At 38.3% G+C, this 69,660-nt stretch overlaps 3 protein-coding genes across 6 annotated transcripts; 2 read left to right on the top strand and 1 right to left on the bottom strand.

The window, feature by feature from the left end:
• The first annotated feature begins 4,904 nt into the window (after positions 1-4,904).
• Positions 4,905-23,667, top strand: TWF1 (twinfilin actin binding protein 1). 3 transcript variants are annotated; one of them, XM_054514886.1, is made up of 9 exons: positions 4,905-4,960; positions 8,156-8,233; positions 10,804-10,982; positions 12,177-12,272; positions 13,454-13,562; positions 18,041-18,162; positions 18,361-18,511; positions 18,904-19,025; positions 20,536-23,667. In XM_054514886.1, the coding sequence occupies exons 1-9, from the start codon at positions 4,936-4,938 to the stop codon at positions 20,704-20,706; spliced, it is 1,053 nt and encodes a 350-aa protein (XP_054370861.1). In that variant the 5' UTR covers positions 4,905-4,935; the 3' UTR covers positions 20,707-23,667. The 3 variants fall into 3 exon arrangements, with proteins under 3 accessions (XP_054370861.1, XP_054370860.1, XP_054370862.1); XM_054514885.1 differs by lacking the exon at positions 4,905-4,960 and adding an exon at positions 5,389-5,431; XM_054514887.1 differs by lacking the exon at positions 4,905-4,960 and having other exon boundaries at positions 8,226-8,233; positions 10,809-10,982.
• Positions 23,668-24,765: 1,098 nt separating this feature from the next.
• IRAK4 (interleukin 1 receptor associated kinase 4) lies at positions 24,766-37,781 on the bottom strand. Of its 2 annotated transcripts, XM_036401022.2 has the most exons (12): positions 37,543-37,781; positions 37,098-37,267; positions 35,909-36,054; positions 35,391-35,588; positions 34,494-34,654; positions 33,757-33,821; positions 33,397-33,511; positions 31,248-31,357; positions 28,183-28,366; positions 27,323-27,385; positions 26,500-26,658; positions 24,766-26,392 (listed from the first exon to the last, which is right to left on the bottom strand). In XM_036401022.2, the coding sequence occupies exons 2-12, from the start codon at positions 37,256-37,258 to the stop codon at positions 26,360-26,362; spliced, it is 1,395 nt and encodes a 464-aa protein (XP_036256915.2). In that variant the 5' UTR covers positions 37,259-37,267; positions 37,543-37,781; the 3' UTR covers positions 24,766-26,359. The 2 variants fall into 2 exon arrangements, with proteins under 2 accessions (XP_036256915.2, XP_036256916.1); XM_036401023.1 differs by lacking the exons at positions 24,766-26,392; positions 37,543-37,781 and adding an exon at positions 37,382-37,480 and having other exon boundaries at positions 26,400-26,658.
• Positions 37,782-37,783: 2 nt separating this feature from the next.
• Positions 37,784-49,410, top strand: PUS7L (pseudouridine synthase 7 like). The gene is given in 9 exon segments (XM_036401021.2): positions 37,784-38,169; positions 38,172-38,804; positions 39,473-39,632; positions 40,875-41,070; positions 42,802-42,900; positions 44,387-44,468; positions 45,812-46,089; positions 47,734-47,787; positions 48,366-49,410. Coding segments are annotated over 9 exon segments (2,088 nt in total). The 5' UTR covers positions 37,784-37,907; the 3' UTR covers positions 48,690-49,410.
• The last annotated feature ends 20,250 nt before the right edge of the window (positions 49,411-69,660 follow it).

The following is a 69,660-nucleotide window of genomic DNA, read 5'->3' as shown; positions in this document are numbered from 1 at the left end:
TTGGGTTGTGGAGAAAACTTCTCCTTGCAGTTTTTCAATACTGAAAGGGTGTTTATAAGAAAGACGAGAACAGTCTTTTTAGGCCTGTAGTAAAAGGAAAAAGGATAATGGTTTTAAACTAAAAGAGAGTCGATTCAGACTAGATATAAGGGAGATATTTTCTGCAGTGAGGGTGGTAAAACACTGGAAAAGGTTATCCAGAGAGGCAGTAGAGGCCCCACTCCTGCTAACATTCAAGGTCAGTTTGGATGGTGCTCTGAGCAACCTGATAGAGTTGATGATGTCTCTGCTCATTGCAGGAGGTTGGACTAGATGGCCTTAAGGGTCCCTGCCAACCCAAAATATTCTATGATTCTATGATCTGTTACAGCATAGCCATACGATGTTACACACCATGGAGAAACAGGTAGGACTCTGGGAGCTCAGAAAGGCTAGGCAAAATGTCTAAGAAAAGATAAGATAAATGACCAAAACTTTGAAATATTGATACTCCTAGTCTACAAAGTAAAAACTCTCAGCAAGGCCCAGAGACTCTGCAAACGCTGATTAAGAAAGGAAGTGACTTGGGACTTTGTCTTCAGCATCAAGTGCAAACAATGCCTTGGCCAGAGCTGTGTTTGCTTCCTCTGGAATTAGTTTGTACTAACTGTACCTTGTCAAGAGAGGAGCTGCCATCCTTAAAGTAATGGAAAACAAGATAAACAACTGCACAAATCAGCACGGTGCTGATGTTTGAGCTGATACTATTTTATGATGACTCAATGCACTCATCTAAAGTAAATAATAAAAGAAAGTGGAAATGGGCATGAAAGGAATGTTGCCCAGCATGTCTCTTTTGAGTTCACTAGGAAAATTACTGGATCCATGCTGCACCATTTTATCATCCTAGATCATCTGCCACTAAAAGCATTTCACATACTTCCTACTAGTAGATCCTGTTTGTACCAAAGTCAGTGAGAGAATTCTTAATTATTTCTATAGGGTTATTATATCCTCCACATAATGTTAGGAAAAATAGAAGCATAATCTCTAATTTTTGTGATACGCATTTTCACCTAATCATTGTATATGCCTTGGAATTATTTTTTATATATTGTAATAACAGAACATTTGAGTGAGGAAATCTTTGAGAAAATTACTGCTTTCCAGAGTACTCAAAGCTACCTACCAGCTCATTAGATCATGAAAACTTCAAATACTGCTCTATGTTTAGACATGACTACTGGCCAGACAAGCCACCCCTGCAGGAGGTAATTAACAATCTTGGCAGATAAGATCTACTCTAAATCTAGGCTGTATTGTGTTTGGTGGCTCTCTGCCAGGACTCAGTAACTTTCTAAAAGGGGTCTTTCTCCAGTCACCATGTGCTGGGCTGTCAGTATGATCATCCAAATGGAACTGAAACAGTCCTAAGCATATTTTCTTTGTCTTGGAGAAAAAGCTAGCAAATCAAATGGAGTGGAAGGTAGAGCAGTCCTAAGTGACATGAAAACATACAAGGAGAGGCTGCTGTAAGACATACCCAGTCTCCTAAAAAATAAATGGATACTTGACATTTTTTTTTCTATCTTGAGTTACACAAATAAATGTTTTACAAGAATGCAAATAGTACCTCATGTTTGCCTTGGAGTTTTTTTCAAGTACATGATCTCCATTTTTAATATAAGTGTTATTTAAGCGAAGTTTCTATTTGGTGGCATGAAGACTGTTTTCACTCCAGTTGAATGAAAATAGTAATATGGCTTCAGTTACTGCTTTGTTATATCATCTTTGATCTTTATGATTTGGATAGGAGTTTAATGATTTAAAGCAGTTTAGTAAGAATCTGAAGGACACTAAAATTCAGAACTTTAGGAATCTTCATTAGATAGAAAATCCCTACTTGCTTGTGTTAGTTTCCATGCAACATCTCTTCTTGGGCATACATCAAACACTGTAATATAGGAAAATATATGTGATACTGAGATTTTAAAGAAAATATGTTTGACTTTCAGCTTGTCTTTTTGCCAAAAAGGTGCTGCAAAATGTCAATGTGTGCCAGTCTTGTTTCATATAAAACTGTTGTTAAGATCACATTCCTGCACTTCAGAGCCCTCAGATTGGTGAAAGCTGTAGTGGTATGACCTCAGACAGACAAATAAGACTATCTGAATATAGTGACAAATGTTATACCATTTTGGTATTTCCAGTCTAGGCATAAATTTTCACTGAAAAAACCAGTTCCACAGTCTTAACCACACATCCTTGTTACCACTTTGTGACAATAGTAGTGGTTCTGGGGACACGTGACTAACTGGAGCAAGGAACTGATTGGTGTTTTCAGGACATCTGTCTATCAATGAAAACTTCTTTTTCCCTCATACGTTTTCAGGCAACTCCATCTGTTACAAGCACTAATACCAAAACAGGGATAAGCCAAGAATTTAGAACCTGTGTCAAACTGGGGATCAAATAATTTAAAGTAATTGTGATAGAACCATACCTTTGGTTGCCACTTTGATTGGATCTCTAGTACTCTTTTCCTCTTGAAAAAGCTCTTCTCCAAGTGTTTCTTTCTTTTTTATATAATCCTGGTGCTCCTGGAGCCTTACAATAGAGGAACAAGAGCCAACTACTGAGTACCTGGTAGGTGCTACCTGTCTCTTATTTCCTGGTTTCACATGAACCCTTTTCTCTGTTTCTTTCAGCCTCCTTGCTAGAAGAAAGAAAAACTGCAGCCTCTCTGTTTGCCCAGCTGCTGTCAGTCCCAGCTCATTAGCTGGTGACTTCTCTCCACAGTGACTCTGTCTGTGCTGGACTAGCATTACACAGCACAGTTCACATAACAGTTACAGTGCTGTTTCACATTTCCCAAATAGGACACTAAATCCCACATGTTCTTTAAACTGGGGATCTGACAAAGCACAGGCACCCACATTTATCAACACAGCTGACTTCAGAAATTCCTGAGCTGCAGCATCCTGAAGGCTGGAAGGTGAACCAGGGAAGGATTACCATGTGCCACCTTACTCTTCAATTCTTGTCTGGTCCGTTGGGTTGGATATTTGATATGCCCTCTTACAGCACTTCTAGTGTTCTCTAGCTGAATAGCACCCCATAAAATCTGTATGGGGTGCTATTGTAAGTCCCAGGAACCTGAAGGAATCATCAGCATCAATGCCTACAGCATGCACATTTTGTCTGTGAAGTCTTAATCTAGACCACAGCACAGATTAAAAATGCCAACTACATGATGTTGGAACCCAGAGCACAGGGAATATTTCTCTGCCTGTCCTGAGAAGTCCTGACCCCCAGGGGAACACTGCTTTTAACCTTTGTCCATGGAGAAAGCTTCTAAGACTTTGGGATGAATTGGAATCTTCGAGTGTGTGAAATAGATAGTAGTATAGTTTATCACAGGGTGAAAAATTTAGAGTTTTGTACAGAGGTAGATAGGAGACAAGATGGAGGATTTTTGGCATTGTCTGATCTCCTTCTTGTTCTTCATCTGCTCCATCTTCTGCAGTGTTGGGAGCACAGGGAGATTGGTTAGAAAGAACCGTAATGCAGATATTGCATGGAGAGAAAAATTATTAGTTATTGGTAGAAAGGTAAAATAAAGTACGTTCTGAGAGTTAATTGGACAAAATAGCTGTAAAAGACCTTGAATCGGTGTGTCTTGTGACTTGGTGCCTTCTCTTTGTACGCTGAGTCTGAGATGCAGACAGCCTGCTGAACTTCTGATAAGAGAAAAATAAACAGCAACCTGAAGACAGAAAAAACAAGAGTCCTGTCCATCTCTCATTCCTGGCACAGAACTTTTTAGGGGTCTCCCCATCAGGGGGACCCACGAGGGAGATTTTAACAAAACGACAATGAAGTGATTTTCAAAGAAGCTATAGTTCCCATCTTTTTGTTGTTAAGAGGAGGATGCTTCTCAACCCATAGACAGATAAGCCTGAAAAGGAGCTAGCAAAGGCAAAGCGACCTTCAGAGCTTGCTTAAATTCATGGTGCAGGACTCTTCTTCACTGTAAACTTTGAAAGAAAAAGCTGAGGGGAACTGTATCAACACAGTTTGAAAAGGCATAAAGGCCATTTGGCCATGCATAGGGCCCTGAGAAGCAGATGCACCCTTCCTAAGCATGCCCTGCTGAAGCAGACAAGTGGCTCAACCACCAGGTCCGCCCTGAAAGAGAAGAAATCTTCATTGTTTCTGTTGATACAGTGCCACCACGTACCAAATACTGCAAAATTAACAAAGACTGCCTTGTCAAGGGCAAGGGCTTGAACGGAGTGAGCCCTGGCTGTGGGCTCTGTTCCCTGACTTGTGGGCTCTTTGTCAGGGACTGTTTAATCCAAAATTTACACTTACATGCATGCAGCCTGCTGTCACACCTGATGGGTCCTTCTGTGCTGCCCCAAGCGAGAGAGGGGCAGGTCTCCACCACGGGCTTCTACAGACTAACTAAATTCACCTCAGTTATTTTTCAGTACTTCGGTTAATGAGCAGCCCCGTGCCGCGGGGCACATGGCCCTTCCTGCCAGGCAGGACTGACGGCAGGCTTTGCGCCTGCGATGCCCGCGGCGGGTCGCGCTGCCGGCTCCGGGACAGCAGGTGAAGGGGGCGGCGGAAAACAGAGGAGAGGGAGAGCAAAGGGCACGGCAGGGAGAAAAGCTGCGCCCCGTCCCCGGTCTGAAGCGCCGAGAGGAGGCGCAGGGGGAGCGGGCGCAGGGGCAGGGCGTGCCGGGGCAGGGCGGTGCCCGGGCAGGAGCGGCCGCTGCCCTCAGCCCTCAGCCCCCGGCCCAGCTCGGCCCGGCCGGCGGGGCCCGGAAGGCGCCGCGCTCCCTCACGGCCGCTGAGTGGCGGCGGCGCGTCACGTGCGCGCGGCCGGGCCGGGCCGTGCCGGGCGGCGGGCGGGGAGGCGGCGGCGGCGGTGCCCGGGTGCGGTGCGACATGTCCCACCAGACCGGCATCCAAGGTACCCGCGGGGCTCCCCGCGCCTCCGCTCCGCGGTGCCCGTTGCTCCTCATGACAGCCGGCCCCGTCTCCGCCGTGGCCCTGCTAGCCGGGCGGGAAGCGGGCGGAGCGCCTTTCTCCGCGGGTCGGGGCGCGGCGCGGGGGCAGGCGGCCGCGGCGGGCGCTTAGCGGGCCGTTCCCGGCGGGATTTTTCCCACTGCTGCGCTCTTTGTTTGCTGCCGGAGGAGCCCGTTCTTTGCGCCGCGGGCTGGCGAGGGGGTGAGCGAGCGGGGGAACTGCTGCTGGTTTCGTCCCCGGCGGCCACGGCTCCTCGGGCTCGAACCCACAGCTCCGTTCCCAGTCAGGCGGAGCATGCAGGGTTTATCGGCCCGGCGAAGCGCGCCCGTCCGCCCCGGAGAGGCAGGGAACCCGCCCGAGGAAAATGTTCGCTGCAGAGCCCCATGAATGACAGGCACGGCCCGCCTGGGCTCAGGTAGTTCCCCCAGTGCAGGTTTCCCTGCGGCAGCGGAGTCAGCGTCCAGCCGCGGGCTGTCGCCTGCTCGGGGTCGCCGCACCGAGTTTGGGATGGGTTGGACAGCCCGGGATACGCCGGGGGCCGCTGCTGGTTCCCGTGGTGCGATAGCCCTGGGGAGGAGCAGGAGCCCTGGCGTACGAGAGTCCACTATAAAGCTCATCACTGGGGGCCACAAAGGGGGAAAGTATGTGGGAACCTTTTTTTTCCGTGTTTCCAGGCCTTGTACAGTGCGAGGAGCAATTAGAAGGAGACAGCGTATTGTTTCGCAGTATTAACGGGTTCCTCTGAATCACAGAATTGCTAAACAGGGATTATATAGCAGGATTATGGAGGGGTTGGGTTTTACTGTCTGGATTTCTGCAATCTGCGTGTTCGGTGACTAGCACCATGTACTTTGCCTGCTCTCCGGTATTTATTGTTGAAGGTGACTTTTGTCCCAGCCACGGCAGCCCTTAGCTGCTCTTCTATGCCCTTTTTTGTCCATTGGCTGCGTGTGGTTTGCACCCTTTTCCCTCTCTTCTTTTCCTTCCTTTGCATGCCAATCTTTGGTCTTTTTGCAGCTTCTTGTTTTAAGTTCTTCAGCCGTTCTCAGGCTAGAGGTGCACCTGGAATGATTTTTTTTTTCTTTTCCCAATCTGGGGAAACCTGTTAGTAAATCGTAATCCCTTGTTCTCCAGGCGATGCAGGCAGGGAGGAGCAGAATAATACTCTGTTGCTTACGGTAAGCAAAAGAGTGGCTAATCCTCTTCTGCAGCTCTGCTTCGTGTCTGAGAATCATTTGTCCTCTGAGGAAAGCTGTAGAGAGAGAGCTCGGCAGCTTTCCTTCGGGAACCTGCCTCAGCAGGCACTAATCAGGAGTCCTGTTTGCAGCAAAGCATCAGCCTCTGCCATTTGGAAGAGGAATAGCTCTACTTGTGCCATTGCTGGCTTTAGCTACAAACAGGCTACTGTCACTTTTAAACAATTACAAGATTTGGCAGCATGGGCTGCTTTTTTCTGGAAACAGAAATGAAGTCATGGGCACAGTGATATGTACCAGGCAGTTGCTAAAAGGACTGGACGTTTTAAACAAGCCAGTGCAGATAAATACTGTAGGAAGTTACAGAATGCAGTAACTGAAGGGAAATACAATTGAATGGGTTTACAGTCTTCTAAATAATTTTAATATAATGTTCCCTGCAAAATAGTTGTGAAATAAGCTGAGATTTTGATTCTGTGGCCCTCTGCTATGCAGAAAGTTTAAGAAGAAAATAATATCACTGTTGGGAATTTAACAACCTTCATGATGAGCAAAACCCATAGGTCACTTGATAGTGAGCTGTTTTCACAAGTGCCTCAAAATATTTTTTCAGGAAAATGTCACAGTTCTGGAATTGGTGTAGAGGCTGCTGTATTTTGTTCTTGTTTTCGTGTGCAATGTTGTAATGAGAAAATAAGGAACAAAAGGATAATAGACAAGAAGAGGACAAAGAATGTTTTGGGGGGCAACGAAAAGTCTAGGAAACGGCACAATGTTTGGTTGCTCAATGGAATGGTGAGGACTAGCAGAGATGACTAGAAAAGCTGGCAGGAAATTACTGTGGGGGTCTGCACTGGGGAAGATGACAGCTGGGATGAAACTGGGCTTGAACTGGAAACCCACTGCAGTTGTTTGTTTAACACGTCCTTTTAACATGCCATTTTGGACTCTCAGGATGGGGCTAGCACCACTTGGATGAACATAAATGTAAAATGTTTTGAGTATGGGCAGTAATGTTGCTGGATCCCATCTGTTCACTTGGCCTCAACCTGACTATAAATAATCCATTTATTTGTTTCCTGGTGTGATGTTTGTTTTGCTGGTGCTATGCTCTGTCCTATGGGATTACTTAAAGGACCAGCTTGCAATAAATGTTTTTCAGTAAATCCTTACAATTCTCTTTCTCTGGTATAATTAAACTGATTTGCAGTTGGATTATTTAGCAGGGCAGTTGAGATAAGAATGGTCTTCATGCGAGTCAAGAGCAGTTCTTCAGTGTGCTTATGGAATTGAGTCTGTCATGATGGTGGTATAGTGTCAATGTGATTTGCAAACATGTAAAAATATTTTAGTTACTTTGTAAATTCACTATAAAGCTATCATGCTACAGTAGGTTGGGGCTTGAACAATGTTGTCAACCATAGAAGGAGATAAGGCGGTATGAAACATGAGCAATGAGTGGCAGCTTTCACTGGTACTCTGCAGAGAGGTGCTCTCAGGAAAGACCATCACTTCAGCCAGACAAGCTCTAACATTTTCCTGGCAGGAGTATAGTTTCTGTCTGAAAGTTTGTGCTAAGCCTACAGACTTGGTGAAGCTGTTGTAATTTGAGATGCGTCATATTTTTATTGTGTTGCTGTGTTAGCTCTGAAACATGAGATTGATGATGTCACCTGTAGTTTTCACAATGTTGAAGATCATTTGGTATGCTAGAAAGCAGGGCTGTTTTGTAATTTTGCCTTTCATCTTTGTGTGGTATGCTGATGGTTGGAACAGTGTGCAGCCTAGCAGCAGCATCACTCCTGGGTTTGTTTTGCTGTCCAACTTTGCAGCAAAGGGCCAGTTGTACATTTTTTCCACTGTTGTTCTTACCCTCATGAATATTCTTTGTCCTAGGGAAGTGAAATGTGTTAATTTGATTACTTTTATTTTCTCTTTTTCAGCTAGTGGAAGTGTTAAAGACATCTTTGTTGGAGCCAGAAATGGACAATACAGGCTTTTAAAAATAGTCATTGACAATGGTTAGTCAAATTTTATTATTTTTTTCCTGGTTCTTTTAGCTATTTTCCTAGTTGTTTTAATGACTTACACGTACAGTTGTTTAAAAAGCAGAACTCTGCCAAACTTAATGTTACTAAGGTTTTTCATATACAGAAGGTAAAATTTAAATTTTCATGATCCTAAGCTTTTTTACTACAATGCTATTGTATTTTTGCATTTGAATTTTTCTCCCAAATGTAATTTTATATTTTACTGAGAACTGCTCTGTATTTTCTATAGATAGTATAAATAAGCTTATTCTTATCTCTTACTAAAGAAAGAGTAGAGGAAATTGAAATTTCCACACCTGTGTAGCATTTGGACACTGTTTACTTTCACTAGACAGAGAGCTATTCTTACATAACAACCAGTCACCTTAGATGTAGAACTGTAAATTTTATACTGATGTATCCTGGTTAAAAAGGCAGATAAAAGTGCTGCATGTAGAAAGTCCTGCCAAAGGAGATGTTTAAGTGGTAATCTGGTGGTAAAACATAGAAAATATCTTTATAAATCTGTGACTTTATTTAAATTTTCAAAATTAAAGCTGTTTCTTAAATCTCAACATATATGTATAAATAGAAAATGACAGTTTTGATCAGAACTGGAGTTTGATTTTTGAACTTCTTGGCAGGGGATGTAGGCTGCAAACATTGAAAGACAGACTACATAATTACTTTTATTTTCTTTAATAGAAATGTTGGTTGGTTGTTTAAGATATTTCCTGGTTTAGTCCATCTTTTCAAGCATGTCAGTTGTCCACTTTGAAGGCATTTGTTTTAGACTTCATTCATTTACAGTACACTAAAAATCTGTTAGCTGGAGAAATTTACATGTACGCACATACACAGATACACTTTCATTGGTAGGTAAATAACCTACTGTTAACCTTCCTTGTGTTTGCTTTTCTTAGGAAGTCTTCTGATATTTTAAGATAGGTTTCTTTAAGGCTGTGGGAGTAGTAAGATTACAGGCAGGACTTTGTGATAGTCTGAGTAGCACAAAGTAAATGCTGACAAACCATTGTTTTGGGTTTTTTTTTCCCATTAACCAAGGCAAAACAATATGCTTTTGTGTATATGCTACTTTACAATATGAAGTAAAGCCTAGAAATAAGATACAAATTTAATACTTTCCCTATTTTTTCATTTCCTATTTTTGTGTGTATGTACTCATGTGTATAAACATATATACAGATCAAAAACATATAGGTATATGCATTTCATCTCCATAAGAAGCAGAATCCAGTCTTTGATAGTATTTTCTGCAGTTCAAAAAGAAACCTGTAAAACTCCCAGTATACTGGAAGAAGAGCAGTTCCTCATCTGTCTTCAGGAGCTTTAAGGAACAGATAATAGCCAACAGATAAAATTCAAATCGTGTTTTGCTAATCTGAGTTAATAAGAAAAGAGATTTGCTGCTGGGCATGAAGTTCCTCTGGCTGTATCTTAAATCCAAGTGGGTATAAATCCACTTAGAGTTCAGAATTGGCAAGTACATTCTGAATACCCTTGGTTTAACTGTACAACTTCAGGTAGTTCAGGTACGTTGTGTCTAATTCAAAGAAGGGCCAGACACCCTTGCCCTGAGCTGTCCATGTTCTGTGAGTTACTGTAGTGGAATGCTTTGCTTGAAGTTTTGCTGTAGAGGCATTTGTGTGCTGTTGTACTTTTGTACAATGAAGTTTTGTAAGACCTAGGCTCCCAAAAGTTGATTTGTATACTAGCTACAATGATGGTCTTCAAACTGCTGCAGGACCCCATTTAAACAAGGTATTTCTATTCCATTTGTGTGGGCTAGTATCTCTTGGGAGGCTGTTAAATGTTTTGTAAGACAGTATGCTAATATTTCCTTTGGAAACAGAGATGTGATGTATAAATAAGAGAAAAATCTTGTTGCTACAGCTGTTCACATAATTAAATACCATTGAAGTATTCTATACAGACTTAAACCAATTATACATAATAAACAACTTCAGTCATTTAAAGAGACCATAGCTGTGAAGCTGTATTAGAAAGAGGTTTATCTACTTACATAGACAAGTCAGTGATTAGTGCAAGCATATTCATTCCAAACTCTTTTCACTGTATAACTGGGTTATTGAGTCCTTACAATGAATACAAACAGTAATACATTATACCAAGAGCAATATAATTATAAATCTAAAATTGGAAAGTTTACTCTTATTTATACCTAAGTATTCCAAATTAAAAATAAACTTAGTGTTAGAACACAGTTCTTATTTCCCTTCTGTGTATGTTATGGTAGAAAAACTAAAATCAGTAGTATTGCTTCAGATCAAAGAACTTGATGACAGCCAGCTCGTTACTTCTCTACTATCAGAATTTTGGTTAAAGTAAGTTAGGGTTTGAACATACACAGCTTTTGTAGGAATTCACCTACTTTTACACTGCCTGTTCTTGTCTTCCATTGTTCTGGGCATAATTATGAACAATTAAGTGTCCAATTAACTTCTTATTGTAATTATTAATTCTGACAGATGCTATTAACTGTATAGTTGCTAACCTGTAGCTTTGGTTATTGGTTTTAGAGCAGCTTGTTGTGGGATCCTCTAGACAGCCAGTTGGATCATGGGAAAAGGATTATGATTCCTTTGTCCTTCCTCTTCTTGAAGACAAGCAGCCATGTTACATATTGTACAGATTAGATTCACAGAATGCTCAAGGATATGAATGGATCTTCATTGCATGGTCACCTGATCACTCTCCTGTAAGTAACAGTCATCAGAGGCTTCATGTTAAGGATTTTTCAACAGTACCGTTTGATCTGAATCTGAGATATGAAGGAAAAGGATCTGAGGAATGAAGCATTCCCCAACCTCGTCCTACATTCCGAGAAGAAAACAGCTAGGAAGATGTTTATTTAAGATGATTAAAGAGCAAATCAGTAGGTCTAGATGGAGTACAGCTGATCCTATGTATTTTTAGCCTGACTGGTGGACACAATAGAGTTTTTTTGCCCTGTTTGTCTGTCTTACTGTCAGGATTTCAGAAAATTTATGGAAAGATATAGGACAGAAATCTTAATGGGTGCTCATATAGAGAAGAATTACAGTGTGAGCTCAAGCTGTTTATTCTGTTTGGCTTACTGGCTGCCCAGCTGGCACTCATGGCTATGTGGTGTGCCACAGAATACACTCCTTGTAGTGCTTTGAGAGCATGGGAGAGGACCGAGGTCAGAATTAGGATTTCTAGGAGAAACTAGGATACCAGTTCTGGGAATGTGGGATAAGGGAAGGCAGAAAGCAAAGCTTTTCCAGTATTCCTACTGCTTTCACTAGCAGTTAGAAAATAATAAGACATCAAAGTTGATGTGCATAGAGATGATTATGTGGAAAAGGTGAAGTATTGTGGAGAGGATAACATGATGGTGAAATAAAGTGGGAAGGTGGGACTGCTGAAAGAGGAGTAAGTGACTATGTGAGACAGCAAGTTAATAGGGAGCAAACATAATTTTTCCACTCTGTAGTTGAACCATAACTATCTGAAGTCACTATCAAATCAAAAGTAATAATGAGTTAGTTCTGTTGCATCAATTAGTACACAGACAAGGTGACAAAAGATTCAAACAATTGTGTTTCTTCCCATTTAAAATTAGTAACCATTATGTTGATTTTTTTTTCCTATTTAAAGAAAAGCTCATACTCCTAAGGCTGCAATTCAGTTTTGAAGTTACTTTGATAATAAGACATAGTATCATGACCTTGTGAGTTTAATAATATGAGTAAGTATCATGATTCAGAGCTCTACTAGTTTAATAGTGCAGTTTCAGCACTTGAAATACTTGGTTCAAGAAAGTATTGTTTGGTGATGGACTTGGTACACCAACATGCTGGATTCTCTGTGTGCAGCAAAATTTTAAAAAAGAACCAAACCAAAAAGCTACTGTTCTATTATATGCTAGGTTCGTCAAAAAATGTTGTATGCAGCAACCCGAGCAACACTTAAGAAAGAGTTTGGAGGTGGCCATATTAAGGATGAAGTATTTGGAACAGTACAGGTATGTTTTTCTTTTCAAGGTCGGGACACTGACTTTAAATACTGAATATAGTAGCTGATGTTATTGGATGAATGTGGGTTGCTTATGGTCTTTTTGGATTAAAGAAAAAAAGAGTTCAAAGCTATGTGTGTTATTCCAGTGTTAGAGTGTGTTTAAGCTCACTCAAACAAGTTAATCGTCAGGCTTAGAAGTCCTTGCTTCTAATCGTTATGAAAACTAAATAACCTAAGAATAATAGGCATATCTCTAATCTCATTGCATGAGCATGAGTTCTTTAATAGAATGGAAGGAGTTGGAGGTGTCAGGAAGAATAGAGGATATTGTAGTAGGGAAAAAAGCTGTGAAAGAGCTGTTGTGGTGGACTAATAATTCTGTTGCTCACTGAGTAAATAATTTGTTACATTTATCATTAACCTGTCATGGAGGCTTCATTATTCTATCAAACATATGGAGAGGCTGTATTCTAGGGGAGTAGATAACTGATGTGCTAAGGGGGTTTACTGGTAGGGATCCTGTTATTTTTTTCTTGTCTGTTCAATCAACCAGTCTTTTACTGCCACTTGCACCAAACCATTAGCAGTCTATGTAATATATAGAATTTGTGTCTAGCCCTACAAGTCTGAGCTTCCATCTCAGTTTTGAGGAGGAAGCATTAGATCTGTCTTACTGTTATTTCAGAATGGGCCTGGGGCACATGGAAGATGACATGGATATAACTCACTTTTCCTAGGCTCATTATGTTACAGCTTATATATCTCTAAAATGCTGGTTTCAGTGTCTTTATAAACTTCTTAATTGTTGCTGGTCTTTAATGTTCATCTGTGTGAAAATCACAGCTTCTTCAAGGTGTTCAATTTGCTGATCTCACTCAGGATGTTGATCATCAGTGTCCAGTGGGTTACTTTGTCTTAATTTTGTTAAACCTAAGGATGGTTTGGTTGTAACAAGCACTGTTACTGTGGTGGAACCCTACTATTATCCCACCTGCTAATTCATATGTATTAAGCTGGGTACCTCTGGGCTTCTGAAATAAGACATAATGGAATATTGCAGTATTGAAATAAAAGAAACATAACTGTATGGAAGGCAACTGATTTTTGCAGTGTTCCATAGAAAATCATTGAAGAAAAATTTCTAAAATTCTAAAAAAACCCTGATAAATATTGATATTGTGCTTTCAGGATGATGTTTCACTGAATGGATATAAAAAATATTTGATATCACAATCCTCCCCTGCACCTTTGACTGCAGCAGAAGAGGAACTTCGACAAATTAAGATTAACGAGGTACCTAAAATGTCTTCAAGAATGTGTGGGAAATGGTGCAGAATTCCAAATGTATTGTAGGGAAATGCTTTCTAGGGCAAAAAAAGGCAGAACAGAAAATGGAAAGTTTCAGAAAGTGTGAGTGGATGAGCATATAAATGTACTTCTCAATGGGTTGAAACTACATGGGGATGGTGGCTGGAATTGAAGTGGCATGAGAGATCTCACGGTGTTTGAGAGGCCTAGTGTCTGAATCAGAGGCCTGGCAAATGCAGAGTCTAATTGTTGCAAGTTCAGCTTTTAGTATCACTGGATGTCCTTCTTTGTGAAGGGTGACCAGGCGCTGGCACTGGTTGCCCAGGGAGGTTATGGGGTCTCCATCCTGGAGATATTTAAAAGATGTTTGGACAGACAACTGGGTAGCTGGCTCTAGGTGGCTCTGATTGAACAGTCTTGTTGGACAAGGTGATGTCTTTCCAACCTCAGTCATTGTCCACATGCGATTGCCTGCATTTCCTATGGTGGCAGAAATTGTAGAGAAAACACAGAATAGCAATTATTGCAGTGAGTGATTGCCAGGAGAATTTCAGCTGCCTTATTCTTAGAGGAAAGGTGCATAGTTTCTGGTACCAGTGCATATGTCTTTAAGACTGAGAAGAAGGGAAGAGGATTCCAATAAAAATAAAACAGAAATCCAAACCAAAAAGCTGATCACTTTAAAAGACTGATTCGCTTATGCTAAAACACTTTTTAGAAAAATCTCTATCCTAAGAGAGAGCCTTTAAGCAGAAAAATGGATGATTGCCAGATAACTAGTGACTGAAAGTTTCAGAGGATTCTTTTTATCACATTTTTCCTTCATTTGAACACTGTTTATGTCAGATGTATATTAAAATAGGTCATGTGCTGAACTTATTTGTTCTTTAGACTTGTATGTTTGAGCTGTGGTACATGTGTTTGAAGTATGATTTATTTCTGCAGCTGGATACCATTGTGTTAAATTCAGTTGTGTATCTTTTCTTTTCAGTCTACCGTGCTTTTGCTGCAACTTTATTGTTTATTGACTTTTTTTCCCAGTGGTGTCTTTTGTTAGTTTTCATGTCTGATTTCCACAATTCAATGCAGAAATCATTAAATACTGCATTTTACTTCATCAGCTTTAAAAAAATAAAACAGTAATGAATGTAAAACTTCTGGATTGGGATTGGTGATCACTTCTAGCATTAGTGTATGTACTGTGTACAATGCGTTTAGAAGGCGATTCATACAAACCAAGTCTTCATGTGTTCTGAAATTTCAGCAGCAATACCTTTGCTTTTCAGGGACTCATAAATTATATATTGCTGCCATTTTTGCTTTGTTTGAAACATCTCACAATACATTAACTTATGTCATTTTTCTCTTCATTGTTTGCACCGTTACAAAGCCTGTCATTAGACTTAGAAAACAAAAAGCTTTCTGATTTTAAAAAGTTTTCCATATGTATATTCTTTCCTAATTACCCTAAGAAATATTTTACTGGGCCAGATCAAAGGATCACCTAGTCTGTTGTCAAGTCCTTGAGGGAACAACAGAAATTTAGGAAGGATGTAGGAGCAGGGCAAGAAGGCCATAATTACCTTAAATGCTCTTCTGTTGCTTCAACCTTTGCAGGTAGGGAGCTTCCTGTGCAACAGATGACATCTTACTATATTGTTCTTCTTAATGGGATTTTCATCCATCATCCATCTAGTCTTGTCATTTCTATAAATCCACAGAAAGGTTTTGTTGGCCACAGGTCCTGTGGCAGCATATTCTACAGCTTGACAAAATACTTTGTAAAGAGCCATTGACTGCTCTGTAGAATCTCTGGTTTATTCTGATACCCCTACAGATAGTATGATGAAGGCAAAAAAGAGTCATTCAGTCAATCCTCAGTTTCCTTCTCCCCTTAGATAAAGCCCTCTGTATTCCAGAATGCCAAACATGTCCTGGGCTGCATCAACAGCAGTGTGGCCAGCATGTAAAGAGAGGTGATCCTCTCCCTCTGCTCAGCTTTGGTGAGATCCCCCTGGAACTCTGCATCCAGCTCTGGGGTACTCAGCATAGGAAGGACATGGACCTGTTAGAGTGGGTCCAGGAGGGGGACACAAAAATGATCATAGGGCTGGAACATATTCCCTGTGAGAAAGGGCTGAGAGAGTTGGGGTTGTTAGGACTGGAGCAGAGAAGGCTTTAGGAAAATCTTAGTGGCCTTTCAGCACTTAAAGGGGGCTTGTAAAAAATAAGGGGACAGATTTTTTAGCGGGGCCTGTTGCAATAGAACAAGGGAGAATGGTTTTAAACTAAAACAGGGTAGGTTAGATTAGCTATGAACAAGAATTTGTTTTATGGTGTGATGAATTACTGGAAGAGTTTGCTGAGAGAGGTGGTAGATGCCCCATCCCTAGAAACATTCAAGGCCAGGTTGGATGGGGCTCTGAGCTACCTGATCTGTTTGAAGATGTTGCTGCTTTCTGTGGGGGGGTTGGACTGGATCACCTTTGGAGGACCCTTCCAGCCACAATTGTGCCATGATTCTCTATCCATGGACCTCTGTTGTATTCCTTATCAGTTATCTCTTCCAGGCTGACAACTACTAATCTGGGTAGTTCTTCCTCCTAAACAAAGCACTCCATACTTCTGATCCTTTTGCTTTTCTCTGCAGTTTTTCCAGTTCTGCTATGTAATTTATGAGATGGAGGGATGGGGAAGCCAGATCTGCATGTGGTATTCAAGATGCAGGCATGTTACTGATATCTACAGTGCGTAATAACGTGGTCTGTTCTCTACTCTTTTTTCTAACAATTTGTAACATTTCATTTGTGGATGGGGAGTGTTCAGATTTTTTTTTTTTGCCTTGGGGTTATTTTCAGATTTAGTCGGAATGAGATGCATGGTCTTGCTCCTGAATGGTAGTAGCCAGCTCAACCCAGTCACCATACAAGTAGAAAAAGAGGGTTTTTTTCCTCCTGCATACATTTACATTTATTCACAGGAAATTTCATCTGCCATTTTATCCAGCACTCAGCAGCCATTATTAACTAATCTTAGCAGTGTGAATTTAAATATTCTTAAGTGACTTAGGTGGTTCTGTTAATTTTCCTAGATCTGGAGTTACACTGGGTTACTCTCTTCCCTTGTCTATCTCCACACTTCACAGCTTGTTTTTAAGTTTGGAGTACTTATTTTCTACCTGTATTCTAATATGGATTCTAGACTATGGTATTTTTATGATGGTTTTATTTTTGTGATGCCTATTTTACATTTGTCAGTCAGGCTTTTATGCAGACTTAGATTTTGCAAAACATTTTTTCTATAACCTTGTTCATAAATTTATCAATCCTTGTGCAAAGTAAGCTCCCACCTGCTTTCTTTTCCTCTTTCCTTGTTGCTGACAAGCTTTTCTTGAAAATGTGAAGTACAAGTATGTGTTGCCACAAGTGTTTGTTTTTAATTTTTTTATCAGTTTGTTTCATATCTTAATAGCATCTCTTTTTAATAAAGCTGCACATCTTCTAGTTGATAGATCTAGGGTAGGAAAGGTCCACAGTTTCCATTTGGTACACTTTTTTGACTTTTGCAGCTTCATAACCAATGTTAAATGTAATTGTGAAACTTTAAAAGTAAGTAACTATATTAAAAAAGCAGTATTTAGACAATAAACTAAGACTGAAGAAGACTGGAGGCCAGAGCTCGTTTTAAGAGAAACTGAATGAATACTAAGATAAACATAAATTCTTGAACATCAGCTTTAAAAATAACTGTTCTCTCAAATAATTTGACACTAATATAACTGGATTATGAATAACTGTCCAGCTTGTCCTGGATTTTTTTTTTTTTTTTTACTTTGTGGTAGACCGTCTGGAAATAAAAAATTAGGATTTTGTTTGTTATTTTGTTTGCTTTGGTTTTGGTAGAGGCTATTTGTGGGAGTATGTTGAAGCAGGAGGGAGAGTAGAAGCTTTACTTTTCCTTCTAGAATATCAGTTTGTCTCTTAATTTCTCTCTTCCTTCAAAAATTTCAACTCCCTAGAAATCATGTCTTTGTTTTGATCTAAAATTTTTTAAGCTATAACAAAGTTTATAGGGAATATTTTCAGTTTAAAATATAACACAACATATGAAAGTCAAGATTTTTTTTTCCTGGATTATTGTTGTCTTTGTAACAGATTTTAACTTAGAACTTCTTCACTGACACTTGAACCAGTTTTCCCTCTGATGACTTTGTTGCTCTCCTAAGCAGAACAGAGCATGTTTCAGAGATAAGAAATTTTGCAGGCTACCAAACAAACATGACCTGTAAATTAAAAAATGCAAATCTTTTGTATATGGGGATGATTTCTTGGGGTGGTTTATTCTTGTAATAGCTACTGCTAACTCTGTGTGTAACCATATGAAATGCATTGTCAGTCATTGTATGAAACAAAATAAATGCCTGCAGAGGTTTCTTTTAACAACTCAGCTGACTTGTGTTCCAGGTACAGGCGGATGTTGGTGTAGATACCAAGCATCAAACACTGCAAGGAGTAGCATTCCCCATTGCTAAAGATGCTATTCAGGCTCTGGAGAAACTGAAAAATAAGAAACTCAATTATGTACAACTGGCAAGTATAAAATACTTTAACTATTTTTTTAATAATGAGTATAAAATAGATTACCCACATATTAAATAATATGTGTTGATGTAGTATGCTGACAAATTACTATTTTGAATTAGATTAATCCAAACTTTATTCCATCCTGTCATGTTCTCTGGTTTGTTTTTTGTGTATTAATTATATTCATGTTTGCTTTGTTTACAGCAAATTGATATGAAAAATGAAACTATTATTTTGGCCAACACACTTGATACTGAACTTAAGGACTTGCCAAAAAGAGTTCCAAAGGATGCTGCACGTTACCACTTTTTCCTGTATAAGCACACACATGAAGGAGACTATTTGGAATCCATAAGTATGAGAAAATTTCTCAATATGAAATGTCACTGGCTTGTTTCAAATTCCTTAGGAATTTTGAGTCAGATCATGTGTCAGCATGATCATAAATTTCAGAGTCATTTGGTTGTGAAACTGTGAACTTGCGAATGAGAGCTCTTATGTGAGCTATCCCTTTTGATTATGAGCACCCATAAATGTGAAAACATACAGATACTGACCGTTCTCTTATCCCCTGTTTGAAATGAAACACTTGCTGAAGCAAAAAAGCTCCAGAACAGTGCTACACATTTTGCTTTCAGATTGCATAGCTGATTTCCATTGCCTCTTTGCTATAAATGGTTTTATGATACAACTTTTGATGGAGTGTATTTATGGTCTGATTTGTGTCATTGTTTTCTTTTCCTGCAGTTTTCATCTACTCTATGCCAGGGTATACCTGTAGTATACGAGAACGAATGCTCTACTCTAGTTGCAAAAGTCCACTGTTAGAAATTGTAGAAACACAGTTGTGGATGCAGATAGTTAGAAAGGTAAGTGCAGGGGGTGTATGGGTATTTTCTCCATCCCTGTCTTCCCTTCTTAATTAAAATCTATAATTGTCTCTGTCACAACCTTGTCCAAACAATGACAAGTGTAATTTAGTTTGTCCTGAACAGGAAATAATTGTTGATGGAGCTAGAGGATCAATGGAAATTTTACTGTGTTTCATAATTTCTACCCTTTTATCTTGAACAAATATATCCTTGTGCATCAAGGAAGTATTTGAGAGTACTTTGAAGGACTTTATAGAATTAACATGATTTCTTACTGAAAGTTGTGTCGTATTTTGGACCATGGCATATTGCTGTTGTTAAACACTAAATTCCTTTAAGCCATAGTTATGTAGAGATTTTCAAAATCATTTCAAGCTGCAGTTCTGAAAATTAGAACTGCTATCTTAGGAGTCCTTGATGGGGCAAACAAGTATTTGCAAATAAGCTGATCTTTTCACACTGTATAGATTTTACTGCAATGCAAAAAGTTGCTTCTCACCTCCCAGAGACCACAGAAATGGTCCACTTGTTACCTATGGATATGTTTTTAACACTTTTGTGGAAGCTTAGTTTCTGTAGAGATTATGTTTACCTTAAAAATAGCAGAATTAATACTAACTATTTTTAGTAAGATGACAACGAATTAACTAGATTTTTGCTATGTGTATTTGTATGTAATTATTTTTCTGAAATTGCCTTTCTGCAACAAAATTAAAGCACCATGTGACTCCTGAAAATTCCTGCAGACTGAAATTTCTGAAGCATGTCCTTGTAACAGCAAAACTGAGGCTGACAAGTCTTTCAAGTGTTATGGTTGGCAGGGCATGAAGTGCTGAATGCTCAGCAGAGCAAGGCCATAGCATTTCTCTGAATTCTAAATTCCTGCAATTTAAAACAGGGGAGTTTGGCTTGAGAGCAGTATTTTCTTTCTGTTTGGTTTCATATATCTAGATTTTGAAAACTAAAACACTCCCCTTCATTCTGTTCATTATTTTAGCTTTTTCTTGCTAAACACTTGAGTACTTGCTGAGTGGCAGTAGCCAGCTAATAACATAAGCTTCTTTATACACCTCCCCCTCTTTCTCAAGAGATAACAATATGCATCCACATTGCTTAATTAGTGTTTAAAACATGTTATAATGAACAATTTTGATTCTTCAAATGTGTAAATACTTAAATTGAGTAAATAAGTAACATAGAATGTGTTCTCCTAGTTAGTGTTAACAGGTACACTGTGCCAAAACTTGTGACCAAAAGAAGTCCTTAGCATATGTACTGTTTAGTTGTGCTTACATTTCAGGAAACTAATTAAGTCACACTTAATAGTGTAAGAGTATAGGGGAGTTTCAGGAAAACTATCCAAGATTTCTCAGGGCATTAGGCACAAGTTGGAGAACTTTTCATGCTTGACTTTGAACATTATTGCACATATGGTTTTAATACAGTATTGAGTTTCAGCAAAGTTTCTAAATGTTTTTGACTTTGAGTATGATTTTTTTTCTGCCAGATTGAAATAGATAATGGTGATGAGTTAACTGCTGACTTTCTTTATGAAGAAGTACATCCAAAACAACATGCTTACAAACAGAGTTTTGCTAAACCAAAAGGTCCTGCAGGGAAGAGAGGAATACGAAGACTGATCAGAGGTCCAGCAGAGACTGAAACACCAAGTGATTAGAAACTGTGTTTGTATTTGTTTAAGTGTTAAAGTAAGAAGTGGAATTCTGGCTTTTGGTAATGAACTGAAATCATTCCATTCATAGATGCTAGGGATAAAAAAAAGCGCTTTGTACTATTCTCTTTTCTGACCTGAACACTTTTTATATTGTTACATGATTATATTTGTTGACCATGTTTTATGACATATAGAAGAGATAATTATTTTGAAGCTAGAAGAAAAAAAACTAAGATAGTACCCCTTTATTTTAATTTAGAAGCCATTATTAATAGCTGTACATGTGATCATAAACTTTGCAGACATAAGACTATGAAGCCCATGTATTCTGTCAGTAAGTCACAGCTGTATTCTTATGCATAGCCTATTAAACCTCTAAGACTTTCCATGTGAGAAGAGATGAAGGACTAGTGTTGTCCCAATTAAAACTTTATTTTTCCTTGTAGCACTTAAGGACAATAGTAAAATAAAAGGTTGTCTTTGGATTTTGACAGGATGCATTGCTGGATTTTGTTGGTTTGTTTGGTTGGTTTTTTCCTTGTAATGGAAAATATAAACTAAAATCAGTTATCATTCAATTAATATAAGCATTCAGGAATAGATGGACATTTTCTGAGGCAAAGACTTGGTCATCTCAAATTTATAACTAATTTAATGAATTATCTTTTAATGAAATCTGACATAAAACAATAGCTTTTCCAGACTTCTGTATCACTCATAAGTGTTACATATTAGGTACTGAATGACCAAGTATAAAAGGAGATTAAATGTCAATGAGTTAGTATATTCAATAGATTATGGAGCTGCTTTCAGAGCAATATGTCTAAAGTAATTAATTATCTATGCAGTTGGATCTAAAAATGTGTAAGTTCAGTAAAAAGGAAGCAGTCTTGCTTCATAACAGTGAGGTCCTACTGTGTTTGTACTACTAACTGCAATTTTTACTTTCAAGATATTCTGAAAATTACTTTTTCTAAATGTTTGAACTTCAGTGTAACTTAAATCTATAATTTAAGTCCAACTAGGTCTTGAATAACTGCTGGCAGCAAGCCCCTAGTTAGGATTTTGATGATTTTTTCCTCCATTCTTCCCTTCTTCAAAATACTTAAATCAGTCAGAATAGTCTAAACTTGATTAAACTGTAAGTAATGTGTTTAACAGGAAAAGGAAAAGTAGATTATTTTAATAAGTGCATTAAAGGGGAATTAGATGTGGAAGTCAAGTATTGGATGACCTTAAATATTTAAAACTGTGTGATGAAGCAAATACTTGTGAATAGATTATATTCCCAGTGAGGACTTGCTTTTTAGTGTCTTTTATGTGACCTTTGTGGTTTTTGAGTTTTGTTGGTTTTGGTTTTTTTAAAGCTACACGGGAGTTGCCAGCTTTGGTTTATTGGGTATTATCGTAGCTGCTGGATATACTCATTATAGAGCTGAATGGTATGTTTACCTGGTGGAAGATGGATTTAAGGTTTGTAGGGGATAATGTTTTGACACTAGTAGTTCCTGACGAAAAATTGTTTTATCTATTATTTAGTTTGGCTATACTAGCTTACTGTTGACATCTGAGATTGCACTATATAATGTGAAGGTTGCAATAGTTGGTATTACCATGGGGTTTTTATATGCAGCAGAAATTTTACACTTCAGCTTTTTTTTCATTTAATTTTACACACTACATCAGTCCAATTCAATAGCTCTTGATCCTCAGCTAATCTCCTGCTTGCTCTTGTGTTCTTTTCCTGTCTCTTGCCTTCTGTACTATGTCAGGCAAATTTCATTGTTTTTTAAATATGCTTATTGAGTGTGCAGCTCATTGTACACTGTTATTAAATGTATTTTTAGGTTAACTCAAATATTTGCTACACACCTAATTCACTTTGGAATTTTTGTTGTGGTTTGGTTTTAAGGACTGTAGCATTGAAAAATTACTGCTAGAGGGTTGTTTGAATTTAGTATTCCTGCCCTTGTGCCAGCCATAGCAAGAGTGCACACACTTTCTTGAGCCAGTAAAGAGGTTCAGCTTTTTAAGACTAAATATTTTAAATAATGAACAGCTTGACCTGATAGAGTTGTGTGGATGTTGTGGGGGTTTTGTTGGATGTTTGTTTTGGGGCTTTTTTCACTGTTGCTTTTTGGTTTTGTTTTTGGTTTTTTGTGCAATCCTGCCCTAGGTAGATGAGGATAGGAGATGGAAAACTTAATCTGGAGGAGGATGAGAGCTGGTTAAATGATTATGCAAGAGCATTTATGATGAGCTGCTTTAGAGTTCAGCCCAAACCAGACATTGTAAATTTCCCTACGTGAAAATATTCTATGTGATGTACACACCCAGCCCAGACAGGAGTCAGTCATATCCTGAGCATGTCTCCTTCTCTTTTCCCAAAAAGAGAATTATATGAAGTCTTGCACTGCTGGCTGCTTCTCCAGGCCTCTTGTAGCTATTCTCCTAACAGCAATAAGAAGTATCTTATTGTAAGTTCTTTTTGTACAATCTATCACGTTTACATCTACATAGTTGCCTCCACTTCTGTTCATGAATGTTCAGAACCAGGGCAAAATGTGGGCGTTTTTGTAATCAAAGTTGCTCCATTAACTATCTCTGGTCATTAAATAATTGAAAGTGTCCATTCAAATTGTTGGCCTTCATAAAGCCCAAAAGCAATGCAGCTGCTTGCAGTTAACTCACAAGCTATTAAATAGTTAATTAACAGGACAGGTAATTATTTAGTAAATGTTTATGTTGCAACTTAAGGAGATCTTGATCTTTTAAAACACTCCTATCAACGGTTAAACTAATCAAGGTAAAAATTGCTCTGTTGCTCAGATTGACATTGTAAATAAAAAAAATTGTTATCAGTGTGTTTAAGTATTCAATGAAAGCCACCTTCAGATGATAAAATTAACTAAGTTTACCTTATCTATTTTGTAATTTACTTTATAAATAAAGATTGATGCTTTAGCTTGGTGTCGTCTGAATCATTTCATAGTCTCTTTAATGGAGATCTATTTTCTAAGATCAGAATGTGTAAAAGGCAGTTCTCACGGGACTAGAAAGTGACTGTGGGGTGTAAGAAGGGAGGTGAGCAGAAAGAATTCCTGGTTTTTGCTATTAGACAAAAATCTCTATGTTAGAAACAGCTACTTTCTCATTGTTTTATGGGAGCAGCACCAAGGGCTCCATAGCAGAATCCAAGGGTGTTCTCCTGAGGTTTTTGTACTTCCAGTAATATGCCCTTTCAAAAATTTCTTCTGTCCTTTTAAAATGCTGAGGTAGTTGACTGAACAGTTGATTGAACAGTTCTGTCTGTTCTTACTTGATCAGCATGAACTACTATACTATACTATACTATACTACTGGATTTCTCTCAGCTCCAGTTCTATGAAACCAGATCATCCCAAGTATCTTGAATAACTCAAGTTACTGATCTATATCCTAGAAAGCCTTATTATAGTAACTAAAACAAACAAGTACACTAGGATAATTTAATGTTTTTGGAGGGAACAAAAGAAACTAAAGTCAGCTACTCTTATCCTCTGTTAGTGTTTAGAGATGTTGACTTTACTGTATGGAGACCTCAAAAAAATCTGGGGTGGGAAAGGGAAGTTCCTTCTCCTTGTCCCCTACATATTTAAAAAAAAATAGTTGCCACATAAGTTAGCTAGTTTTACCTAGTTAACCCCTCATATTCACTAAAGAAGTTCAAAACTTTTTTCTAAATTGTATGAAATAGTAGCTAACATGCTTCATTTTCAGTGAGGAAGGGAAACTACTGCCAAAATCTCACTGCGGAGAGCAGCACTGCAAATAGTAATGGTCAAGTATGACAGAGCAGGAACTCCCATGCTTTGTGGCTGAGATTCTCCTCACACTGAAGAATATCACGGTGCCCAAACAAAAATGTTCCACCCTACCAGAGGCGAACAGAGCTGAGCAGGGAGTTGTTACAGCAAACACTTTAGACAACTCTGTAGCTGCATTCCAGCTCCAGGGAATAGTAAAAAGCAGGTGTGATCTAATAAACCTTCACATAACAGCTGGAGATGCTTAAAACTGAAGAATGGCTTCAGCAGATTTTATTCTAATTTAGCTTTATAGCAGCTTTCTTCTACAGGTTCAGAGCTGTACAGTTTTTTTTCCATGCAGTGAGGTTACCATAATGTTATTAACAGAAATGCAAGCAAATGATGATTATTTTCAAGGCTCAAAGTTTTAACAGTAGAAAGAAGTAATAATGCAGCAGGTTTTTCTTTGTTAAATATGTTTCTATGTTTCTAAGTTTTTTACAATTTATACTCAAAAAATCTAGAAGCCATTAGGTAGATCCTTTATTCTAAATTAAGCTAGCAGCTTGAAAAGGCAATACAAACTGAATAAATAGCCAGAAATCAAATTATATCATTGCATTGAAATCACATGCTTCCTACATATATATTCCTGAATGAAGTCACACATAATCACAGAATTTCAAATTTAACCGTAGGCCAGACTGTGTTCTTATTCCTAAGCTATTAACAAAGTTCACGAGGTGCAAAATTAGTTTATATGAAAATAACATCTTTCATTTACAATGGTAATATGCTCATACTTAGTCTAAAGTATCTGGAATCTTACTAGTCACTTTCATTCCATTTTTAGTCTGCTTTGATCTGTCAATGTTTCTATTTTTAAAAGCTTTCCATTTATACTTTCAGAAGTGTATTTTTGTATTTAGTTAATATACATACATATATATATATATATATTAAAAATAGCTTAATTATTTGACTAAGTAAAATGCAGAATTGGTCTTCACATCATCATTCTGACCCCTTTAAGAAAAGGAACCATCTCTATTTATAATCCATATGAAGTCTTCTCCTAAAGTACTAAAAATATTCAATCCTCCTAAAATAGTCAAAGTAGCTAAGAGTCTTCCTGTGAATAAAAATTAAATGGTTTGTCATCACAGAGTTCACTGTAAGAAAGCATTTGCAAGTGTAAATGCATCTGCACAGCAAGATAACTATTTTGCTTTGGAATCCTTGAAATGAAAAAACAACCTAGAAAATGTCTTGCAGCCTTTATTTGACTAGAACTAACACCAAGAAGACTTTTTGATAATAATCACATTCACTAACAGTACCAGACCATTCACTCTAATATGAACTCTTAAGCTAAAATATTAAGTAGAAGCTTGTTTAAATTGGGAAATTGTCATTTCTCAAAAAGACAACATTAAATACCACTATAGCTATTAAATGATTTTGTCTTCAATAGACAAAGGCCTAGTACACCTGATCAAGAAAGCAATTTGCAGAAAAAATATTCTGCCCAGTTACAGTCATATTCCTTTGCAGCAGACATACTAAATATTTGGAAATAAAAAGATTCAAATAGATTGTAATATGGAAATGCATTTAAAAAGCTGCAGGAGAAGATGATGTACCAGCACTGCAATTTGTTAATACAAGAAAGAGTTTTCCCATGTTAAAGGCCCAGTAGTGACCAAGGAAATGTGGAAGAGCTGCTGACAGGCTAACAGCTCACCTTACATGTGACCAGAAAGTTCTGGAAAGCAGAATCACTGATAATGTTGCACTAAATACAGATTAAATGTTTGATACTGGTGTCTCCATTACAGAAACACTGGTGTATCAGAAGAAACACATTATCAAGCTTTTATCTCTTGGAGCTGCTGTTGGACCTGGAAGAGAATAGACAGAAATATAATTAACTGATAGTGTGACCATATGCAGGGGAAACACACACACACTCACCCAAAATAAGCCTTTTTTTTGAAAGACTACATACCATCTTAATGTCTGGCCTTCTGTTTTTTTTGTCATTCAGACACCGATCAGCAATTGAATACATTTTATGAATTGAAGGTACATCCCAGTCACTCATCTTTTCATCAACATAATCCTCAATAGTTGCTTCCTCATCCTCAATTTCATCTTTTATATTTAACTACAAGAGAATTTGAACCAACAAGCAGATAACATTGTAAGTATCTGAACAGAATGTGAGACTATAAATAAACTATAGATTTTTATTAATTTATTATTTTTATTCTATATCATTTTAATTACAACATCATAAAGCAAATTTCTTTAAGCCATATCATACAGATTTAACTGTCTCCCACTTCAAGGCTCAGTTTTCTAGTATTGTTTCTTTTGTAAGAGAAGAGGCACAATCAACTAAGTATCCTAATAACCCACAAATATCCAAGCTTCAGCTGGTATAATTTTTTTAATCACTTTTATAAAGCCTCTTCCTGTAAATGAATGTGAGTCTGTAAACTAATCTTCTGTCTCCAGTCTCAGTGACTGCAGTATCTGCTGGAAACTTCTAGTCAGAAATCAAATTTTAAATCTGACTGGTTTAATCCAAAAGCCCTCAGCTCCAACACACTTGAAGTGGGTTATCTGTAATCACACATACTGTTTGAGGAAGCATAAATGAGTAAATAAGAGGCAATGAGTAGAGGCAGATCCTCTGCCTTCCTCTATGGGTCAGTCTGAAATTGCTGACCAACAATTGATTGTCTCAGAATCTCTTAACTGATTATGATTGCATATAAAGTGATCCTGGAGCAGTGGGAGGGAAGGAGAAAACATGAAGAATATACCAGCAACTGTGGCTCCCGGTTTTCATCCACTGGAGGAAGACCTGTTATTATTTCTAGTAAGACCTAGGAGGAAAAAAAATCAGAAGATAAAATAAAGCACAGAATAACCCTTAGCATATATATAATTTGCAAAAAAGAGCATGAACCTCCAGGCTGTCAACAAATACCCTCAGGATTTGTGTTTGTCCAAAGATTTCCTATACAATTCATTGGTTTTGTTCCTATTTTTATTTTCATTAACTGTTAATAGCAGTGTGGCTTACAAATTCAACACAAGTTATTCTCAGCCTACATGGTGCTCCTTCACAGCAAGACTGAAGGATTTCCACACTATTCAGACATAGTGTTGGGCCCACCTTCCCATGAAACGAAATGCTGGGAAGGAAGTGGTCAATAGTGGGTAGGGTCTTGGATCTATCCAGAACAAATTAAATTTTCTTCCAAATATTAAGCTCATGTCTTTTTGTACTCAGCTCTAAGGCAAATTCAACATGGACATTGTATTTTTGGTGTTGACTATAGTAAGACACAATAATTTTGGAACATTTTCTTAAATTTTCTTTTTCAGCCTGAGTTACTCTTTTGTGCAACACCATGCAAGGAAAAACCATGTTCCACACTACTTCAAACCACATTTAGCTAGAACCTGGAATATTATTTTAATCTGGTCTTTCACATAGCAAATCAACATATTCAAATGATTTTAACACAAAGTTTAGAAACACTATCTTAAGAAAATATCTATTGGGAAAAAGAAAAATTATAGACCAGAGTAATCATTTCATTTCAGATACTCTTGATTTTGTGTGCTTTTATCATTTACAACAGAAGTCATATACTGCTCCCCACATTCTACTTACTACTCCAAAACTGAAGATATCAGATTTAGGTGTTATCTCTCCTCGCAGAGCTTCAGGGGCCATATAGGCTGCTGTTCCAACAATTCTTTCAGTCATGATTGTCTGTGTGAATGTTACAGATGCTCTTGCAAGGCCAAAGTCAGAAATTTTGGGCACATATGTATCAGTTAATAAGATATTTGCACTGGTGGAGCGGAGAGGTATGGGAAGAAACAAAAAAGAAAAGAGAATTTTCCAAACAGTACAGTAAATAGGTTTTCTGACAGACTAATAATTCTTTAGTAACCAAATGTAAACTGCTATTTTGACTATCTTGAAAGCTAAGATATTTACACATTATTCATAAAACAAGTTATGTAAATTTAGTTTTGCTGGAAATTGTTAAATTTCAAAATTCATTCTTCTAAATAAATGAAGAACTGACTGCAAGATCCATCTATGTTTTTTCTTGTGTGTGCATGCATAAAAAAAAAAGGCAAAACAACAAAACACAAGGAGAAAAAAATTAGATGCTCCCCCTACCCCTAGAAAACCTTAGAAATACAAAACTTTCTTTTAACAGACCAATTATGTTACATTTATGGTTTGGCTTTAAGAGAGACAATAGAGAATAATTAGCTCTGATCAACTTCTCCTGGATCACAGTTTAATTCTTACAGTCTAAATCTCTGCTCAGAACTAACAAAAGCAGGTTTTTTATAGCTATTATCTAATACCAAGTCAACCATGACAAAGTCATGTGCCAAATGAATAATACTCTTATTCTTGTCTTGAAAGAAAACCAGAAAACTTATTACTGCTAGAATATTCTATGTGCCATGTTTTCACTTGACCTCTAGCTTTTCCTTTCCGTAAAAAAAGGCAACCCTGACAAATGAGGCTCATCTCAAAGTCCTCAAAGCTTTCATAAAATACTCAGTGAGAAGAATTACAGCAGAAATCTACTGGGTTTTAAACTTGTACCACTTAAAACCATTTAAAATAGCTTGATTTAATACTTATGAAATCCTCATTTTCTGATCCCTTTAATGGAACTGTAAGAAATCCACAATGCCTGATATAACATATAATACTTCCTGTAAAGTTATACTGCTAACTTCCCCTTCTTGTTCACCCAACCTGAACAAAATTAACACAGCTGTAAGTTACAATGGATCACTTGATGTTAGAGCTGCTGTAAATAATGACCACTACAAAAGGCTAGACACTTGTCAAGGTATCATCCACCAAGAGAACAAGATCACAACTTCATAAATCTCAGCTTCTTATCAACTTGAATCCAGTCCAAAGAGTGGTCATTTTTTTATGTACACCACAAAAAGCACAATAAATGCACGTTTTACTGCAACTTTCAAGCTTCAAAAGAGAACGGAACTATTTCCTGGGCATAACCAATCCTAAAAACTATGAACAACTGTATGAATCCCATTAAATCTTGTCCCCTCTAGCCTAGAGAAGCTGTTCGAATGCCTGTGTGTTTATGAATGGTCTACATATCACAGCAAAATGAAGACTGAAGTAATCTTAGATGTCTCTTCATCTAAATGTTATCTGGGAGTGGCAGCACTATTAATAGTACCAATCAAATGTATTGAACTACTCACACAAGTTGCAAAATGTTATTCAAACAAAAAAAACCCCAAACCCAATTCTCCAATATGATCAACTCACAGCAGTTAGAAGGGCAGAGGCAGCGTAAGGTAAAAAAGTGCATCCCTTGCAGTCATTACACTTCTCCAGAGGCTTAAGCAGGGAAGAAAGAAGAAACAAAGTGTCAAAGCAGCAAGCACATACATGAGACAGCTGAAGCAAATGCTTGTTCCCCCCAAGCTGAAAGGTCACAAAACTGAATTTGCCTGTATTTAGCAGAGTTGCCAGAAGCCAGAAAGCTACTGAAACATTCATCTGTAACACACAGTCAGTCGTTCCTTCCTAACCATCAGAAAGAGTAAGGCATCTGGGGCTTCTCTTCAAAGATTTGGGCCTCTTTTTTAAGAATACCAACATAGTAAACTGTAGCAGCAACAAAACAACAACAAAAATACCAGAAAAAGCCAAACTCTACAACAAAACCCCTACCTATTCTGAGTTCTGATATCCATAGGCAAAAACTCTGGTATAACAAACAATGACCATTCATTATCATTGAAGAACCCTGAACTTCATGAACCTGACTGAAGTAATATTACTGTATTCATAAAAATAGGGGTAAATCAAAGGAGACACTCTGAAGAAGTGTTCTACAAAAAGGAAAAAAAAAAAGATGTGTTTTTATCTGAAAAATTCCTTATTTAAAAATTAATTTTCTTCAACAGTAGCTTCACTAGAAGCAGTTAAAGAACAGAACTTTGTGTGTTCTCATGGCACTCAAATACTATTTGAAAGTAACAGATACAATTTAAAGTACAAATTACAATTTACATATTATAACACAATTACAATTACAATGCAAAACCTCATGGCTGGAAAGCTGTCCAGCAGCTAAGGGAGCTGGCAGAAAAGGAGCCTGAGGGAAGACCTTATTGCACCATACAATTAACTGTCTGAAAAGAGGCTGGAGCCAGGTGGGGTCAGTCTCCTTTCCCAAGCAGCAAGCAATAGCACAAGAGGAAATGGCCTCAATTTGTGCCACAGGAGGTTTAAATTAGCTGTAAGGAAAAATTTGTTCACCAAGTGAAGCAGTGAAAGAGGCTGCCCAGGAGAGTGGTGGAGTCACCAGCCCTGGATATTCAAAAGACATCTAGATGCAGGCACCTGGGGACATGGTTTGGCAGTGGACATGGCAGTGCTGGGTTAACAGCTGGACTTGATAATCTTAAAGGTATTTTCCACCCTAAGCAATCCTATGCTTCTAGCCCCATAATTATCTTTAGAAATCTGTACTAGTCATGTCCTTGTGGCACAGACAAGATTGTGGAGATGGATGTCACTTGCAGAAGATTGTGCCCTTGACTGAAGTAATGCTTTTTGCAGTTTGTTCTCTCTAAAATTACTTCAACAGGGGAAAGATGAAAAAGAAAAATGAAAATGTGAAAATGCAGCCAGCAATAGTCTGCAGGTTTTACCTTTTAATATCTCTGTGAATGTGATTATTTTCATGCAAAAAGTTGATGCCATTTGCTGTACCTTGAACAATTTTACACCTCATATTCCAAGGAATTGGTGGAGTTTCATCCTTGATTAAGAAGAGAGAAAGGCAAGTAAAAATCTGAAAATATATATATACACTCACGTAAACCAAAACAAACATACAAAACCCCCACAACCCAAAAGCAACTTCTTGCTATGTTTTGTTGTTTTCAAGTAGATGATTAAAAACACTACCAGCATACATTTCTTAATTGACTTGGGCAGAAATACATACCTTTGTCACATTACATTTTTTTTCCTGCATTTTGCCTTAGATTAAGTTGTCAGTTGCACAAAATGTTCCTGGTTAATGCTTGATTCTGACTCTCCAAGGCCAGCTGCTCTGCAAAGACCTATCTGTATCTACTGCAACTCCCACTTTGTACTGGCACTGATACCAGAGCCTTCAACCCAAAGCAAATAATTCAAATCAATCCACTGTTTTTTACTAACAACAAGAAGCCAATCTACCAGGATTTTTGGATTTTTTGAGAGTAAAGCTTTATTCATGCTACTAATTAAACCTCAGAAGTAAGGACATCTACATTTAAAAACCAGTAATCAAAAATGTTGTCAGTGGCCAAGGGAAGTGGATTACAGTATCTCCCCATTCTACCACCTCCCTTGCCTGCTCAACATCCAGACACAAAGATGACACAAGCAAGAGTCCATGCATCAAACATATCCAGTGAAGTCACAAAATTAAATTATCAGCAAGTACAGATGTTCAAGTAAATATATTATTCACCTCTCTGATCTTATTAGAAAAAGATTCTTTCTGATTTATAGATTCTGATTTAGAGTCCTTGATTTATGACATAAATTTGTCCTCTTGTAAAGGAAGAGACCTTTATTTCTCCTTTAGCTTTCAATTACCCCGTCTTTAAAGCTCCGCTGATGATAACAGCTAGTTACACTGATGACTGATGACCATTTTCATATACATCCTTGTTAAGCACTGCTCATTTCTACAGATAAACTTCCACTGTCCTTAGGTAAGACTCAGTCTCTCTTCTGCACTGATTCAATTTAAAAAAAAATTGCACCTGTAGCAGTGTATGCAAGCAAATAAATGTAAATTGACACAGCATTGCTAACAGGACTAGTTCTTTGCTCAAGCACTGCTATTCATTCTCATCATAGCACCACTTTTTTCCCCACTGGAGCAGAAGTATTTGTGCAGCCCTACAAAGGAAATGTCTCCAGATGAAAATTAAATATTTTTTCATCCAAGTATTATTTTATCAGCCTGATCAGTTCCCTAATCCAAATCTTTCTCCAACTAACAAATGCTTGAACCAGTACAACCAGATTATCAGTGCAGAAAAAAAAGCAAGCCCAAGATCTTAGGTCTGAGGATATGAGTGGTTGAAGTAGCACCAATGTAAAATGTTCACCAGATTACAACCTCAGAAGCTGCAATTGCTTAGTATTAAGCAGATTTTTTTAACTCCTTCAACAAATTAACACAGACACTAATCTACTACCTTAAGTCTGGCTTACTATTGGACTGTGTGTCCTTGATAAACAGAGTTGCCTCACCAAACCAAAGCAACTTGTTATTTACTTAAGGCCAAGGCTAGAACATACACCATTTGATTAAATCACAAGCATTTATACAAAATAATAGTTTTTTAAATTGAAATTTACATTTACTTACGTACTTCAGAAAGAGATAAGCAGACTGTGAGCGCTGTATTATAACCACTACCACAAGGACAATAAACAAGGTCAGTTTCACAGATTTCACAGAATCTCAGGAACCAGCAGAGAACATACCAACATAAGAACTGGGAACAAGACTGCAGCACCCTCTGCACTGCCTCACACAGGCACAGTCAGTGCAAGCTTCTGTGATGCTTCAGATATCAGTACATGACATTGCACTGACAGCCTGATTTGACTTTAATCTATCTAAAATGTTTCTCTAAAATCTTATTGGAAGAATCTTGTTATTAGAACACAAGAAGAAGGTAGTAAAACATGATTTGGCCATCACAGTTCAGTTCCATTTGAAAGACATTCCACAGATTCCTGTACTTCAGCAAAGTAAGGCAATTAGAAGCTAGAAAAGATTTCACTTACCAGACAAGCAAGTCTGTCAAGCAATGAACCGTTGGGCATGTATTCATACACCAGACATGGCTGAGCACCATCACTTGAGAAACCAAGTAATTCTACTAAATTTTCATGCTGACACCTATGGCAAAAAAGAAAAAATATCCATTCACATGAGCTCTGAAAGACTCAACATCTGAGGAAAAGACAAGGCAGAGGGAACTTGATTCCCAATGACTTGTTTCACCTCTACTGCACAAAGCCAGGTTTGTGTGGTGATGTTTTAAAACAAACAAAATGTGATTGTGCTGTATAAGAAACATTTTCAATTAACATTTTCAGTAAATTATGTTATGTTAGACAAAAATTGTATAATGATGTACTCACTTTGCCATTATGTTTATTTCTTGCTCAAACTGCTGTTTTAAGTCCTGAACACTAACATCGACCATCTATAAAAACAAGTATTTGACATTAACATCATTGGTTCATAATAAAATGCACAGCTGTTCATTAAGAAAAACAAAAAAAAGAATTGTATGCTTTCTTAGTTAAATTTTCACAATACACCTTCTACTAAGTTCAAAAATAAGTATTGGAATGTCACTTTAAATTCCTTGGAACACTGTATAACTGGATAAATGGATCCAGTTTCAGCAATCAACAACTTATTCCATTCATTGCAGTTACACCCCAATACTACTTAATTACAAATTCAATATTCACACAAAACAAAACAATGGTTGTGAAGACTAAAATTCTGTGACAATTTAGCTTGTGAATCTCAGCGTTGTAATCTGAAATGGAAACCTCCTTAGGACCCCTTCTCTTCTGGCACTTCTTGAGGGTGAGGGGAAAACAACTGGGGAAACACTCTGCTCTTCCCAACAACTCGCTTAGCCCCTCAAAGGAGAGCTACAGAGAAGGCAAGAATTAGCTCTTGTGACTGTGCTGACTTGCAACACTGATGGGACTAAGGATAAGTTTCTTAAGCCAACTAATGCGTAGGACAGTGACAACTTTTGGAAATCTATCATTCAATGCTTTTCACAATAAACAAGATAAACAAGTTCATTTGATAAAGTACACAGTCATTAAAATGAAAAATCCCCAGGACAACTCACAGCAATGAGCTTCTTGACAGCCACGTTTTTGCCATTGATGTAGCCTTTGAACACAATGCCAAAGCCACCTTCTCCCAGTTTATTACCTCCAGCTGATTCTGGTCGCACATCAAAATTATTTGTAATGCTTTCCAAGTCATGAAATAAAAAATTCTGGAAAGCTGAAAGACATTGACATTTAGCATAAAACTGTGTTTTCACTTAAGGAACAAGGTTTTCTGTTTCAGGTCTCTTAAAACAAAAACTTGCTACTGCACAAAACCTGACACAGTGGAGCCCTACCTCCAGCTCTGTGATGAAGATAACAGAAACACAAAAGGAAGACAGATAAACATATACAATTACCTATGCATCATTTTCTTCACAACTAACACTGTAGCACACATCTGATTGAATTTTTGATTCACACTTGCAATACAGGTAGCAGAAATTAAATGTGTAGCAGATCACAGAGAGAGCAACAGTGCCTTATATACAAAAAATACACCAAGGTTACATCATGTTCCTGGCAGCAACCCAAAAGTGAACCTTTAGGAAACAACAGACCAACCACACACTTTCCTAAAATGCCTTCTTCAGTCATCTTTTCTGCAGCATTCTTAGTAATTTCTGACATACAAAATCTAGTTTCAAAGCATGAGATGCTGAACAGTCTATAAAATAAGTATTGGAAAAGCACAACAGGATTATGTGTGGCAAAAAAGAAATTGCAATTTAATCAACAGTTAAGTTTTTCACTCAAAGTAGGTGATTTATTGGCAAGATGCTGTTTCCCACAAATGCACCATGACAGGAATAGAGTCATCATTCTTATGAACTGCTATGATTTATTTCACATGGGGTGAAGGACAGATCAGCAAAAACACAGCACTGAATTCTACCAAAGTAAATGTCTACCTGTGTTACTGGACTGTGAGCTGCTGTTTTCTTCACTTGAGTAGGAAGAATCTGAATGCTGCTTCTCAGTACTCTGAACTAAAGCAGGCTTTACAGATGCCACCTTTTTTTCTTGTACAGGTAGTTGTTTCTCATGTATAGGCAAGGTTTCCTGTGAAGAAAGAGGTAATGTAACTTCCTGTGGCATCCTTACAGCTTCTGAAAAGGGAATTTAGAAAAAGCGTTAACTACATTAGGAACCAGAGAAAAACTAAGTAATGTTAATGCCAATATTTTTCAAAATTAGGAGGCACATAAATATCACCAGGTTATATTGTGCCACTATGTGTCAACTCCAGCACTCTTATTGAAACTTTAAAATCATACTTTAACTGTTATTACAAATAACAGAAAGTGGAAAATATATTCATTTTTGGTAATTCTAACCTAATCTTTTCTGATTTTCAAGTTAGCATGAAGCTCTTTAGCATCTTAGAAAACTGAGAACACAATACAAAATGTACAAGAATAACAGTTACCTGGAAGCAAAAGGCTTGCTGGTGCTAGGAACTGATTCCTGATCAGCAGATCCACAAGATCAGCAACTGTACAGTTTGTGGTTCCCCAGTCATAAAGCAATTCACACGTGGGGCTCTTTCCCATTTGTACAAATGCCTCAAATTTCCTTAAAAGATAAATATTAAGACCAGTATTAAAAAAAAGACAAAATTACCTCAAGAAGCATAAAGGGAAAGAGATTAAAGGCAAATGACAAAAATAATCCACATTGAAAAAAAAAAATCTGAATGCACTGCAAAAACCCCAGTTTTCTGAAGACACAGCCAAAAAAAAACAAAACACATTTAAAATCAGGGTAAAAGCATGCAAAATATGGGAAAAACTACAGGAAATACACATATACATGGCTTCAGCTGTCTAGGATCCATAATATATTGGCATCTTGGACTAACAGAGAAGAGAATGTCAGCCAGAGACAGAGAGCTAATCAGACCCAGATCAAATGGCAAAAATAATTGTTTTGCATCCCTTTAGCATTCACACTCCACCTTGAATATTTTGAGATGGGCATTAAGAAGCAAATGAGATTGCTTCAGCATTCTGACTGATTTAGTATTATTACTGAAAGAAAAACAAAGATTTAACACTACCATTACTAGAAGAGACTGGAAACCCAAAATTATATATACAGCATGTAAAAATCTCAGTCTTTGAAACAGCTTCAACAAAGATTCAACAAGCCCTTCAAGCAATGAGGTGCTCATAAAATATTGCAAGCATTACTCCTCAAGTAAACTTGTTAGTTTTAGGCCTCGGGCTCCCCACGTTTGTTGGGCATTTTCTTGGAAGCAGTGAATTAGGAGTTACAGTGCAGCTGTCTCTTGGGCACCATAACATCAATGCCTACTAGTCTTTAGGGTACAGAAAGTTATGCAGCCCGTCCTGTATTGCTAAAAATACCTGTGTCTGGAGTTCTAATTAATTCTAATTTCTTTAGTCAATTTTCTGAGGCTTGCTTAAAACCGAGCTGCAGTACAATTAGGAGTAATTACCTTGCGCTCCCTAAGGAAATAGGACTGTAAGACGCAAGTGCCCACCAGCACACGAGGTGCAGCAAGTTATAGTAATGGGCTGGCAAGCGGGATTAACGAGGTACTTGTGGTGAACGGGTAATGCACGAGTTTACGTTACGGGACTTTGGTGTAGGACCTTATGTGCACTTGGCTGTATCTGCTTTCACCGGACGGGTTGGTTATATCCACCGCAAGTTTCTTCCACCCTTCCTGCGGGTCGATGAGCTCCGCCAGCCGCCGCACGAGCCCGTAGCTCAGGCAGCGGACGTGCGTGGAATCCGTCACGGGCTCGCCCATCCTCCGGTCCTGCTGGGACACAGGGTTACCCGTGCGGTTCGCCGGGAAGCGCCCGCCCCCGGCCCCCGCCCACCATTCCCGGCTGCGAGCGCCCTCTGCACCCCGCAGCCCCTCACGCCTCACCGTCGCTAGTCGCCCGCGATCCCCCGGGCCCCGCTGCCCACCGGCCGGTACCGCCGCTTCCCCTCCGCCTGTAGAGCTTCCCCTTTAAGGGGGCGGGGCCCAGCCCCCCGTGCCACTGACGTCACCGGCGCGGTGAGTACACAGCGGAAGAGCTCGCCTACCTGGTCCTCCCATAGGCGGCCGAAGGGGGCCCCGCCCCCTGGCCCAACCCATGTCCGGCGGCGAGGAGGGGGGCTCGTTGTGTTTCCCCCCGGCCCTGGGGAACTTGGTAACGTCCTCGGGCCCCGTTGATTGCAGGAGGGTGAGGAGGAGGAGGCCGTGGCGCCCCCTGGCGGCGGCTTCCGGGGGCGCGCGGCGTGCCCGGCTCTCTGTGTCTGTCTGTGCCTCGCTCCCTGTCCCTGCATCCGTCCTTGCCTGCCTGCCTCCCTCCCCGCCTTTCAGCAGCCTTTTCCGTAGCAGTTGATGCTTTTCCGCCCCTCTCGGTTTTTCCTCTGCGGCCTGGCGGGGAGCAGGGCAGGCCGCGGCCATGCTGCCCTCCTTCAGTTACCTCACCGAGCACATCGGCTTCCGCGGCACCATCAAAAACGCGCCCGGGGACTTCGTAGTGACGGAGCTCGAGGTGCCCGAGCTCTTCCTCGGGGACTCCCGAGCTGAATTGCTCCAGAAGAGCAGCGAAGCGCCGCCGGCACAGAGCAGCCCGTGTCCGCGGGAGCCCAAAAGGCGGAGGACGGAGCCCCCCGGCCCGAGAGCCCCCGGGTGCCCCCAGGATTCTGCTCCCGGGGCTCCGGGCAGGGCCCAGGCCGGGCGGGAGGCGGCTGTGCTGCATCCCCGGGCAAAAGAGAGCGTGAGGGAGAGCCCGAGCTGCAGCCCGGCCTCGGGGAAGCCCCAGTGTTGGAGTCCTTGCTCGGCAAGCCCGTGAGCGAGCTGCTCCACAAGTTTGCCTGCGATGTGAAGGATGCGTGGGGCTCGGAAAACAACGCGGATGCTGCTGCTAGGGAGTTCTCGCTAGGACCGAGGCTGGACAAGAAAATTCGAGCTGATTTACACAGTGCTGTTAGGCAGAAATTCCCCTTTCTAGTCACGCTTACAAAAGACAATGAAATGATTGTAAAAGGGAATCCCGATTACAGAGAACTTTGTCAATTAGTGACTGAAAAGGAAACAAGTGATTTCTTTAAATTTTTAGATGCAAAGCTCGAAAATTCCACGTTTTCCTTTGAGCCTGATGGAAACAAAGAGCACAGAAAAACAGTTCACCACTTTATCAATAGAAAATTTGGAAAGCTTTTAGAAACAAAGTCTTTTACCGTGAGAGATGTCAATGATCAGCCAAGTACATCAATAATGGTACGGTTTCGAGAAAAAAGTTGGTCCAGAAAAAGGTGTGCTGGTGGCTTTCAGGAGAAGCAAGATGTTTATACAGGTAAATACATTTTTAGCAAAGGTCACAGGTATTATGGTGTTCTGTAGATAAGACTGATACTCAGGATCATTTTTATACAACACATAGGCCTGTCAAGTCACTGTTTATGTTGAAACACATCATTATCAATGCACTGGTGTTACACCCCTGGAGAAGGAAATGGAGGAATCAAGTTACTGCAGCGATTTGGCATCAACTGCTCGCTGATAACAGTTACAGTTCTTTCAATTGTAGCCACTAACTAACTCTGTGGCATTCCCAGGGTGATAGCTTTCCTTGAAAATAATTGTGGGATTTTGGAGGTGCATCTAGATACTGAACAAGTTAGTAAGGTCAAAATTGACTTATGATCTCATTCTTCAAAGCATTCTCTGATACAGAGAATGTTTCCTGCAATATGTCCATGCACGTCTGTTGAATTGTACTGCATTTTATGAGATACTGTTCTAAAGGCATCAGGGTTTTTGGTTGGTCTGAGTTTTGCGTACCGTTTTTATTTTTTCCTTCTGTGCTGTAAAAGTCCCATTTGATTTAGATTTGTGGGGTAGGAGGGTGGCTTCTTTACAGTATCCATGCTGTTACAGTTGAAGGGGAGAACCTGCCTGTCTGTCATGGCAGAACACTGAAACAAAGGCATGTTTCTAATAATTCTGAGATGATTGTTTCAGCTTTCACCCTTCAGAAAGAAAACCTAGAAACACTAGAAGCAATCGGCTTGTTGGCAGCTGAACTTGATGTTCTTCCTTCAGACTTCAGTTACACTGGCATCAAAGATAAGAAGGCTATCACTTTGCAGCCTATGGTGGTGAAGAAGGTGACTCCTGAGAGGTACTTAAAATTTGGGTGCAAGCAATTTACCATGTAGTTTTTGGTGTTAATAAGTATCAACATGGTAGAAGCTCTTGAAATGTTGTTACTCATGAGTCTTCCTTTTCCCTGTATAGAGTACAGTGGAAATGGCTTTAATCTTTTGTAGCTTTAGGGAATATGCAATTTAGCACTCAAATCAATGGCAAAACTCCACTGCAAACTGGACTGTAAGGCCAGTTGTCCAAGAGATAATTAGCAAAACTTTGCATGCATGTTTAAATGATGAAGAAAAATAGGTAAATGCATCCACATGGCAAGAGAAAAAATTATTTTTTATAAATAAACAGTTTATGATGTTATTAAAATATTGCATAGGATTCAAGCTCTTATACTGAAATTTTCCTTTGATTTGTGTTGTCATCTTATGGCAAAAGTTCCCATACCTTCTTGGTGATTTCTCATGGGCAGCTCCTCACAGCACTGACTCCTTCGCCACAGTACAGACAGCAAACTCCATCTCTCTCCTCACCCAGCTAACCCACTCTTTTGTAGCACTCATCCTTATTGGACACAGCTGTGCCCTGTTAAGGGCAGGCCTGTTCCTAATCTTTGGTGATTAGTGCAGCTGCAACTCCTCAGGGTTGAGACTACCTTCTGCACTATCTTTATTTTCTTACATTCTATCCCTCCACAGATTTGAATGACTCTTATTTACACATAAGAACAAAGAGATTGAGTGGATATTTTAAAGGGTAAATATTTGAACTGTCAGCTGCGTTTCCAATTACAAGCATGTGCGAGCACACCCAGAGAATCAGAGCACTGAAATTGTTTTTGTTCAGGCTAATGGAGAAAGAGCAATTGTGTTTTGGAGTTTGCTAGAGCACGTTACTTTTTCTTTTCCTTTCTCTTTAATGAAAAACAGGTTTTGAGGAGGTAAGAGTAAAAAAATTACTATTTTTTTAATTAAAAAAAATTAAAATTCTGTACGGCTCTGAGAAAGTTCCATGAGTTGCTTAATTCCAGCATCTGTCAGTATCATAAAAATGCCAATAATTTAAAAAGTATTTCTGAATTATAACTAAATTTTAAGTCTTCTATCTCTGCATTTGATTTTGTTTTCTCGTAATAATTGTTTTACATCCCATTTTATTTTTTAAAGTGTTTTCAATATGAGTGCAAAGGTGAAAAAGACATTTATTAGAAGTTGTATAGCTTTAGTAGAGGATGGTTCATATTTTCTCCCAATTACTTATTCAGGTTGAAGGAAATTCGAAACAAAATGGAAAAAAAGGGTATGAAAATATGCAACATCCGTCCAGCACACCAGCACCTCAGACTTGGTCAGCTGAAGGGCAATCACTTTGACATAGTTGTGAGAGACCTCCAGCACCACAGTCATGACTCCTCTGCAGATTTGAAGGAGAGAATAGCTGAAGCAGTGGAAAGTGTTGAGGTAAGAAAGACTCATGATAATGAACAGAGTTTTAATTCTTTGCTGTTATAAAAAGTACTTTTAAGGAAAATGCTTGTAATAGCACACTAATGGCAATATTTCCCAAGTTTGGTGTCCTTTGCAGTTTTATGTCTTTCCTGCATTACTTAGGGAATCAGGAGTAAAATTGCCTTCCAAGAAGAGATTACAAGTGAATTGATTCTGTGTTTCAGACTGGAGACCCCAGGGTGGTGCAGCAAAAGAAAAGGGGAATTCAGTAACAAATGAGGATGGATATAAGAGCCATTGCTGCATAGAGCTGGGGTGACCAAAGTGATGGGTCTCACTGTGGCAGATGAGGGGGGAAACAACGTGCTTACACATCCATATAGTGTGTATGGGATACCTGTATACACACACATATGCTCACTGCACGTCACAGCTGGTTGCCTTTTTTGGTCATGTGAGGAACATGCATGGTTGGCTTGGATGAAAAACTTTCATGGTATGAACATATGTGGAATGTCCATCTCTGAGAAAGAAGATTCCCCTGAAATGCAGTGGATTTTGATTCTGCTTTCCTTAGTCCCTGAAGGAAACTTCGATCATCAGACATTCTTAAACCACCAAGAAAACTAAAATTAAATAATGGAAGGGAAAAATTGTAGCTATTTTTACAGTATTGATTTTCTTGTCCTATCTTTTGAAGTAATAACTATTAATTGCTTTAAGAAGATGAATCCAGGAATAAAGTCTTGAATGAAAAACTACTTACTGTGCAAAAGCAAAATACATTACATGTGCATTGGAAATTAATTTTATTATTGAGAAAAGCATTCAGTTGGTACTATAATGCTTTCTCCACTCCATCTGACTTGTTTTATCTTACTGTTTGGAAAATGAACCCAAATTCATATGATTGTGTGTCTTTATTAGATTTGCCCTATGCAAATGCCCTATTTACCAAATTCCTATGATTGCTTTATTAGATTTACCTTACTGGTCAGAAGATAAATGACAAAACATGATACGTATTAATCCAAAATATGCATTTTTCATCTTCTCTGAAAGCAAAATTGTATATGGGACCTATAGGTGTCCAAAGCAAGATAATAAAATTTGAACCTAATAACCATTTGCAAAATAAATATATGTTTTGTATTTGTCTACTCCATGTATACTTACTATTTTCTAGAAAAGGGTGTTCTCCTTGAGTCACATGACTGTGATTTTACCTCCCATGTGTGACCTAGAACTCATCAGGAGATTTAAAATCCCAACTAGCAGAAGTGTTCACTTTTGACCTTTATATTGCTGTAATAACAGAAATTATCTCATGTTAAAAAGATTCATGTTTTTAAGAAAAAAATGCCCAGTGGTTACTGTTCATTAGCTGTGCTGCCTTTGCTTGAGTAGAGATTCCATAATGTGACACATTAAAAAAGCTTAATTACTTTGACTTGACGTATAGTTGTAATTATAATAATTAACTGTATAGGAATAATTTTCTTTCATTTACCTGGGATCTTTTTAATAATGTGAAGACAATGGTAGAACTTGATTGTCTTTTTAGATGTCTTTTTTGTGCCAAAAAATCATAATGAATTATGAGTTTGGCTTTTCATGTAACTTCTGATTCTGGTTTTATACATTTTGGATGTAAATATAGATGTATGTGTGTTGTCTGCCTGGTTTTATTGATCATACCCAGTACTTTCATGCATGTAACATACTTATTCTTTCTCATTCTAGACAAAAGGTTTTGTGAATTACTATGGACCTCAGCGATTTGGACAAGGACAAGTTGTTCAGACAGATCAAATAGGATTGGCTTTACTGAATGAAAAAGTGGTATTTCCATTTTGTAATTTGAGTACTTACTGTCAAGAGAATTTCATATTACTGTTGCAATGTCTAGCACTGGAGTTGACCTCAGTGAACAATTTCATTTGTGAGATAAATCCATCTGTGTGCTGGAAGCAATTGCTAGATCAGTTTCAGTAACAGCTTAAGCATGAAGATATTCATACTGAAACTAAAACCTTTTTTTTAAACAGCAAGTTAAGCTTTAAATAGTTCTGGGGTGATAGTTTTGTCTGTGATTGGAATGTGATTGGGATTGTCATCATGCCACTTGGCAGCAAAGTGGTTGCATTCCATACAGGATTTGAACACTGAAAAGAAGCAGGCTTCATACAGAGTTTATTCATGGTCCTGATCACCTCTGAACTGTAACTTCTTTATCCTGCTGGGGGTTTGTTTACTTCTTAAAAATGTCACATAAGTTTATAAGAGAGGATTTGCTTTTTCAATACTGCAGTAATTTATCTGCAAATATAGAAGAGATTTCTGCTTTCCATTATTCCTTGACTACTTTCCCAAACTCTCAGTTCTGAGCTTATTAAGTAAAAATTAATAAGATAAGAACAATGCACTTTTCAGTGTATGTTATAGTGTCTGGCACTATAGAAGTAGGTAGAACACTAATCAGACACTACAAAGTCAAAAGGATACTTGAATATCCTTTTCTTCTGATCTTCTTCTGATTGTGAGAAAAAATCAGGAAAACTTACCTTTCAAGTACAAGAATCAGAATTTGAGGGCAGCCCATGAAAGTTGCTGTTGATGTATCTGACATCAGATAGCAGTTGGACCAGGTGCCAGTCCCTGAGAGTAATGATTTAAATCCTTAGTCTTAATTTAGTAGTTTAATTTAAAATAGGTCGGAATTACTGTTTATATTAAAAATGTGCTAGTGTGTGCTTGCACAGTCCAGTACAGAGGAGGACAAGAGCCAGGTGTCACAGGTCAGTAGAAGTGCTAGCAAATTGAGTAGCTCCTCCAATATTGCAAGTAGCAAAAATTACTGTAGTGTTTTCCTTGTCACAGTGTCATCTAACCTAATACAGATCAGTATTAAAAAAACAAAATGAAAAAAAGTTTTCCCTCTGTATGAGACTGTGAAAGTGCTCAGTCTAAATTTTTCATGAAGTATGCAGGATGGAAGGAACTTTCCTGTTCAAGATGCAGTGATGACAATTTCATGTGGAAAGTTTGAACTGGATAACCAAGAAAGTGACCTGTTTTCTCACAGAGCTTTGAAAACTGTTTTACATTTTCTGGGTGACTAAAACCTCTTTTTAATCTGAGAAGGGGCACAACACATTGTTCTGTGGTTCATGAGATCTTCTGTGAAAGGGAGAATTTCACTTTGACACTAAAGAACTGATTTAATTTTGAGAACTTGCAGAATATGTTGAGTCAGAATTGGATGCATGATTACCTGTTTAGCTGATAAATAGTCATATTTAACTGAAAAAAAAATTGTACTTTTAAGGTGACAGCTGTGAAGTTATTTTTCACACCTGAAGATACTGATGATCCTGTAAACAATGCAAAAAGATACTTTCTTCAAACTGGTATGTCCACTTAAATTGTCCTTTTATTTAAGCAGAGTTGATATGTTGCTGCACAGGGAAATAGTTTTTATTTTCCTACTGCTTTATGCTACTTACACTTCATTATAATGAACTTCATTATAATTTTTATATGTGCAACTCAATAGAGTTGCATGTTTCAAAATTATATGAGGATGAGGTCCTAAATGTGCAAAATAGTGGAAAATGAATGTACTTCAGGTGAAAAAAATATGGAAGCAAACACTGTATATCATAATGCTGGAAGAGACTAAGATTTATCAGGAGAGTTCTGGCCTCCTTCCATCTGTCTGCTTTTGGATAATGAATTTCTTCTCCCTAGTGAGGGAAGTGTACAGGAATATGGCACCCAACTCATACTCAGCACTTAACACATCTACTTTCTTTCTTTCTTGAACTAAAATCAACAAAATTGGTCAAAGGCAGGAGTGTGCTGAGTAGACTACTCTGTTTGCCATATTTATTATTTTTATCATTCAGCCAAACTTTCTCAACAATTTGAAGTTGCTTTCAACTTCAAACATATTTTTCTTTTCAAATATTCACATCTATTAGCCTGCTTATCACTGTAGATTGTCTTACCAAGTATGATATATAGCTTCAAAAGCCAAAGACATGTTTGGTTTCACAAAAAAGTGTAAGATAAATGATTCTGTTCTGTACATGGCTGTATGATGCATGGAACTTCCAATTGATGTGGACCCTGAAAGCAGCTGCTTGCCTTTTCCTGAAAGCAGACATGGAAGTCTGTGCAAAAGGCTTCATCAGGTAATCACTTGTAATATGAAAAAAAAACCCATAAAATTTTAAATATACAGCATTTATATAATGCAGTAAAAATCTGATTAAGTGCACTTTCATCTTGGTTAAGAGTCAGACTTCCCTAAGGCCAATGTAAATTTTGCCGTTAAAATAAAGACATAGTTTTTACCTGCTGTGAAATACATCTTCTGAAATGATAAGAAGTAGAGATTTAATGTTCTTTTATAGCTTGGTTTTTACTTCCAGTTACCTGGTTCAAAAAAAACCACTTTGGAGTGATAAAATAAGTTTCAAAAAAAAATTGTTTGAACTAGGCTGAATAACTGAATGACAGCTAGTTTAATTTATACTGCATGAAACAGAGTAAAATTCATGGGTCTGTGTTGATAGGCATACAAGATGAAATTTGTCTAAGGCAACATATTGAAGGAAAGGAAATCATCAAAGCATGGAGACATTAGACTGACACCTTTTTTCTCTATTTGATTATTTTCTCTTTTTAAATGTCAGGTAATACTTGAATAATCAGGGATTACTGACATGGTTATTTTTGTTTATGTCAGAAGATGCAAAGGGCACACTTGTAATGCTGCCAGAATTTAAAGTAAGAGAGAAGATGTTGCTACGAGCTTTAAATCGCTATGGTGTAAATCATGAAGGTTGTACCAAAGGATGGCTCAACATTCCTCACTCCTTGCGCATATTCTATGTCCATGCTTACTGCAGTAAAATTTGGAACGAAGCAGCATCATATAGGTTGAAGACTTACGGCTCCAAAGTGGTTGAGGGTGATCTTGTCTTCTTGGAAGAAAATGATGAAAGCATTTCCCTGAATGACAAGGTGAGTCTTCTTGTGAAGTAGTTCTTGTAAAAAGAAAACACCAACAACAAAAACCCCAAACAACTCCATGTACTTGAATACATAAGCAGACATACTCTAATGACTTTATTTTGGTTCTTTCTTTAAAATATTTAATATTTGTGACTAAGTTAAAAAAAAGCATCATGTAGGTTTGTTTTTTTTTTTTTTTTGTTTCACCATAAATAGAGCTACGAGCTAGACATATAATTAACATCTTTAATCTGTTTTGGCTGTTCATTTTATTCAAGTGAGAGAAAGGAACAGGAGGTCAGAAATGATACATGTGAAAATTTAGTCTACATGGTATATAATGCTCTTAGGATCTGACTGGGGAAAGCCTTCAAAGTCGACTCTGGGTGTTTCCATATTACTAGTCAGTGCAGATATGAGTCTTGCTCTCCACATCAGGCCTTTCCGAAATACAATGCTGAGTGTGAGTCCAGGGTGAATGGTAGCCTCAGGCTGATCTGATAATCTCATTGCAGTTACAGAGGCAAAACATGTTTGGCAGAGTTTCACTGGTGCTGGGTCTAAACTGGTACCAGCTGTTCAAAAAATGCAGCGATCTTCTTGGTAAAGTACTAAAAGGCAAGGGAGTGCTTCTGCTTACCCATAGCTCAGCCTGGGAGCTGTGAATGGGCCATAGGTGAGCCAGTGAGTAGAATCTGGCAGTGAAGTGTCTAGTTCCAGGTTTTGACATACTGTAGTCCATTCTGAAGTGCTCTCTTCAGATGCTCTCTCTTTTAGGGTTAGCATACCTTATTGTGAAGACAGCTACCAAGTAGCAATTGGTAGGACAAGAGGAAATAGCCTCAAGTTGTGCCAGAAAAAATTAGGTTGTGTATTAGAAAATATTCTTCACCAAAAGGGTTATCAAACACTGGAACAGGCTGCACAGAGAAGGGGTTGAGGCACCATCCCTGCAGGTCTGTGATGAGGGTTTAGTCATGGACTTGGCAATATTTTGCAGCTGGATTCAACCTTTTCCAACCTAGATTATTCTGATTTTATCTTTCTCCTGATCAGATCAATCATAAACTGTGCAGTGTTTCCTAGAGGACAAACAGGTGTGTGCAGAAGCAAAATGTAATTAATTTCTTTTGGGTGAACCTCTTACAAATTTGAAGCAAGAGCATTTGAAAGGCTACCTCTGGTCCCTATGGAGTAGCTTGTGTTTCAATTGATATTTTTGTTTACTAGTATTTTTGAGAGTGAATGTAAATGAAACAATTAGATCAAATAAAATTAAAAGATGTATTGAATTCAGTATTGTACTGAGTTTTATATAGATATATTCCTTCTTAATATAAAACATTTTTTTTGTATTTTTACATTTGCTGATGTAGCACAAGATGGCATTGACTTTGTTGACTTCAGACTCAAAGAATAATAGTGGTAGACATCAGTAAATATTTAATGCAATGCCATCTACCAGTAAACTGATTAATATAAATTAAGCATGTCTTAAGATTTTTTCATACCTGAGTTTATTGCCCTTGCAGTAGTCAAATAACCTTAATATTCTGTGCAAGTTTGTGAGTACAGTGCATAATTCCTAAAATAAAGCATATGATTTTACTTTTTAAAAGGTTGGTGTTTTTTTCTTCTTAAATGTCTTGTCAGGTTCATGTAGTCACTGCTGCAGAAGAATCAACTAACAAATATTCTATATACCAAGTAAGTCTGTATGAAAAAATCTGAGTTGTTGATCTTTTTATTTTATTAAAATGCTTTGTTTTAAATAATGTGATCAATTTAACTGGTGCAGTCTTTGTCCCTGCCAGAATGCTCATTGAAGAAAACACGTGAACTAATTTCCACTCTCATAACAAATTTACTTGGTAGTGGAAATAAGTACAGTGTCATTTGCAGTATGGCAATATTTATCTGAAGCTGAATACTTCGTGAAAGATTTCAGTCTACTTGGAGAAACTTTCAAAAGAAGTTGACATTCTAATTTTTGAAGGTTTCAGACTACAATTGTGAAGTCTTGCATGGCAACTGAATATATGGCAACTGAATGTCTTTACTGCTATACACTGCTTTGTTTTAGGAATCCTGATACATTGATTATTTGTTCTGCTTTAATGATACTCAGTATATCTGCCAATGCACAGCTTCATTTCACAAGAGAATCTATTGGTTTACTATTTCAGGCCCCAAAACACAAGGTTTTAACACATTTTAAATGATCACATTTATTTAAAGGGGAATGGGTGAGCATTACCTCAAATATGCTTGTTTTTTCTTTGAAGGTGGTTCTTCCGATGGTGGGACACAGTATCAAGTATCCCAGTAATAAGGTTGGACAATGGTACCGTGAAAGACTTTCTAAGGATGAGCTGGAGTTGTGCAAATTCAGAGTGTCTCCGTTACAGCTAAATATACCTGGATGCTACAGACTCATTTTGAAAAATGTTAAGAATCTCTCATATTTTTTGGAAAGTAGTGAAAAAGAGATCAAAATTGAGGACAACCATCTGAATGATTTAAAAGCCTCTCTTCATATATCATTTGACCTTGATCCTTCATGTTATGCAACAGTCTGTCTGAGAGAAATAATGAAATGTGATTTTTAAGATTCCACTTAACGAAAGATTGCAGGAATATTGTACGATGTTGTTATTTCAGATGTAATGCCAGAAACATAACGGAGAATAACAGGTTCAAGTCATGAACAGGAAAAATTTGTTGATTGAGATTCATACAGATAGGAAAAAAAGCATTACCAAAATCCTTTGGAATGTTTCAAAATAATTCCAAACTCTGAATGCATTGAATTAATTGGAATAAAACTGTTGCACCAGGAAGGTCTAACACAACTTAAAGAAACCAAGGGCAACCAGCATGAATTTGCTCTTTGCATAGGCATCTGGCTTGCAAAGTCCTGGAAAAGTATTTGCAGCCAACAAATGTGTCTTGTAATTCATAGTATTTTTTATATGTTTTATACTAAATGCTGTTCAAGCAATAATGTTGCAAGTTTACAGCCTAAAAGGTTTCTAACTGAAAAGTTGTACTAAGGTTTCCCAAATATATTGTGTTTCATTGTGTTCAGGTACTTAGTGTTAAAAGGTTAAAGTCCTGAGTCAACAGTGACAAGTTGTCGGTTGCATTATCAGACATTTGATGAATGCCCCAAATTAAGTTAATGCTGACAATTTCAGGATTCAGTAGTGTTTACCTGGGAATGCCTATTTCAGTAAGCTCTTCAAGATCAGGTGAGTACTTGACATCACTGGAAAAATGTTTATAATAAAACCAAAACCATGTATAATAAAACCAAACCATTGTTTACAAGATGCAGGCTCTACTGTTACTGTCAAGTCTTGTGGTAGTACAAAAAAAATACTAACCAACTTTGGAAAAAAACCTTCTTTTTGATTAAGTAAAAAAAAGGCAGTTAACTGTGATAAAATGAGTGGATTTTTGAAAAAGGGTAGAACAAATAAAGTATAATTTACCTTGTCTGTTTGCCACTGTACCACAATATTTGTGAAACCAAGTTGGATATTGTGGTTTGGATAGGTGGACAACCAGATGAGTGAAAATGTGATTGGATGATGAGATGCAGGGAGTAGTAGTTAACGGGTCGCACCCTCCCTGGAGTGAGTGTCCCTGGAATGTCTTCTGGGCCCATCCTGCTTCATGTCTATGTCAGTGGCTGGAGGAGTGGATGGAATTCACCTTCAATGAATCTGCAAATGACACCAAATGAAGGGAACAAATGGATATTTTGGAGGGTCAGGCTGTTGTTCAGGGCAGCCTAGATATGCAGAAGGAAGAGGCCAGTGGGAGCTGTGTGACACTCAACAAGGACAAATGTGAAGTGCTACCCATGGGAAGGAAGCACCAGTGCCACTGCCAGCTCTGCAGGGACATGGTGAGCAGCTGAACAGGAGCCCTGTCCAGCTCTGTTCCTTGGCAGCAAGAACGAGCAACAGCCTTCTGGAATAGCCTAGCAGGGACACAACCAATAGATCTTGGGAAGGTATTACATCCCAATTTCCAGCAGTAGTTTGACCACGTTCAACTTTTACATTCAGTTTTGGTCCCTAGCACAAGAAAAATCCACAAGAACTGTTGCAAGTTCAGCAAAGAGCCTCTGAGCTATTAGGGCACTGGAGCCCTTGTCATTTGAGGAGATGCTGAAGGAACTGGGCTTCATCAGCTTGGAGAAGACATAGTTTGTGGGGGAATCAACAGCAGCTCACCAGCACCTATGAGGAGGTTAGCAGTAAGGTGGAGCCAGGCTCTTCATAGTGAGTGTGGCAGGAGAGCAGAGACAATGAGCCTAAATTGAAATGACAGATTTACAATGGTTAAAAGGAAGGACTTTTTACCTGTGAGGACAGTCAGGTAGTGGAACATGCTCCCCAGAGGCTGTGCAGCCTCTATCTGAGGAGGTTTGTAGGACCAAATAAAGCTCTTAGCAGCTGTCCTGGTTTCACCTAGGGTAGAGTTAATTTCTTCACAGTAGCTGTTACAGTGCTGTGTTTTGCATTCAGAATGAGAACGGTGTTGGTAACACTCTGATATTTTGGTCTTTTTTTCTAAGTTAGCTATCCTGAGTAAAGGACTTTTTTCTTGTCTCGTGCTCTGCCAGTGAGGAGGTACACAAAGGAAATTGGGAGAAAGCATAGCTGGGGTAGGTGACCTCAACTGACCAATGGGATATTCCACACCATAGAACATCATGCCCAGTATGTAAACTGGGGGAGTTACTTGGATGAGGAGCTGATCTCGGGTTCGGGAAGGGAGGTCTGGCATCAAACAGAGGGTAGTGAGCAATTGCATTGAGCATCAGATACTTTTTCCCTTTTTATTATTGTTTCGTGGAGGCAGTTAAACTAGAGGTCTCTTCCAACCTGGATTACCTGTAGATGGCAGCATAACTTAAAGGAGGAAAGTATACTCAGTATACTTTATGCTCTTGCTCAGTAAAAAGTATACTTTTTACTGAGCAAGAATCAATCCTATAAATTGATTTTTCTTTATTACATCAGTCGATAAAATTTTTCAGATTATGCTAACAATTTATGATAAATTTCCCAAACTTGAGAATTATAGGAATAGAAATAAAAATAAAGCTCACATAATTTCAATGCTTGTATAAAACTGTGCAGCAATGAAGAACACTATATAGATAATTCTATACCTTAAAAAAGAGGATTTCTCTGTAAGTCTGTGTCAGTAATTCAGAATTTGATCCTTAACTTTTATATGAGGAAATAGACTGTCGTGCTCACAATAGCTACAGAGCCACTGCAGGTATCCTATAATGCTTACCCTATTGCAGTGTTTACTGCACACCTCAAGTTTATGGTATACAGGCAAAATGATGGAAAAATCCATTTCCCTTCTATGACCCAACTGAGTCAACTTTCTTCCATCTTTGCTTTTCAGTATCACCTCTTCTGTCTTCCACCTGCCCCTAAAACCCCCCTGATTTGGAACATTATTTTTAACTTAAGTAATTTTGATACAGCATGGTTCAAAAAGACTTGTATCAGCACTGGCATTGTAAAGTGCTCCAGTGCAGATAGGAAACTGCATGCAGTTACAATGACCAGAAGAAATAAACTAGCACTAAAGTTCTGTTTAAGGAGACTATTGTGGTCATCGTCCATGTGGATGAAAAGAGCCTTGAAAACCATCTCATCACATGCACAATTTGAATACAGAAGGTATTAAAAGTTGAGCATTGATTTGGAAAAACACAAAAGGTCAGGATAAAAGGTTTTTGACTGAAAGGCCTGCTATTTCAAAATAAAAGATCAGAAGATGGTGTTGAAAGAGTTCCCCTATAATCATTTTAAGATCATTTGTCAGTACTTCTATGGAACACTAAAAAACCCTAATCTTCTTAAGAAAATCATTCTTTCAGCAACTTTAAGGTGAAAGAGCTAATTATGTGTGCCCATAGGTTAAATTCCTAGGGTAGAAATGTTCTACCAGGGAAGTCAAGTTAGCTGTTAGAGTGTTTATATGATAAACATCCTTTTTTACTTTATTTTATTTCTTTGTCATTCATTTTCTTAATCCTAGCAGCTATTTTGCAGCTGAATTCAGGAGAGTTTTATATGAATGCAATACTCAGCTTTCTAAGTATAATCTATATAAGCAAAACATCTGCACCCCTGCATTTTGAAAAAAAGATTATCATTATGCACTGATCTGAATTTAAGGAAAGGATTCATGTGTTAGTCAACTCTCATTTTACTAAGCACTTCTATTGCTACCATCCTTTTCTGATAATCCTTATAGCAATTCACTAGTACTAATGAAGAGGAGTTCCTGATTTTATTCTTAACAAAAGGGGTTTTAGGTTCAGTGACTAGTTGATTTTTTTTTTCAGCACAGATGATAGATAATTGGGAATTTGAATGGGAGAAATGCAAATGTTCTTAATCTGTGAAATCCTATTACTTTTCATTCCTTACAAATTTGACAACTAGTATGATCCTCAATGTGAATGTACAAATTTTCAGATCTTTCAGAAGGAGACGACCTAAAATTACATTCCTATCATGAAGGCAATTCAGAAGCCAGGTAAATGTGTAATTATTGGCCTAGCTCACTCATTAAAACTCCATTAACTCCTCTCAGTGCCAGTTCCTGTCAGCTGCTGATTTTTGCTCCTACAACCTGCTGATGAGGACAAACCTCCTTTCATTTTTCTTGCAGAACTTCTGCCTGTAACAGGTACTCAAGGGAACAAGCTGAGAAACCTATTAACACTTTCCTTTCTTTCAGTCTGAGGTCATGTCTTGCAGCACATTGGTTCAGATCTAGATTCCTTCTGGAGGAAATAATACCAGAAGGAGAGCTCCAGCTGCAGCCAAGCATATTCATGTCCTCATGGAGAAACAGGGATCTAAATGAGAGGGTGGTCATTTGGAGAGTCTCAAATCCTACACATGGGTATGTTCTGTGGAGTACATTTCAATGCTCCAGTATGTTCATCTGTTTCTGTCACACCAAAAGCTTTCTCATGTAGACATCATCTGGGAATGTTGTCTTTGCAAGAAAGGCAGAATCAATGAAGTCAGATGTTCACACCATCTGAAGCTACTTTATTCTGCTTAGCAGAATAAAGTAGCTTTTATATTACAAAGTTCTTTTATATTACAGCAGTTTAAATGTATTTTCAGCTTATATAAAAGTGCTTCTTCCTGCTTAGAACAGGAAGGTTTTTAATGACCTTTAGAAATAACTGATTTAAAAAATTGATTCTGTCTTCCAAAATGTTCCTGCACTTAAAAACTTGAAACTGCTTCCTTCTTGGCTCCTACATTTCAATTCAAGGAATGGTAAGGACTTCATCCCTATCCATCCCCTTGGTATCCAGCTGCATGTATACGAGTACATCTGGGTATGCTTGCCAAATGTGTCTCCTAAATGAGAGACAACGGTGCAGCAGTGCAGTCTCTGCTCCTATGGGTGGCTATTCCATACTTACAATATGTCCTTCTGTTAGCTTGTCCTTCTGTTAGCTTTTACTAGTTTTTAGTGTACCCTTTTGAGATGAGTGATCTATAACTGCACATAGTTAAGGATATATTTTATTTAATCCTATTTTTGCTCCTAAAGGTCTGATAAAAGTTGTCAAAACACATGAAGTTGCTCCTTGGAGCAATGGGGACACCTTCCATCTACCCTCAGCAAGGTTGAAATGACCGGGGAAGGCAATACCTACCTTCACCCTACCCTGCTAGTGGATACGTCAGATGCTATGTTAAGCCAAGCACTTTTGGTCAGGTCATCTAGCATTTTCCCTGGGATACATAGCTCAGATGACAGCTATCCCGCAAACGCAGCTAAAAACGCGTGGGTATTTTTCCTGCAGGAAAGAAGTTTCTTGGGAGGAGACAAGAAGTCATTCTTCTAGAAGTCAAAATGTGCTTCAGATTCAGCACAGAATTTCCCTGGGTCCTGAGGGCCTGCAGCTCTGGTTTGTCCTGATGCCTTGTGCCAGATTCCCCCTTTCCTGCCCATGGTGTTCTGCCTGGGGCTGGGCCTGGCCCAGTGCCCCCTGGCCACCCTGCACCTCTCTGGGGCAGTGAAACAGGCTCTGGCCATGGCATGGTTGCCTGACAGACAAAAGATTTTCTCCTTTACAAAACTCAAGTTTCATCATGTATCATTTGTGATACACACTGCAACCAGGCCATGTAATTTATCCCAACACTTCCTTTGTAAAGCCACTTTCTTTTATACCTTGAAAATAATGCTTTTTAGCTAAATGGTTGACAAATTATTAAACTGTGTTACTTTAGAAACCCTGAAAAACTACAGGGCAGAGTTCACCATCTCACACTGTCCATAGGTCCTAAATCTTGGCTAGACACCTGATACAGATAGTACTTATCTCCTACCAGCATGTCCAAGGCTAAGAGCAGTTTTCTGTTTCACAACATTTTCACATAAGCATGCACTCAGACATTTTAGTAACACCTCAAGCAGCCCATCAGTTGCTTATTGTCCTAGAATGATGTATAATATAGTGTTACTGTGAATTAACTCTTGTCTATTTTCCCATTGGGAAAACAATATACTCCATCAAATTATAAAGCTCTCTTAAAGGCTGAGAGTCCTCTACCTCTCCTTTACTCAGAGAGCTTCTCACAGCAAAGCTAGGGAAGTATATCTTGGGATGTGTGGAGCAAAAGAAAATTTTCCAGATATAAAAGAAACATTTGGGCTGGATGCTTTCAACAACTGTTTTAAGAGAAGTGTGAAGGAGAGGTGATTTTGGAGGATAGGATGACTGCTATATGAGAAGGGGTTATTGATAAGAGTGATACTCTGCAGTGGTGTTGAGAAGGGCAGAAATGGAGAGCAAGATGTTCTGAGAAGGAAACAGTGCTCGTAAAAGGAGAAAGTGAGTAAGAGATAAGAACCTGTATCTGTGTAAATTGTCATTGCCCCATTTCACTCAATATTTCTCAGCATATTCTCAGTGTATCAGTTCAGAGTGTGACTTGTACTCACCACTGTTGCATTCACTTGAAGGAAGGATAGCAGCCAGTTTCTGAAATAGCAGTTCTGTTAAAAGCTGGGTGGAGATCCTTGTTAGCTTGACTGGCAGGAGCCAGCTGAGATACTTCAGGGAATATATAGTACAGTGGGGTGTGGGCTGTCAAGGAACATGCTGATTAAAGGGCAGTTTAAAATAAAAGTCAATCTAATGGAGAAAAAGCATGACTTGGGTCTATCTCACAGCAAGTGCAGACTGTGTGATTATAGTATACAAACTGGCTCTAAAATTTTATTTTATGCTCCTTGATTTCAAAAGAAGCCAAGGGGTGTATTCTGCTATTAATTTATAGCAGGTTTTTAGTATTTTTTAATCAGTAAATAGGAGAAAAGTGTCATATCAACCTTCCCCCTTCTCTCCGTGTCATGCATTTTTATTTTATTCTTTTATTTCGCCCTGACTTCCTAATTTCACCTTTTATTTGAAGCCATTCCTCTCTCTGGTGCTGAGAACCGTCCTATGCATCAAATGACTTGTGTGCCCCACTAAGCCGGAGCTGTGACCTTTTGATGTTACCATCCCCGTCAGAGGACCTGCCATGGTCCTTCAGTGCTCATCCCTGCCTGTCCCTGCGCCGGGGACTGTCATTCAGCTTTGTATAACTGTAGTGGCATTTCTTTCCCATCTTGCTGGTACAGAAAGAGCTCTGTAAAGTAAAACTGCAGGACAGAGGTCCAGTTTCACTGTAGGAACATGGGTTCTTAAAGTCACTGCCTCATTTTTTGATTGAGCTCAGCCCTTCAACGCTTGAGAGCTCTCCATTATGAGCTCAAGAGTGTCAGACAGAGCAGGAAGAGACCCAGTTGCACCCAGAACTCGTCTGACTTGAATTTACCCAACAAAGACCTTAGCAAACAGAAGAAAAATAAGTTTGCAGAAGACTGGTATATTATCTTTGGCAAAGCAGCTGGCCTACAGCTGAGACTTTTTCCTCTGAGGAGCTTTTTGATGCTGAATCTGTTCAGGAACTGTGAAGTGATTTGTTATCTTCAAAGGACAGGTTCGTCTTTAGTGCTTTTAAGGCTTAGTCAAGCAAACAGATGAAGTGCTATTCCTAAAATGCAGTAAAAAGTGGTGCTCTTTTCAGAATCTAAAAAATTCTAATGAATTGAAAAATGAGAATCAGGTGAATGAGAAAACTTCATCCTTGAAAACTTCTCCCTCCTGCTCCATATATTAAAGCAATGCAGATGTAGAAGGTAAATCCCTTACTGTGTGGTACAACTATGTTTTATGCTGTGGTCTCTTGGGCTAACATCAGGAAGTAATTGTAAAAATCCTATATCAAAGGTCTTTGTTTTGTCACATGCAGTGTTTACTTTTTAACATCATTCTCTTCCAATGTTATAATGCTGAGAAACAATACATGAAAAGAACCAATTAGCATTTCTACTGTTGGGATCTTCATCTGTCACTGGTATTTACTAGCCTCTTTTATGTTCTTCACTGTAATACATGAGCAAATTTCTGTGGCTTATAACACTCCTGTTTTCAGACAGGAATTTTTGCAGGTAGAAGAATTCAGTTTATTACTACCATAACTGTACATCTGAGGTAAGAACATCACAAGAAATTTGATTCTAGGATTTAAATTGCTTTTAGGCATTAGGAGATTTCCAGCCTGTCATATTTTTAACAATTGAGTAAGGCATAAAATAGCATATTGTGCAGAGGTTCTTGTTGAAAGACCATCATGTGGCTGTGAAGGAATGTTGAGGTAAAATCAGAGTCAGCCAGACAAATTCACAAAAAGTATTTGTGTGGGAAGGGCATTTGATTTTGCATGCCTCAGTCTAACCACAAAGGTTATCAGAGAGACCTGCGTAGGCCTGGAGCGCATTGAAACAAGGTGTTGAGTCAAAAGAACTGCTACTTTCCAGAGATACACATATGGGGGAGAAACTGTGAAAATTGTGTCACATTCCTGATGTTCTGTGCTTTAAAAGGCACATTGACACATGCTTGTTATAAAATAATTCAATATGCATTCCTTATTCCTAGAACATCAGATTGATACAATTCATACAAATGAGATTCCAGTAGAGGCTGCACATACGGGCACACATGTACATGCACAGTTTAGAGGATATCTCTGACCAGTCTCTGATTACCCAGAACATCTGAGGCAGGACTTTTCCAGGGCTCTTTGTTAGCTCTTCGTGGAAAGATCTCTGCATTGGATACCTACATTCATGTGGAGCTGCTTATCTCAGCTACAGACAGATCATTCTACTGGAGTGTAACAATTTGCATGACAGTAGTAACCAGAATCAAAATGTCTGCATAATTTGCTGCATTTTTTTCCTTTAATGGCTTATTTATCTATAAAAACAGAGTCATTCAGAATTGAAATAAAACAAATCTATATTTATCTATATATCTATATCTAAAACTTCAGACTCCTGAAATGAATATGCTTCTTTTCAGAGTTCATAATTAGTACATCATGCAACTTTATTCCATAGGTATTTATTTTGCATCTTGTAGTAAGCAAATAGGCTAACAGAATTTGCTAGATGTACTAGATTTACTAGATTATTCTAGTATATTTTAATAGGAAATGTGCAAAAGACTATCTTATGGGGTTTTAGATATGCTATATTTTAATGGATAAAGTGTGGATTTCCAGGGCAAAAACCTAGTAGGAATAGCAAAAGACAAAATAATGAATACTTCCCTTTAAAAGCTGAGGCATTCCTGATATTTAAGAACTGCTTATGAAAGTCAGGCCTGCCTGAAAGCCGTGCATGAATCTGACTGCAGAGACCTCCCAAGAGAAAAAAAGGCTTGGATGTTCTAGATGCTTTAGAGTAGAGCCAAGCTCTCTTTTACCCAGTTCATGAGGGTCAGGATATTCTGAGCCAAGCACACTTACAGCGCCATCCACTAGCAGATACCCTGAGGCTGGCTTTTTCTAAGCAGTTTTAATGTTCTCAGCCAAGATACAACAGAGTCCACAGTAAATAATGTGGGCAGTGCAGGCGTGGCTTTCCCAGCCTTCAGCCTGCTCTTACTCCTGCTATGTATGTAGGGAGGTTGTGTGTGGACATAATTTGCAATTCCATGTTGAAGAATTTTTGGGGTCTATGCCTGCTTTTTTTAAAGCCCTAGGAAATTGCTGGCATAGTGCATAGAAGAATAGCAAGAAGAAAGGTACTGAAACTGAGATTCCCTGTGCAACCTCAATTCAATCTACTTCTGTGTTGCTGTTCATATACAGCCCTTTATTAATTATTTTGCCACAGGAAATGTGAAGGATGGATAGAGTTCTGAGGAAGACTTAAGAACTGTGTAGTGAAAGAGGCTTTGTGCTGTGATCTGTTCTTATGATGGAGGGATCCATAGAGAAAGGAAAAATGGGCTTTTGTTTCAGACAGTTGAATACAGAATTATAAAATGTGGAATTGCAGCAGCTGAGTTCTGTGGGACTAGATTCTGTCCTTGCCTCCAGTATAAAATTCCTGTGTAGGAAATTTGTCAAGGCATTTACCCACAGATTTTTTACAATTGTGTCCTCACTTTTAAGGAAAGCTTTTTTTGAGACCCTGTCTTCTGCCAAGTGTGAGCCATGAATTGAAATTGAAAATAACAATACACTGAATTTCCTTTTTTTGAAAATTCAATGGTAAGGATCAGAGTTTTCACCTAAATTACATGGAGAATGTTTCCTTTAATTTCTGGGCCCCAGCCCCCCACCCCCATTTGGAGATGAATGATTCTTTAATATTTACTGTTTGTGAGGCATATAATTAAATGTTCATAAGTATATAAATATAATTAATTAATTAATTATATTTATTATTGAATTAAATGTTCATAAGGAAATCAAAACATCTCTTCAGAGCAGGGTTTTAACACTTGCATGGAGCCTGGAGCTGTGCTAAATGTCAAAGGATGCTTTCTATAGCTGCCTTTCTGATGGTAGTGGCTGTTCTATCCCTTGGGTGAGACTACAGATTCATGGGAACAGAGTATAAACAATACTATTAAAGTTATTTCCTAACACATTGTCAAAATGGCATTTTCTAACTCTGAATGCTTGACCTTGGGATTTCTGATGCATTTTCTAAATAAGCACTGATAATCACAGTACCTTAACTTATAAATAAAACATCTTGAGGCATCTAAACAGTGCAACCCTTTTGCCTATATGGTCTCTTTTCAGCTGTAGCTCCAAAGGAGTAATTTGTTTTGATTGAACAAGCATTTCTTATTCAGAAATGCTCTGAGAACCTGATCTAATAACCACTGATATAAGTGTTACCTTGCTCAAAAAAAGGTGGTGGAACTGACTGTTATGATGTGGGCCTCAGATAGCAGTTTAATTTTTCTGAATGTATATAGTAATTATCTCAGACAAAGAAACATGCAGTCATAAGATGGTAACTTCATTTGCTGCAAATTTGAGCACAAAATCCAACAAATATGCTGAAATTTCTATATTTTTCCATTGTTCTGTAATTTTATAGCCACCTGCTATTTCGTTTTGGAGGAACTTTAAATTGTGAGAGATAATTAAATGAACATGATGGAAGCAATGGGAGCTAAATGCAGAGTTCTGAAGGTAAAAACACTCTGCTCTTGCCCTTTTGATCCAAACTGTGTCTTTGTCAAGCAGAAGGTGATTCGAGAGAATAAGAACTCCTGATTTAACTAAATTACAAGATAAAATGAAACAGCAGGTGAGGAAACTTCCATCATTATGGGAACAATGCCATCCCTTTGTACACTACAGCTGTCTAAATCTCCAAATGAAGGTATTAACTCAGATCAAAGATATTCATACAAATGGAAAGGGAAGGCTGAACCTCAAAGTAATAAAGCAGGTAACTATAGGCATTGACAGCACAATGGCTTGCATTTAAATCAGCAATAGCACTGGTATCCTATTTCTGGGGGCTGTGACACCTTTCTTTCAAAAGGATTTTCTGAAATATCCAGAAAGGAATAATTTCAAGTGGCTGAACCACTGGAAGGCAGACTGCAGCAGAGTGTCAGGTTGCCCTGATGGAGGCTTTGAAACCCATCCCCTTCTGTGAGAAACACGAAGGATGAACAGCAGGCTTTGCACTGGGACTTAGCAGAGGCACGTTCCTGAGCACAGCATTACTGCTGTGACCTTTGGCAGCTTTCCTAATTACCTCTCAATGCCCAGCATTTAATCTTTTAGTACCTATGTTTCCTCCTCCTATTCTTCTGTGTTTTGGAGGTAAGCCTCCAAAAAAAAAAAAAAAACAAGAAAAGAAAAAGGAGAGCCTGTTAGCCTGTTCTCTTCACAATGAGGAAGATAGGATATAGAATCAACATGAAACTTCAGTCATTTAGCATTAAGAGCTGCTGAAGCCACAAACTCCCTGACTTGTATAAGGTGTTCATTTTGAAGAGGAAAGTAAAACTAAGAGTAACTGCCAGTGAAAAGAAAAAGGAGAGAAAAGTCAGACAAAATATTCAGTACCAGCCTGGTGGTCAATGAACTGTTGTCAGTTCTCTGGTTTGTGTGCAGCTAGATCTGCAGAAAATGCCACAACTTTTTGAAGGAGAAGGAGATCATTGCCGACTGAGCAAGCCCCTGATTCAAAAGTGAATGATGCAGTAAACTGCATCCTAATGGAGCTGACTTCTGATAAGGATTGGCTGGTGCTTGACAACTTACTCTGTTGATGCAAAGTATTTCTTATGTGATGGATAGCCTTAAATTCATTTGATAAAACATTGATACTATTTTCAATTTTTAATTATTAGGTTTAATATAGATGATAGTGAGCAGTGTGAGAGTGCACAACACAGAGAAGTTGTGCCTGAGTGAGCCTTTGGAGCACAGTATGCCCTGCCTGAGAACAATCAAGTCCCTCAAAATGAGGTCCCTGGAATACAAAACTAGAGATGCTTTGAAGATCCATGTCTTTTGGTACTTTGGTACCTGATTTGGGGTGTAGGGTGACATGTGCTGGGCTGGAATTTGTTGTCTATACTCCGTGTAACTTCTCCATCATGGCTTCTACAGGGTTTCTTTAAAACTCATGGATCAGCCATTCCTCTCCTTAACATACTTGCAGAAGACAAAGAACTGACCTGATATATTGGTCCTCAACTTGAGAGTATTCAGACCCAGAATTCCCTTCTCCTAATTACTGTGGGGTGGATTTATCCTCTGCTTCTTTTTGAAAGATTGCCCCTCTGCTGATAAAGAATTCACAATTCATTGTAGTAATAGATGGCAGCAAGATTGAGCACAGTTTTGTAGATTGATGACAAGATCATGGAATAGAGGATACCTGCTAAAAAGATTGCTTATGAATTTCACTCAGGGATTATTTAATGACAAAAAAAATTTATCATCTTATGGACAGTGTGGGAAATGAAGCAAGGGGATGTGAACAATCAGACTAAGGGAAGGTCACTGGTTTGATGTCTTGGCTAGCTGTAATGATGGGAATGGACTGGTTTATCATCCAAGAGGATTAAAAAGAGACAAAATAATGCAAAAGAAAATGTAGAAAGTAAACTTAGGAATAAAAAATAAATCATCGTCTGTTCAGAAAGACATTAGAAGTCAGTTTTCTTTGGCATTTACTTGATGCGAACCCATTACTTTGTGGAGGGAGTGGGCGTAGGTTAAAGGCTAGCAAGATTTATTCCCATGTAAACTTAAAGCAAGATAATAGAAAACACATATTACTACTTTTTTACTAGCACAAAACCCTTCTTAATTTTATGACAATGGCCATGGTGTTGCATTATTGGAAGAATTATTCTTTCTAAGTATTGGGCTTCCAGTGCCTGACAATCCAATATCAGGGTTTCAGGGCACCCTGCCAAAGCATCAGCACACTTCAGCCTGGCTAAGCCCAAAACAAAGACACACTTCAACAGAAGCTCTTTTGACCCTGTTTTCCTGCAGTCCTGCAGTAGGTAGTTGATAAAAGGTACAGCCTCATGGCTAAAGTCAGCTTTTGGCTTTGGCTTTGCATCCAGGCAACATGTTTGAGAAACTGTTAAGAAGTCATCCCAGCATCCATCAGGGAAATGTGTATTAGCTCAGTAGTCTGAGAACTTGAGTACAACAGAGATGACTGTGCCCTCTTATGTCTGAATTTGAATTCTAGGATCTGGCTTTGAAAGACTTCATATTCATCTGAGGTTTTGCACTGTAAAGTACAAAGGTTCCTATAGAAGATACTCAAACCAGAAATGGCAGAAAAAATGTATGGTAGGAATGCATAGCAAAAGACTGATACTGCTGAAATGATAAATAGATAGAGGGATTTTACACTGCTGCTGAGGACATGGAATGAGATTTCTAGATTACAAGATATAGCAAGTATGTACTTCAAACAACCACCCACGGAGCTGCAATGTTTGTGCAGAACGTGACCTGCTCATGAGGAAATTTCTTTGGATTTAATTAGGGGTGCAAAGAACAGCTGCACACAAAAAGTACTCCAGCAGAAATAGAATTGAAAATAAAAATAGTATTATTTTAAAAACATGGAAATCTTGGAAAGATTAAAACTATGAGATAGCAGAGATCATGAGCAAATATTGCAGGCAGCTGCAAAGAAAAGGGATTTCTAGATTCAAAACTGGGGAATTGCATTCTAATTCTGCAGAACTGGAGAGAGTTTCAGTCAGTTTACCTTCATGATGTCAAGATTAATATATTTTTTGTATCTATAAAGCCTCATGAAAACTACCCATTTTGGTAGCTCAGATGCTGTATGGTCTCCTCCATTACAACACATGTCTTCACTGGGGAAGAAAGTTATGCTTGATCTTTATCTCTGATTGAGAGGATTGATCTTAGCTTAGGTTTTGATTTGCTCTCATGGCAGTAATCTTGAAGTCACTGTGGACTTAGACCTTTCTTTCCTCTCCAAAACCCTCCCTTTAAACTAATTTCCTCTCTCACAAATTTCAGAAAGTTGATTAATAATTCTTCTGTATCTCTTTCCTTACATTATTTCTGTCCCATTATTTTTTCTTTTTATTTTCCTCAAATTTTTGGTCTATAAATGTAAATGGGTTAAAAATGCTGAAATGAGAGATTTTTATGCTTTCAGAAAATAGTTTTTATCTACCATGAAAGGACACAATGGCCTTCCTCACCAAAATGTATGAAAGAGGACAATAATTTTCAGAATATTGATGTATTCCTGTAGTGTAAACCCTACAGATTATATATGTAATGCCTTTTGAGAGACTGTGAGGTTGTCCCTTATCAGAACCTCTAATTTGCAAAATCGTTTTTTTGTTGCATGGAGGAGAAGGGCAAACACCTGGGAACATGATCAGCCTTGGATGCCAAAGCACACCCTTAACTCCTGCTGCAGGTGTTTGCCTGCGTTGTACCTTTGATGGCTTTTCTCTTCCGGCTTCCCACATGGCAAAGTGCTCTGTCTTCTTCCAGTTCTTCATGCTACAGCAGGAATGTTGCATGAGATATGCTGCCACATAGTTTAGTTGAGAAATACCCAACTGGTAGCAAAATGGTGACAAATGCTGCCCATGTACCCATGCTGCCATAACCACTGAAAACTGGTGACAATTGTTCTTCCTAATTAAGGTGAAGGAAGACAAGACAGAATGACTTTAAGTGAATTTTCTGGAATTGTTTTTCTTCTATATGTAGCAACTTTCCAATATTTTTTTTCCTGCAGCTCTCTCTAAAATATCAAGGATTTATTGTTCTTTAAAACTTTTCTCTGGATTTTTAATTTCAGTAAAATATTATGGAAAAGAAGATTATATCAGAAGAGAAATCAAAGTTCCAGAAACCGGTCATACAGATTTGTTGATAAAAATATTTCATAATTGTATCAGAAACAATATGAAAATTTTCTTAAATGACCATTATTAATGCATTTTTCAATGGTCAGCATATTCAAGATGCCAAAATCAGTGGAAGAATGTTTTCACTCATTTTGATGATAAACGAAATTAGAACATCTATGTTTTCTCTACTGTGACTGATTATGTTAGTGACTGAAACAACAGCAAATATTCATGATGAAATTATATTAAATGATCTTATGGGAGCTACCTACTTAAAGTTTTCTGCTGTAATATAGTTCTTGCAAAACCACTTTTTAATACATTGTGACTTTGGCATATTAAGCCTTACAAGATCTATTGGTTCTAGTAAATCAGTTTCTGACGTGCCCCTAGAAGTTCTCTCCAATTTAGGAAAAATGTAATCTAGAAATATTGCATTTATCTTACACTCTGTTTAGAAAGACGCTGAAAAAGATCTGGCATGAGCAAAATACTTTTTAAAATCTGCCTTCTTTTCCATATGAGGCATTGGATGGTTAAAGATAACCACTCATCAATCATCTGATTTTACTCAAGAGGTCAGGACAATGATTCAGCCTACATTTAAGGTCAGAAGGAGTGACCAAGGCTCCACATTTGGCATCTAGAACATTCCTAAGGCAGTAAAGGAGCTATGGATTCTCTTCCTGTTGCCAAGAACTATGTCAAGCTTTCATTCACAAAAACACTGAAACCATGACAAGTTAGACCCCAGGCTCATCTAGCTCCATAGCCTACCTCCAACAGTAGCAGGTGCCCAAGGAGATTAGAAACAGGCTAGGAATGCAGTAGTAACTCCCCAGAGTATTTTCCTGCCTGCCACCAATTTGTGGATCAGGATATCACTGGTCAAAGACACCTTTTTCTTCATTTGCCTAAACTGAGATGTGTTTCCTTTGTTCACATTCCCTGGAGACGTTGGAGGCTTTTATCAGCAGAAACATCTTGTGGCACCAAGTCCTCCAGCTCCACAGAGCTGTGAGCAGTGGGAGGAATGCACTCCTTGTTTGCTGTGAGCCTCTCTCCCTCGTTTGAGGCTTCATAGTTCTGTACTAGAAAAAGCAACAGACAGTCATTTCCTATTCACCTTATCCAGGCCTCTTAAAGTTTTGTAGTCCACATCCATATCACTCCTTGGTCACATCCAGTCTTAAAGTTTTTGTCTGCCTAGTTGTTTCCCATAGGAAAGTTTTTCAACAACTTTGAAGATCTTTGTTATTCTTCTATGACCTTTTCTTATTTCAGTCTAGCTGAGCAGAGCTAATTTTCTTTGGTTTGCTTTGATTCATCAAGAAAACAAAAATTAGCTTTTGTTATTGTTATTAGCAGTTGTTATTCACTGCAGATCTAAATATGTAGGAATAAAGGGGTTGTACTCCCTTTTCCTGCCTTCCATATAGGCTTTCAGCTTTCATTGTTGTTATAAAAAATAATTCCTTTCTTTCTAACCAGTAAAAAAATTATCCTGTTGGTATTTACAACTGCTTCTCAGTTATCCATTCCAGAAGAAGTCAGCTGTTGCCAATAATAAAACATTGTAATTTACTTTTAATATGTTTTAAGTTATATATTTCACTTTATTGCAATAACATTTACTAATCAGCATTAAAATAAAAAATTAATACAGTAAAAAAGTATACAATAGCAGAAAAATTATTAAATCCCAAATATTTTTTGGGTATTTCAGCAGAAATTAATTTTTCCAATGTCCTCCTTGAAAGGCTGTAACCCATCATTTTTAGGATTCTGCATCAGGATGCCATATAAAAAACCATGAACCTCCTCCTTGTGGGTTATTTTTTTTTAATTAATAAAAAAATGTTCTCATCTCCCCTTCCCTACTTTAAGCATCAGGAGCACCAGAGTGGTCTCTGGGGTGTCCCTTGTGCATCCAGGGCTGAGGGCCAGGAAGACAGGCAGTAGTGGGATGGGGGCAGGCACCACTTTGCAGCTTTTGATGTTGCTCTGCATTGTCTCTGAGAGGACCCAACTCACTCCTCTGAATTACACTCTGGGAAACAGATGCTGAAACCTATGATGGCAAAGTTAGCAGCTGGGAAGTTTTCACACAGTTCAGTGCCCAGGTTCATTTTGGGTCTGGGTCTCTCTTAGCATGTAGAGTGCAGGGTAACAGTTACCACATTCATGCACAGAAGCTTTGATGTATGTCCTGCATCCTGCTTAGGAAAGGATAGGGAGTGGGAGGCTGCCTGGCCCTAAAGCCTTTTGAACTATCTCCATGTTTAACTCTTTTTTTTTGGTAAATGTTCCAGATATGAACCAAACCAAACCAACCAACCAACCAAAAACAAAACCAAACAACCACAACAACCCCCCCCACCAAAAAACCCCAAAGAACCCCCAAAAACCCTGTCTTAAAAGGAAGAATGAAAAATAGCAATTTATTATTTGAACAAGTGAAAAATACTGGAAATCAAAGAACTGACTCAGTTTTGAGTAATATTAATGTTCTTTTCCTTTGATACTGCCTTTAACTCCTGATATATCATGCCTCTGAGAAAAAGTGGTATTGCAGCTGCTGGTAATAATTATTAGATAAAGGTTGCAATTGTCTGCTTACTTTCCTCCCCCCTCCCCAAAAGGGTCTGATTGTTAAAACATTCTCTGAAGAAGCTGTTTCAAGCTTTTCTGCTATGCTAGACTTCATCTGTGGTGATTAGCAGCCTCTTTCCTTTGAAGATTTAGTGCAAGCAAACTATACTTCTGTGACCTTTCATTTATGTTCTGAACTCTGAAAATTCTTGCTTGGCACAAAAGAAGAAATGCACATGCCAGCCTGACAAAAGGAAAAGAGCTTTCTGAAATGGAAAGATATAAATCAGGAAGCAATTCCTTACTCTTGCCTATTTAGATATTCTCTTTTTCTAGCCCAGGGAATATAACTTATCTTTAGAAATTGCCATTCAGAGTTTGCCCTCACAGTTGAGCCTTGGGCATGGCGCATCAGAAATTTGTTTATTTGTTTTCAGTTTGTGGCTCTGATTTAGATGTGCTGTACAGCCTTGTCAAGTGACCAGTGACAAGAGTAAATGGTCCTAACAGAAATCAAGAGATTGACTTTTAAATCTGAGTGAGTCACTGTCAGGATGCTAATCTGAACTGGACACTCTTTATAGATACAGATTCATTTTCTCATTACACAGACAGAATAGATCAGATGAGTTGCCTTGTGACAGTACTTATTTATCTACAGCCTATATTCCCCAATATAGGAAGAGCTCCAAGGTGGCCTCAGCATAATAAACCTTTAAAATAAGCCTTTTCATGAAGACTCCTACTTAAAGTCTCTCTGGTGCTATTGGTAAAAATTATGGCAGTACCTTTCTATTCTTTGTTTGCTTTTTCTTTTCAAATAGGACTGTACTGGTGAAAAATGAATGCTTTATCATGTCAATTTGTCATGCCTATGATGGTTGGAGGGTGGAGGGGAAACACTGATTCAGGCAGGGTTCTTACTTCTCAAAACATATAAATAATAACCCACAGCCCCAGACTCCAATGGAAATAAGGTTTTTGAATATGATGAAAGACATTGTAGCATTGTTAAAGGGTACCAGGAAAAATCACAGTGCTCCAGAAAACAATCCTTGTGGCTGAGAAGTTTACATACTGAACCTTTGGTAAATGTAAAAGTTCATCAGTAAAATCTGTGTCCCTTTGGTTTTATGAAGTCAGGAATTAGACTTAACACCTTACATCACTGGAGAGAGGTTGCTGAAATTAGATTTTTGATTTCCAGGATGCAATTACTGGAAATGCAGGAGAATTACTTGGCTGAGATGAGCTTGCCTCTTGCCATAGGTAATCCATATCCAGCTCTCTGAATATACACTGCCACCTCTGATGGGTAATAATTCAGTTATTATTTTCCTTTTGGCAGAGCTTTGTTTATGGCAAAACATTTACAAATATCTATTTTACTTTTCTAAGTCTTTTCATGTGCCATAAGATGACACATATATTGAATCCCTTTCTGGTGGTTTTGTTTGTTGATAATTTTTTCCATTAACCTGAATAAGGCTTATTTCCATTTTCCAGTGTTGAAATGAATTTAATTTTTCACAAGTACTTATCAAAATAGTTTTATTTTCTATCCTCTCTGGTGATTTATAAATATTTCACAGCTTCCTGGTCATAAGCCTGTTGCTATCTACATTTCTCCTTATGGAGAGCAGCAGAATACTGCAGTTAATCAGTTTTCTTCGACACTATTCATAAATAGATAAACCACATAAATTAATTCCATCTGACTGACTCTCATCTAAGAGAGAGCATAAGGCATAACTCAAAATATTTCTAGACAATTAAGAGAGTGAAGTTACTGAAGTTCAAACACTTCTGCTGTTTGCCTCCATTATAAAATTGAGTTTAACTGGTCCAGGCTAGTCCTGGTAGAACTAATGTGTGAGAACATGCAGAGAGGTTGGTTGGTGTGGTTTGATAGATAATATGCCTTCCTCTCAACAACAGATATTGTTTTTCCTTTCCTAAAACTTCACTCTCAAAAACTAAAATGCTGTGGAATGATAATTCTGCTCCAGCAGGAAATGCTTGCTCATGATGTTGCAGCTGATGCAGAAACAGTCATTTTGACAAAAGAAGAGCTCTGGGAAAAGAATTTCACCTGGTAAGGTGGAAGAAGATTTTTTTTAAAAGTGAAAAAAACACAAGATAGAACTGGAGAAAGAGAATACAGAGAAAAAAATTAACACTAATGTTCAGGAGTAGAGCGACATGGAAAAGAAAGGAACAAAGAGAATAAGCTAAAGGGGGAGCAGGACATAAAAATTAATGTGTAAATGTTTTGAAAGGCTTTCCAGAGGGAAGACATGAAAAATAAAAATACTTATGAATAAAGGAGCTTGAACCATGTGTTCTGAGGTATTGAGAGATCAGTTTCATGCAACATGATGAAAACCTTTTATTTATAACAGCACACTCTGCCAACACTTAAATAAGTCTGAGCTGATTCCATTAACATCAGCTGCTTTCTATGTAACAATTTTCAAATTAAAAAAAGCCAGAAAAATCCAGGGGAGTCAGATGACTCCCCTGGAATTCATGGGATATGCAGCCATACAAACTAAAAGCAGAATTGAGCAAGGTCAGTTGAGTTAGTGCCAGTAATAACAATTTTCTGTGCTATTTTGGGATTAGTGTCATAAAGACATGAGGTTTGTTCAAACCTTACTTTGTGGTGTTACTTTCATTGTCCTAAGAGGTATATTTTCTTTTGAAAAAAATTGTAAAAAACCAAAAAATAAACCAAAGACTGGCAATTTCTGTTAGTTATGTTAGTAAAACAGTCTAATATGCACTTAGAAGATAAATATTTATGAATCAATTCTCACTCAGCTAGTTGTATTTGAATATATAAGCTACTTTTTTCTTCACATTTTTTAAAAATATTACTCATAAAAGATTTTCATGTGTGCTTTTCCCATGGTTTCCTTTTGGGATCAATAGTGCCCTGAGGGTTACTATGCTCAATTTGTCTGGAGGTTGCTGCAGGTCCTAGAGACCATCCCTCTGAAGTGGGAACAAAGGCAACACTTGAGCATATCCTTTCTAAATGGAGCAAAACAGTGGGAAAGAAAATTCCAGGCTGTGGGACTGGGGTGAGGGGCTGGAGTGTAGAAAGAGTGTTAAATTCTCTTTATACTCTTTGATACACAGAA

The sequence above is a fragment of the Molothrus ater genome, chromosome 5 (assembly GCF_012460135.2).
Source record: "Molothrus ater isolate BHLD 08-10-18 breed brown headed cowbird chromosome 5, BPBGC_Mater_1.1, whole genome shotgun sequence".
Lineage (NCBI taxonomy): Eukaryota > Metazoa > Chordata > Aves > Passeriformes > Icteridae > Molothrus > Molothrus ater.
This window is presented reverse-complemented; position numbering and strand designations above follow the sequence as displayed.

Coding starts and splice junctions, on each gene's coding strand:
- TWF1 (XM_054514885.1), top strand. CDS start 5,404: ATGACAGGCACGGCCCGCCTGGGCTCAG. Junction 5,432..8,155: donor CACGGCCCGCCTGGGCTCAG/GTAGTTCCCCCA, acceptor TCTCTTTTTCAG/CTAGTGGAAGTGTTAAAGAC. Junction 8,234..10,803: donor AAAAATAGTCATTGACAATG/GTTAGTCAAATT, acceptor TATTGGTTTTAG/AGCAGCTTGTTGTGGGATCC.
- IRAK4 (XM_036401023.1), bottom strand. CDS start 37,258: ATGGGCGAGCCCGTGACGGATTCCACGCACGTCCGCTGCCTGAGCTAC. Junction 33,512..33,756: donor GAAATAAACATAATGGCAAA/GTGAGTACATCA, acceptor TTTTTGCCATAG/GTGTCAGCATGAAAATTTAG. Junction 27,386..28,182: donor ATATCTTCAGTTTTGGAGTA/GTAAGTAGAATG, acceptor TTTTCCTCCTAG/GTCTTACTAGAAATAATAAC.